Source organism: Glycine soja, chromosome 5, assembly GCF_004193775.1.
Source record: "Glycine soja cultivar W05 chromosome 5, ASM419377v2, whole genome shotgun sequence".
Lineage (NCBI taxonomy): Eukaryota > Viridiplantae > Streptophyta > Magnoliopsida > Fabales > Fabaceae > Glycine > Glycine soja.
Window position 1 is genome coordinate 5,322,139 of NC_041006.1, and position 61,066 is coordinate 5,383,204.

The following is a 61,066-nucleotide window of genomic DNA, read 5'->3' on the forward strand; positions in this document are numbered from 1 at the left end:
TCGTACAAAAGTAATTACATAAAAATATCAATCCAGCTAATAAGAGAATTGTACCTTAGCTGATAACATATGCAATTCTGGGATGCGTTTGACCAATATTTACAGTCAGGTACAGTAATTCGGATTACGTTTACAAAAATATTTAATGCATTAAATTTTGTAATAGCAATCCAAATTAAATATATATTAAATTTTATAATGATAATCCAAATTAAATAAAAAAATATTTAATTTGTATATTTTTTTAAAAATAAAAATTATTTATTATCACAAATTTTTTTATTATTACAAAATTTAATATATATTAAATAAATATTTTTTATTTTGTAATAATAACCTGAATTAAATATGCATTAAATTTTGTAATAGTAAAATACAAAATAATCCAAAAATTTAAAAACCAAAAAAACAAATTAACTCACGAAAGAAGATTCTTCCGCATAACAACAGCGGAAGAATCTTCTTCCGTGCGATCTCGCGGAAGAACCTTCTTTCATGTCATCTTCCGCAGTTCAAAATCACGTTTTTTAAACAAGAACAGTTTTGTCCTATCACATAATTGCTGGGTGCATCTAGCAATTCCCTTGGATTAATTTGGAGGCCCATGTTAGTGAACCCATTGGATGGAAATTGGATAGGCTGGCTGTGGGGTCAGCAGGGAATAAGGAATATAAGAATATTTTTAAAAAAATCACACAGAATTTTTCAGATTTATCCTTATTATACTTAATACTTCACTGTTTTTTAATTGTCATAAAATCTCCTAATTCTTAGACTTTCATTAAATTCACCTCTTCTTGTTAGCATAAATTGTTACACTAATCTCCCTTTTTAAGCATAAAAAATCTTACACCATCTCCCTTAGGGCATAGTGAAAGGGAGTTCAAAGTAATATAAAAAAATAAAAGAGTATCCGATGTGATGAAAACAAATGAAGAATATATATGCAATTTATTCTAATATTAATGATATCAAGTATAGAACCAAAAATGCATTTTCCAATGTGGTTATAATTAGTTGTCAACTCGATGAAATCATTTCACGCATATGTTTCAATGGTTTGCTTACTGCTCTGTGGCCATAGTTAGTTGTTACTCATAGTATTTGCTTATCGAGGTTTTCTTATTATGATTTATTAATAGCTAACTATTTCATAATTTTTTGTCACAATTAGGACAATTAATGTTTTTACATGGTTTTCTTTACATCTCTAATGTGTATGAGTAAAAATTAACCAAGAATTACTACAACTTACAGGTTTTACCAATTGCATTAAAAATATTAATTACAGTACGTAAAAGGACTAGGGCTGTATTGCAATTTTACAATATTTTGTAGACCATGTTAACTTGCATGACCTGCTATTGCTAATACTTATACACATATCATCAATTAGAAAGTATATTTCATGACCTCAAATTTACAGGGCATAAAAGCAAAAACCCTTTATTAATTCTAACCGCGCTCATTTTCGATGTATTTTCCATTTTGAAACATATAGTTCCAAAATAAGCGTCACGTAATAAAATAGTACTTACTGCACGACTGTAAATATTGGTGCATGCAACACATAAATTCCCAGACTTGTTAATAGATATTTATTTATATGTACTGTGTCACTGTCATGGTCAAGCAGGTAGTGGCAAATGACAATTTGAGAAAAAAAATCCAAAACATAAATAAATAATAATAGAGCTTGCGCACGCAGACAAATCAGTCACGTTTAAACACCTATATACAGCACATATACATGTATACATCTTTCACGATGCTTTATTTATAAAACTTATCCAGCTTACAATCCATACTTTTTCACCAAACAAAAAAAACTATAATCAAAATTTACTTACTTGACTTAAGTGACAAATGCTAGTTCTATTTAGCTTCAATGAATATCAATGTGGAACTCGTCGTATAATGAGAATTACTAGTCTCAAATTACCACAAACAACAGCGAAACCAGAGCTACATGCCATGTACAGAGGTTTACAATTTGCTTGGTCCAAAGGTATCCGAAACCTTATATGTGAGAATCAGATTCCATGACAGTTTTAAACTTCATTCGAAATGGAGTGGAACATTCCCATCCTGTAGCAGCCATTATCATGCTGATTAGAGATTTCATGAGCTAGCAAAGATTGGTCCCTCACTTTCCTTCATATCTTGAGAGAGAGGGAAATAGTGTTGCAGATAGCTTGGCTAAGTGAGGTTCTTCTCAAGATAATAGCTGGATTGCTTTTGATGACTGCCCATCTAACTTAAGGATCCATCTCAATGTGAATGCTGCTGGAATTCAGTTCTTAAACTGAAATAGCTTGCTAGTTTCTTGTTTTTTTTTTTTTTTTTTTAGATAAGCGAAGATTTATTCATCCGAAGTACAAGGTGTACTCGGGAGAAAACGGGGGGCCTCATTAAAATCTCCCAGAGCCAAAACCTTATGGGAAAAAGACTCAAGGAGGAAAAAGAGAATCCCAAAATACATGTTTATGTGTTCAGTTGATACATAAAAACACCTCCTACAAAAGAGCAATACAAGTTATTTCTAACCCATCCAACAATAAAACACACTCCTACTAATTCTTCCATGCTCCCACGTCTGTCGGTGTTGATTATGCAGCACATCTCCAGCACACTCCAGCATCATCCTTCTAATGAAAAACACTCCAAATTATTAATTATTTATGCAACATCATCATTCTAGTTAAAACACATTCCAATTTACTTATGCATCAATATCCTTCCAATTTGTTAATTATGCAGAAGCTCTCCACACCAACAATGCTAAAACCTCCTCTTTACTTGTCTTACAGTATTCTGCTACAACGTCCACCAAACTTGACGTTACAATGAAAGTAGACATCCCATTGGACAATTATACCAGTCCGACCATCCATCCCAACAAGTTCTCCCTTGCCTCGCCATGAACCAAGCCCAAGCGCAATCCTTTATTCCCGAAATCATAACCGGAATTGCAGCAGCCTCCTCTTTAAAGATTACCTTATTTCTTGTCAACCAAATATTCCAAATTACCGCCATCCATATAAGATGTTTAACTCGCTTTTGTTTCTTCCCTTTAATTAGCTTCCCGAATGCCATAAAGTGGGCTTGAATATCTTCCCCTTCCACAACCGGAACATCCAGCCAAAGACAAACCTGCTGCCATATTTTTTTTGCGACTCTGCAGTCCAAAAAAATGTGTTTAACAGTCTCGTCCTTGCTTGAGCATAACACACAGCGCCTGTCAGCATCGTCCCTCAGCACTCCTCTGCGAGACAACGCGTCTCTCGTAGCTATTTTATTGATCAACACATGCCAAGCAAAGATAAGTATCTTGGAAGGAGCATTGTTCTTCCATAATTTCAGCCACATAGCCCGCTGCTGGTCTGCAACAACGACCCTTCCACCTGCAAAAAAATCACACAGCCACGCATAACAATGTTTCACAGTGAAGCCTCTAGCAGCGTCAAGAGTCCAAAACCAGCAGTCATCTACTGTTGCATTTGGTGTAACCGAGAGCAGAAGTTGCTGCATATACTCAAAATTTTGCTGCTCGTTTGGCAGCAATTCCGCGGCCCACTCCCAATTCCATTGCCATACTTCCCCTGACCACGAACCCATCTCCTCAACCACCGCATCTTTGATGTTACAAGAGCTGTAAATTGTTGGAAATAACTCAGCAAAACACTCCCTCCCCAACCACTTATCATTCCAAAATTGCACCATATTTCCTCTTCCCACTTTAATTTTAACTATATCATCAAACCAACCGTTGACTAAATTTGTACCATCCCCTAATAGACATAAGTCTCTCCACCAAATAGAAGTTTTCCCCCATTCTCTCCCAAAATCTTGTGCTCTAGGCCACCTACCTTTCAAACCGTAACGCTCAACTAAAATGACTTTCCATAAAGAATTTCCTTCTTCCACCAATATCCTCCATCTCCATTTAATTAGAAGAGCGAGATTAAATGCTTCTAGATTTTTAATACCAAGCCCGCCTTTTTCTTTTGAAATACAAATGGTGTCCCAACTCACCCATGCCATCTTTTTGTTCTCTCCATCCCCGCCCCACAAGAATCTTCTTTGTAATTTAATAATCTCCTCAATCACTTTCTTCGGAGCTTTGTAAAAGGAGAACAAAAAAAGAGGGAGAGAAGCAAGTACCGAATTGATAAGCGTAACGCGTCCTCCAATTGATAATTGTCTGCTCTTCCAACTATTAAGTCTTGCTTTAATAGAGTCAATAATCGGTTGCCAAGTGCTCCGCAATCTCGGATTTGCGCCAACCGGAACACCAAGAAACTTGAAAGACATTGACCCCAACCTACAGGATAGAAATTGAGATATCCCCTCCATTGTCCTCTCTTCCATGTTGATACCAATCACATTGCTTTTTGCAAAATTCACCTTCAACCCCGACACTAACTCAAAACTCCTTAGGATCGCTTTCAAGCACCACACACTTCTATCACCACCATCACAAAAAAATATTGTATCATCCGCAAATTGTAGGAGTTCAACCGAGAGAGACTCGCTTAATTTGAACCCATTTAAATTATTAGATTCCACCCCTCTTCTCACAAGACCCGCTAACCCTTCCGCTGCAACTAGGAACAAAAATGGAGCCAGAGGATCACCCTGTTTTAAACCCTTCTGAGCCACAAATTCTTCAGTGGGACTACCATTAACCAGTATAGAGATCGAGTTAGAGGAGAAACAAGTGCGCATCCATCCCCTCCATTTCACGCCAAAGCCCAATCTGTCTAACATATAATCCAAATACGACCAACTCACAGAGTCGTATGCTTTTTCAAAATCGGCTTTCAAAATCACACATTTCTTCCTCTGCCTCTTTGCCATGTCCATCACCTCATTCACAACTACCACCCCATCTAGAATATTCCTCCCGATTAAGAACGCACTTTGCACACTTGAAATAACACATTTCAACACTTTCTTGAACCTCCCCGCAAGTACCTTTGAAAGCATTTTATACAGGCATCCAATAAGAGAAATCGGTCTATACTCCCCTAAACCTTGAGGGTTGGTTGTCTTAGGTATAAGTGCAAGGAACGATGCACTAATACCCTTGGGCAGCCTTGCATGTCGATGGAATTCATTAAAAAAATTCAGAATTTCCGGTGAAATTAGCTCCCAACAACTCTTTATAAAATTGAAATTAAACCCATCCGGTCCCGGGCTCTTGTTCCCATCGCACTCCATAACAACCTCCTTTATCTCCTCCAACGTGAACGGCTCAACTAAAAATTCGTTATCCACACATGACACTTGATTAAATTGAACACCATCAAGTGTTGGTCTATTGTACTCCTCTTCTTTGAATTTTTCTTCAAAGTGGTCTCTTATTTCTTTTTTGACCCCCCCCCCCCCCCCCCCCCCCCAATCTTCTATCCACTCCCCATCCACCAATACTTTAACCAATTGGGTCCTTCTTCTATTCCCTTTAATGCAAGCATGGAAAAACCGACTATTAGAGTCTCCTTCCGCCAACCATTTAACTCTTGATTTTTGCGCTAATAAACTTTCTTTAGCATGTAATTCCGCCCAAAACTCATTATTCAATCATTTTCTTTGTTCCTCATCAATTCCACCCCCCTCCGAAGCAATTCTTTCAATTTCATTCAAGTCTCTAACAATATTCTCAATCCTCAAGTCCTTGTAGCCAAACACCTCCCGGTTCCATACTTTGATTTTTTCTTTTAGCATTCTCAACTTTTCTTTCAACACAAAAGAACCCCTTCCTTCAACTTTAAGAGAAAGCCAACAATCCTTAATGAATTTCTGAAAATCTTCATGTTCCAACCAACAATTGTTAAATCTAAACGACTTCGGTCCCCAATTTGTTTTTGAGGTCATCAACCAAACTGGGCAATGATCGGAAATCTCCCTATCCCCTATCCACTGGGCACTTACACTCCACCTTGAGATCAACCCCTCCGTGAGTAATATTCTGTCAAGTCTACTTGCCCTCCCATCCGAACCAAAGCATGTGAATTTCTTCCCTAGTGCTGGCACATCAACGAGCCCCATGTCTTCTATAAAAGCAACAAATTCCCTCGCCTCCACTTGGTTAAACGAGGTTGCACATCCGCTTCTCTCATTTCTTAAAACTACCGCATTAAAGTCACCTGCTACACACCATTCCCCCACCTCAAATTGTTCTTTCAAACATTTTAAATTTTCCCATAATCTCCTTTTGCCCCTCATACTACAAGCAGAGTATACATTCACAAAGTAACACAGAAGTCCATCAAGTTTAGTACATACCCCTAAAAATTGTCTCCAGAGAAAGAAAACATGACCTCCAACACCCCCTCCTTCCAAACGGATAACAAACCACCCGATTGTCCTACCGCATTCTTACTTGCCCAATCAAAATTTGAATGGCTCCAAATTGTTCCAATTGACCTTCTGGAAATATCACAGCTCTTAGTCTCCTGTATCATACACATATCAAAATTCTCCTCCCCTATTAGTTTTTTGAGGCGCCTTCTCTTTGCGGCCGCCCCCCACCTTCGTATATTAAATGTTGCAATCTTCATTGAGAACTAATTTTTTTCCCCTTCCTTCCTTTTGCCATTCGATCACGGATCTCTAGTGATTTGATTTTACCGGAGTACACCTCATCATGATTTCTTCCTAGCACCCCCAAATTGTTTTTAGCAAAGCTCCACAACTTATTTGCGAGAGATATTTCATGTTCCGCCAATAATCTATCATTACAAAATCGAATTTCGGAGTCTCCAATTGACACATCACCAATGACTGCCCCTTCACCTTCACAACTAATAGAAAGAGATAGGCCTGGGTTTGGAGTGTTACGTTTCACCACAAAAGACCTTGGTGCACTTGACACACCATCAGAATCCTCCACTGAATTAATTAATCCCATTGCTTCCTTGTTAACAATCCCCACTGTGATCACATTGTTCCTTGGAGACTTATTTTTTTTACACAATTTTTTCCCCTGTCAGGCCCACTATTAGATTCTGCTGTAACAGGATTGGCAGCAGAGAAAATAGGCCCATTATCTTCTAAATGTTGCGTAGTATTCAGCTCATGGTAGAGTGTTGCTTGCAAATTACTAATTCCATCCCCATTTATACCAGACCCACAATCATGAGTACCACCTTCCTGCCTTTCCAAATACATTGCATCCCCATTTAATTCCACCAAATTCAGCGCCGTTTTTTTCTTTCCCCACTTATTTGAATCACAATTCAACTTTTCAGCATCTTCCTGTATATCAAAAGCTTCCTTTTCCAAGACCCCATTTAACTCACCATTATTGTCATTAATATTTTCCACCACCCTCACAAACTCATCATTGTTGTGTGATTGTTGAATTACATTATTACCCTCCAGCAGATTAGCCCCTACGACTTCCACCTCTTCCTCTTCGTCACCTGATGAATCATCTTCACCATTTTCATAACCAAACAATGGAGGACCATCCCCATCTTCACTGTCATCATCACTACTCGAATTGAGTACAAAACTTGCCGGTTTTTTCGCTTGTGTTAAACCATCCCACCTCATCGGACCACACCATTCCTCCAAAACTTTGATATGAAACATTGAGCCATTTATATTTGCATACAACACCATGTTAAAGACGTCGTAGTCTTTTGTACGAATAAGTATTCTCGCCAAATCCAACGATTCATTCTTCCTTGTATTCTCATCGACCCCCAAGAACGTGCCAAATTTACGTGCTATTGCTGAGAAAAATTCGTTATTCCATGCGTGAACGGGAATACCGTGGCATCGCACCCACACTAATCTTTCATTGTCCACCTCCGACTGACTCCATTTTCTAATGTCATCAAACTTCTCATGAATCCAGTCGCTTGCGTCTTCAATGAGGGCTGGGATGATCCCTTCCTCCATCTCTTCCAAAAGAACCAAGTTTGCGCCCATCGGGGTCACCTTCACCGAGAAAAAACCTTGCATACTAAACCATTCCTGCACCATGTGAGTACTTCCGGCATCTTTCATCACTCCGACATACATTTTCTTAAACGAAGACAACTCCTCCTCCGATGCATTATACCACACGTCGCAAATGTTTTTTTTGCGAAAATACACCACTTTTTGATCATGGTGTTGCTGCCTATCCATCCACCTTCCTTTATTAAGCCTTCCTTTTGTGAAACTCTTAACCTCCCCCCTTCCATTATTGCACAGAGACCCACCACGTTTGTTAGCTTCTTCCTTGTTTCTTGGGGCGCTGACTTCACCCTTTGAGCTCTCCTTTGGTGCAAACACCTCTACAGTAGCTTTCCCTTCTGCCTGATTCTCCTTTACCTCCCTCCAAACCTTGCGTATTCCTTTGTTTGAGACAGCGTTTACAGTGGCTTTCCCGGCCTGTCGGACGACGTTCTTTTCTCTCTCGAACCTCGGAAGATTTACATGGATTTTGTCTGCTCCGAAGATGATGTTATCCAACTTCACCGCGAATAATCTTGGATCTTTCACCTCTGCAAATCTGACGAAACCAAACCTTTTCCCCCACTTGTTTCTCTTTGGCGGTATGACGACCTCCACTGCATTACCATACAAAGCGAACGCCCGTAACATCTCCTTTGCTCCGTGAGACTCCGGGAAGTCAGAAAAATAGAAGGAGACAAAGTCGTTTGGTCTTCCTCTTACCACTCCAGCAACATCAGTTCTCATTTGGACATAGTGGCTTTTGGGTTTCTTCCTCTGGACAAGCTTCCACTCCCCCTCCTTTTTTCCCACGCTCTCACCCTCAGTTCCGCCCCCATTCTCACCGTTGTTGACCCTCTGGATTCCCCCGAATTTCGGGAGTTTCTCTCTCTGCATTTTTCAGTGACGCATCTTTTTGATACATGTTATTATGGTTCCTTGTTTTCTTTGTTTCTTCTTTTGTCTTAAATTTATATTTCTGAAGCATAAAAAGAATAGTCTCAGATTCTTAATCACATATTTATTATCTCGGTTAATCTTTATATAATATATAATCTAATATTTTAATTTATGAGAAAAAAAATGAATAACACTTATCTAAAAGTTACATATATATATATATATATATTATTTCGTAAGTGGGCTTCAATGCTCAAAAGGAAATTAAGAAAGGAAATGGGAAAAAGAGAAAATAAATAAAAAGGGATTGGTAGCGGAAATAATTAATCATAGCTTAAATATAGATTATTTATTAGTATAAATTTCACTTAGAATACAAAGGACAATATAGTGGGGCACTGGGGCTGCGACAAGCAAGACCAAGAAGCCTTTCAAGTTTCAACCATCACCACGGTAATAGTAACCAGCTACGAACGAATTGTTCGTTGGCTAATTGGCACGTGCCAGACGCAATACTGAAATACACAGAATAATGATGAATAACGAATATAGCGATATAAAACCGCAAGACATACTTAACATTAGTAAACTACACATTATAGAAGTGTTTATTCATTAATAGCAGACGAATCCCTTGGGAACACCCTTTCCACAGTAGTTGAGAAGCAAGCTCAAGTTCACTGGAACATTGAGGTTGATGCCCAACACATTAGCTTTGAGAGCAGTGCAAAGGCACACAGCAGCTTCAAGATCAGCGAGACCCTGAATGAGGTTGCAGCATGGGGTCTTTGGTGGCTTCCCAAGTTGCACGTTGATCAAACCTAACACATCAGCACACACACTGTTGTAATGTTAATATTTATTTCAAAAGATTTTTTTTTAGAATATTTAATTAAATAGACAAGAAAAATTATGACATTTAAATTCAAGAATTTGAAATTCAAATCTCCTACAATTAAGCAATCTATTACATTTCCTATTAATGCTAATAAAAGTGAGAACCAAGAGGAGAACAATAGCAATTATAGGCTCATAATTGATGATAAAAAAAAGGGGGTTGGCTGAAGGTATTTGAACGTGATTTTAAAAGGTTATGGGCCAATTGTTTTGTTCCTCCTCTTTGCTTCTATTAAGCTTTTCCCCTCTTTACTCCTAGGTCAATTATTTTTCTTTGTGAATTATGTAACATTAGTTTTGCTAAGATATTCTTGTTGTATTCTGGGAGGTTTGCGTGAGACATTGCGGATAAACCTTTTAGGTCAGTGATTGTCACGCCTCAGGAAGTTCAACCGCGTTTATAATTTTTTACTTCAACAACAATAATCTAAAAGGTTTATATCATGGTTGAAGCAGCAAAACCTGTCAATAATGCCTGACGCTTCCAACCCTACGCCATCGATTTCAACCTTTGTCAAGCTGCTGCCTGATGTCTCAAAAATTGAGGTCTTCACTGGCCAAAACTTTTGTTGTTGGCAGGAACACGTTCATATCTTGTTGGACATGCATGAAGTTGTCTTCGCTTTTTCCACTCCCAAACCTGATGCCGTTGATGATGCCAGTCAACTTCAACAATGGGTTCAAGCCAATAAGGTATGTTGTCACACTTTGTTAAGTGTTTGTCTAATGATCTTTTCGATGTCTACTGCTCCTACAAGGAATCCAAAGAGATATTAGACTCTCTCATACTCAAATACACTGTAGAAGACATGGTCAGACAGAGATTCATCATCGCCAACTACTATCGTTGGATCATGAATGAAGAAAAAGACATCAAGGTACAAATCAACGAATACCAAAATCTACTAGAAGACCTAAAGACTAAAAACATTTCTCTACTTGACCAGTTCGTTTATGAACTCCTGATCACCCACAAACATACGTCACTGTCAGACCTTATCACCCACATTGTCATTGAAGATACAAATAGGAAGGAAAGTGTTGCAGCAAGGACCAAAGCAATGTATGCCAAGGCAAACACGGTACAAGACAAACCATTTCATAAGAGGTATGCTGACAAAATTGATCACAATACCAAGAATAAGTACAAATATAACAACCCACGTGCTGCTCCTTCTAATCTCATCCCACGTGCTCCTACTTCTAATTTCTTTCAAGAAAAATGGAGCTTGTTTTGTTTGTGGGAAGCCAGGACATTTTGCTCCTTAGTGCAAGTACAGAGTTGTGAGAAATGACAATCCTTCTATGCCTAGGGCTAACTTGGTTGAAGGAGATGACATTATTGTTGCGGTCATTTATCAAGTGAATGTTGTCACCGATGTGAACAAATGGGTGGTAGACTCTAGGGCTACCAGGCACATCTATGCTAATAAGAATATGTTTATCTCCTACACTGTTGTGTGGGATGGAGAAAAATAAGTTTATCTTGGTGATTCGAGAACAACTCTGGTTCAAGGAAAAGGAAAGTTCTTCTCAAGCTCACATCTAGGAACACACTGGCTTTGAATGATGTGTTACATGTTCCCTCTATCAGAGTTAACCTTGTTTCTATAGCATTGTTGGGAAAGGTTGGGGTAAAGATATCCTTTGAGTCTAATAAGATAGTTATGACTAAGAATAATGTATTTGTGGGGAAGGGTTATTGTGATTAGGGTCTCTTTGTACTCAATGTTTCTGAAGTGATTAATGAGAATGCATCTTTTTATGCTTACTTGATTGATTTTTATTATATATGGCATGCTAGATTAGGACATGTTAATCCAACGTATGTTATGAAATTGCAACAACTGGGTTTAATTAATATGCATGATAAACAAAGTAAGAAATGTGAAATATGTGTTGAATCAAAATTAACTAAGAAATCATGTCCTTCTGTACAACGTGAAACTGAACTGCTAGGCTTAATTCATTTTGATCTTGCTGATTAAAAACAAACTATGACAATAGGAGGTAAAAGTTACTTTGTAACCTTTATAAATGATTACTCTAGATATACTAAGTTTATCTAATTAGACACAATGATGAAGTGTTTGATATGTTCTTATCTTATAAAGCCGAAGTTGAAAATCAATTGAATAGAAAAATCAAGAGGCTAAGATCTGATAGGGATGGTGAGTACACTTTGCTTAATGACTTTTGTGAAAAGGAAGATATAATTCATGAAGTAACCCCACCATATTCACTTAAGTCAAATGAAGTAGCTGAAAGGAAAAATAGAACCCTTAAGGAAATTATGAATGCTTTACTTGTTAGTTCCTCTGCTCCTAACAACCCTTGGGGAGAAGCCCTCTTGACTGCTTGTTTTTTATAAAATAGAATGATAACTGCTAAATAATAGTGAATTAATAGTGAAAAATCGGTCTAAAATTAACTTAGAATTAATTATTTAGCAGTTATTTATGCTTTAATTTGGAAAGATTTAATTAATTTCGAATTTTGATTGCAGATGTGAAAAAGGGAGGTACAACAAGCAAAAAGGAGCAGAAATAAAGAAAAAAAAAGAAAAAAATCAGAAAAAGCCCAAGCCCAAGTTTGCACCTATAAATAAGAGGGTCAGTCTAGGAAAACAGACACACTTCCTGAGAGCTCAGTTTTCAGACCTCTGGCACTCAGTTCTTTCATTTTCCTTCCCTTTTCTTATATTCTTATTATCTTTCTTTCACTCCCCTTCTCATTGTAAAGCCCTCATGACTATGAGTGGCTAAACCCTCTACCTAGGGCCTGGCAGGCCTAAAAAGCCAAAGATGTATGGAGCATTTTAAGAGTTATCAATAAAAAGAGGAATTTCCTCCAGGTTCTTTATTTACCGTTCTTTCTTTTTACATCTTGTATCTCTGAACTTGCTTTCTATTAGTCTTTAGGCCACTCGAGAGAGGGTAAAGCCTAATTAGGGGTAAGGAATGAATACTTGAATCTGTTTTAAGGGTTAGGCCACTCGGGAGAGGGTAACGCTTAAGAGAACACTAAAAGGAGGAAATTATCGTGTTATCTTTTAGAGGGTTTTTCCTTCCAGTTCCTTTTATCTGCTTTTCTTTCTTGCTTATTCTGCATCTCGGACTTTGTTTTCTGTTAGTCTTTAGGCCACTCGGGAGAGGGTAAAGCCTAATTAGGGATAAGGAATGAATGCGTGAATCGGTTTTAAGGGTTAGGCCACTCGGGAGAGGGTAACGCTTAATAGAACAATAAAAGAAAGAAATCATTGGGTTAGCATGACTTAATGCCTCAATGCCCATGCTTTAGCAAACATCTAGAATGTAAACTTAATGCATCTTAGTTATTGAGTCTTCGCAAATGGCATTTGGAAGATAGATAATTAAGGTAGGCTTGTCATCATGAGGCATCAGAAACAAGTAGATGGATAGATGTGGGGCAGAATTAGTTCACTGGTATTGATAACAGACAAATCCTAAATCCATATATCTAGGCTGATTAGACTTGTTAGGTTTTAGCAATTTTAATATATAGATTTTATTCCCTATTTTATTGTTGGGTTTTCTTAGAAGTAGTTATTCCTTATTTTACTGTTGGGTTTTAGGAGTAAATATTTAGATTTAGTAGATTTAGATTTATTTGAATTTCGTAGAAGTAGTTATCTTTATCGCAATTTAAATATTTTATCTTCTAATTTTATCTTTTAATCTTATCTTTAAATCTTTTATCTTATCTTATCTATTATCTTTATCTTTTATTTTAAATTTTAAATTTCTTAGATTTAGATTGCCTTTAATTTTATACACAAATTTTACAACTTGCAAACTGAAAAGTATTTCACATAAGTGCAACAAAATCCCTGTGGTACGGCACTCGGCTTACCGAGAAATTATTACTACGAGCGATTTGGTACACTTGCCAAAGAGCTAACATAGAATTTCACATAAGATAACAGGTTTGAGCCCTTATGAGTTATGAAAAGGATATAAACCAAACCTCAAATATGAGAGTGTGGGGGTGCCTAGCTAAAGTGATGTTACCCAATCCAAAGAAAAGGAAAATAGGATCTAAGACTTTTGATTTCCTGTTTATTGGTTATGTTGAACATAGTGCTACTTATAGATTTCTAGTTCTTAAGAGTGATATGATTGAGTGTGATACCATCATGGAGACAAAGAATGTCGAATTCCTTGAGGACGTTTTCCCTTTGAGGTCTAGGGCTAGTTCTAGTACCATTTCTAGTCTTAAACAACTAGTTGAAACCTATAGTGAACCTATAAGCAAGGATTTTAGGAGAAGTAAAAGACATATGATAGAGAAATCTTTTGGAGATGACTTTTATACATATCTTATTAAGGATGATCCCTTAAGTTTTTCAGAAGCTATTAATTCTTTAGATGCAAACCTTTGGGAGCAAGCCATTAGGACTGAAATTGACTCTATTAAAAAGAATAATACATGGACTTTAGTAGATCTACCTAAGGGTGCAAATCCTATTGGATGTAAATGGATCTTTAAGAAGAAGTATAACCCTAATGGATCTATAGTTAAGTACAAGGCAAGGTTGGTTGCCAAAGGGTTTACACAAAAATCTAACAGATTTTTTTTTATACCTTCGCACCTGTTACAAGGATTTCCTCCATTAGGATTTTGGTAGCCTTAGCTGCAATCCATAAGTTAGTGATTCATCAAATGGATGTTAAGATAGCTTTCTTGAATGGTGATTTAGAGGAAGAGATATACATGACTCAACCTGAGGGATGTGTGGCGGATGGTCAAGAGAACAAAGTGTGCGAACTTTTGAAATCCCTATATGGTTTAAAACAAGCGCCTAAACAATGGCATGGGAAATTTAATGAGACTTTACTTGTTGATGGTTTTTCTAGTAGTGATGCTAATAGATGCATGTATACAAAGTCTGTGAATGATGATCATGTTATTATATGCTTGTATATGGATGACATGCTTATTTTTGGTACATGCAATGATATAGTTTTTAAAACTAAATTTTTCTCAGCATCTAAATTTCATATGAAAGACATGGGTGAAACAAGTGTTATTTTTGGGAGTTAAAATTATAAGGAAGGGAGATAGTATATTACTATCCCAAGAGCATTATGTTGAGAAACTTCTTGGGAAGTATAAATATTATGACTTTAAGTCAGTGCGTACCCCTTATAATGCTAACTCTCAATTAAAGAAAAATAGAGGAGAATCAATTGCTCAAACTCAATATGCCCAAATCATTAGGAGCTTATTGCATTTGATGAACTTTTATAGACCTGATATTGCATATGCAGTAGGCAGATTGAGTAGATATACCCATAGTCCTAATCAGGATCATTGGGATGCACTTGTTAAACTCATGAGATATCTGAGAGGTACCATGGATTGTGGTATTGAATACAGTGGATTTCACATAATACTTGAAGGGTATAGCAATGCTAACTAGACCTCTGATTCAGATAAGACAAAATCCACTAGTGGTCATGTGTTTGATAACTACAAAATTTGAGTTAATTTGACAGTCAATTTTGGCTAAGAATGATTACAATTTTTTCACTTTACGGTTGTTTTTAATGAAATAATGAAGAAATTAATATCTTTGCAATTTTTTATCAGCAGAAGTTAAAAGAAGAAGATTTCAAGTGCTTTGGAGGAAAATTGATGCAAAAACTAGAAGAAAAAGCCTTAAAGAAAAGTTAAAGATTGGGATAGGTCGCTTAGCACACAAGACAAGCTCAGCGCGTCTCCTCATTTAGCGGTCAGCTCACGCTTAGCGCGAAGAAGGCCTACGAAGAAGCTCAAATGCGTGCTTAGCGCGAAAGCCAACACTAAGTGCGAGGTCACGTGGAAATTGAGCTACCTTAGGCCTATAAAAGGAGTAGGAAGCAAAGGAGAAAGACACCAACACACCGACCAACACACTGAGACGCCGAGATTCAGAGTTCTCTAATGAATACATTCTAAGCCAGAGTATCTCAAATAGGAGAAATCATCTTTCTATGTTATTATCCTCTTCTCTTTCTTTATCCATTCCTTCCTTTCTTCTATCCACATCAACCCCTAAAGTGTAAAGCCTTTCATGGCCATGAGAGGCTAAACCCCATTGTTGGGAGCCCAGCAGCCAATACTCTTGTAATGTAATCTTTTCTTATTATTTAATAAATGCAATGCCAATTTTTATTGTTTCTTTCCTGTGCTTTATTGTTATTGTATGGTTTGATCATCCATGCATTAGTTTTAGGAGTTATACATTGAGAAATGAGAATTTCTAAAGAACTGGGAAATGACATCTAAACAATTCATTGCTAGGAATAACGTGACTTTGTTTTATCTCTACATACATCTCTATGCTTTATGTGGTTTACTATTCTATCTTTGCAAAGGGATTTGGGATGGAGAATAGATAAATTAGGCTTTTCATCGTGAGGGATCAGGGTTGAGTGTCTTAGTAGATGTGGGTCAAAATTAAAAAAGCATTAAATAGAGAAAAACATTAATATTGCATCAAGGGTAGTTAGGCATACTAGGCCCTAACATATTTAAATTTTGAATTTACCTTTAAGCATTATCATCACCTTTATCTTTATCATATTTTACTTTAAATATTTATCTTATCTTCTACCTCTCTTTATCTTTTATTTTAAATTCCTTATCTCTTGCTTCTAAATTGAATTTGCATCAATCTAAGTATAAACAAAGTCTGTGTGGATTTGACATTCGAACTTTCGAATACTTTACTACTTGAGACAATTTGGTGCATTTTGATTCCCAGTCAATATCTATGCATTTTGATTCCCAGTCAACAATAGCTATGGCTAAGAATAAAACATTTAATGGGAAAAATAGACATATACAACTAAAACATAATGTGGTTATGCAGTAGCTAAAAGATGGAACAATTTCCATAGATTATGTGAAGTCAGAAGGAAACTTAACATATCCTTTGACAAAACCCTTAGGGAGGAATATGATATTAGAAACATCGAAGGGAATGAGACTTAAGCCACTTGAAAACAAACAAGTGATGGTAACCTAACCTTTGTGATTGGAGATCCCATAAAGAAGATTCATATGGGTAAAAACAAGTCACTTGTCAGTTCTACTAGCACTCAAATTGATTTCTATCAATTTGTTTTTAGTCCCTTCCTATGGTGAGAAAGTGTCATTACTACATTAATGAGAGGATAAACTTTATAGTAAACTTTACATGTTTGAGAAAGTTTTACATCTTATAAAGTTTTTAATAATTTTCATATCCCTTATGGGTGGTGTATGATTTGCAGCATGCACTTGCTGAAATCACCTATATGAGTGTCAAGTGGGGCCGCTTGCATGAGATCTTGGCGAGATCTCTAAAGCACTCATGAATACCGGGCATGTACATGGCCTAGTAACGCAACACAACAATAACAACAAATATTGTGGGGATGTCTTGTGATTGGTAGACCACCATCACACGCCAAGTGTTTTTGGTTCATATAGCTTGCTACACCAACTACATTGTGTGTTAAGTCCTGTCAGTCTAAGTTTGGTTCATATAACTTGTTATACCAGGTCTGATGCATTACACCTCATGTTGACCCATGAATTTTATTTTATTTATTAAAAGTAATTTATTCTTTTGAAATATGTGGGGGATTGTTGTAATTTTAATATTTATTTCAAAATAATTTATTTTGAAAAAGATTTAATTAAATGGACAAGGAAAGTTATGACATTTAAATTCAAGAACTTGAAATTCAAATCTCCTACAATTAAGCAATTCGTTACATTTGCTATTAATGCCAATAAAAGTGGGAATCAAGAGGGGGATGGTGACAATTATAGGCTCAAAATTGATGATAAAAAAAAAGTTGGCTTATGATATTTGAACGTGATTTTAAAAGGTGATGGACCAATTGTCATGTTCCTCCTCTTTACTTCTATTAAGCTTTCTTCCTCTTTACTCTTGGGTCAATTATTTTTCTTTGTGAGTTCTGTAACCTTAGTTCTACTAAGACGTTTCTATTGTATCTTGAGAGGTTTGTGTGAAACACCGCAGATAAACTTTTTAGGTCAGTGACTACCACGCCTCAGGAAGTTCAACCGTGTTCGTGATTTTTTACTTCAGCAACAACACACACTAAACTTAATAGTCTCTTTGGGGCAACTTGCTTGCTTTGGGGAAGGTGGTTTTGGGACAGATGGGTGTTTGGGAGTTTTGGGGGGTGGGTTGCATGGGACATATGTGGAGCTAACCATAGTGAAGAAGATGATGTTGAGACACAAGAGAAGTGAAGCCTTGGAAGTCATTTCACAAGGTGTTGGAAGTTGCTCACTCTTAGAACACTAAAGTCTTACCTCAGTTTGTTGTGTGAGCTTGGGATGGGGTTGAAGAGGAATGAGTTGGGGGGGGGGGGGTTATAGGGTAAGATTTTTATACTAATTTGGTCACAATTCATCCACGTCCAGTTACCTCAACATGAGTTGAAGTTTCTGCTATTAATTTCAAAGTTGTTACAAACTCTATGCACACACAATGAGATTAAAATAAACCCTCTTCTCAAATCCTCCAAGAAGAAAACACAATCACCTTTATGAAATCCTTCCATAAGAAACCTTATTCCATATCTACACACAAACCTTAGAAAAGGAAACGTTTAGGAAAGAATTCACTTGATATGAAGAATCCAACAATTAAGCACAATTATGCCAATGAAGAGAGCTAAGTCATGATCACTTGATGTGAATCAAAGATGTAATAAAAGATGTATCTCATCCTTCTTGATAAGCTTCAAAACTCACAATCGACTATGAGTGTTAGAGTTCAAAACAAGGAGTGATGGCATTAGTAACATTTTAGATTTTAACTAAAATAATCAACTATTATATGTTATTGATTAATTTTTCTTAGTTGATTCAGGATAAGCTTAAGACTTATTTTAACTGATCAAATTATGTATGTAATCGATTATAATAATAAGGCATCATTTTTACAAGAACCACAAGGAACCTGATGTGATCAATTAACTCAAGGTGTAATCAATCAAAACAGTGAAGGCACATGTTTGTATAAAATGTGCTTTTGTTCATTATGTAATTGATTATCTTGATAAGTTATCAATTAAATCAATAACATTACTTCTTTCCAAACTCAGTTTTACTTAGTGTAATCGATTGCAACTAATTAATAATCAATTATAACAATGACATGTTATTTTGATTAGATTGACTTAGATCCTCTTAGAATGTTATTTTTTTTATGCTTAAGAAGGGCTAAAAGCCCAACTTAAAATGTCATGTTTATTGTACATTTACTTGGCTATACTATGCTAACCATACATAACCTAATCTAAACAACCAATACAATATGCCAAACCAAAATGGTGTTGCGCATGTAAAATCAAAATCAAAACGAATACAAGTACAAGTTTTCAATTACAAGCTTTAATGACAATTAACTACATGTCCTAGACTACATAAATAATTTATCATCTTAAGCTTAAATAAATTTTTTGTTCTTGTAATATATTATTTTTTTTCTTCATAAAATTATTTTTTAAAATGATCCTTCTAAATTTTCCCTTTTTTATTTTTTGTTGTTGCTATTTTAATTTTATCATTGTAATATAATCATTATTTTGTCCATGTAATATGTGCATAATTTGCTTTTAGTTCCTAGCATTTTTTAGAGGGACTCACTCAAAATGCACAAAATATTATAGATACTAAAATTAAATGAAGAAAAAAAAGATATATTACAAGAAATAAAATAAAATAATAAAGATAAAAAGTTAAAAAGAATACAAAATTATTTAAAAAATATTTTTAAAAACTTAAAAAACATATTTTATAGAAACCAACAACATATTTAAACCCCCACATATCAATTTTGTTAAAATTATTGCATTGGTGAAAGTGAAAAATTAATCTTCACCTTTGTCGTTTTCCTTTTGTATACTTCGATCTCTCTTTATTCGGAAGATTATTGAAAAGCTTCCATTCAGTCTTTCTATTGATTCGATTTAGAAAAGATAAAAAAGCCATGGAAGACTAATTTTACTCAGCCAGTAGCCTCTGTCTCTACATTATTAGAGTTCTAATTATTTTTATGCAGAATGAAGATGATAAAGTCTGAACCTAAAAGCTCCTACAAGTTACCCAACCTTCCACTGTTAAGCCCATATCTGTACAAGATTTCATAAGTGGAATGCTAAAATGGAAATAGAGATAGGGAAAAAGAAGATTGATAGAGGAAATAATGTTGCATCTTTAATTAGCTTAAATGTAGAGTTTTTATTAGTAGAATTTTTCACATAGAATACACAAGAGTAGTGAGACTACAAGAAAGATCGAAGCCTTTCAAGTTTCAACCATCACAACAATAATAATAACCAATTACGAACGAAATGTTCGTTGGCTATACGGAATACAAAAGTACAAAGTACAAAGGATGATGAATAACGAATATAGCGAAATAGAACCTTGAGACATACTTAACATTAGGAAACTACACATTATAGAAGTGTTTATTCATTAATAGCAGACGAAACCCTTGGGAACACCCTTTCCACAGTAGTTGAGTAGCAAGCTCAAGTTCACTGGAACATTGAGGTTGATGCCCAACACATTAGCTTTGAGAGCAGTGCAGAGGCACACTGCAGCTTCAAGATCAGCGAGACCCTCAATGAGGTTGCAGCATGGGGTCTTTGGTGGCTTCCCAAGTTGCACGTTGATCAAACCTAACACATCAGCACACACACCAAACTTAATAGTGTCTTTGGGGCAACTTGCTTGCTTTGGGGAAGGTGGCTTTGGGACAGGTGGGTGTTTTGGAGTTTTGGGGGGTGGGTTGCATGGCACATATGTGGAGCTAACCACGGTGAAGAAGAGAACATTGAAACACAAGAGAAGTGCAGCCTTGGAAGCCATTTCACTATGGTGTTGGAAGTTGCTCACTCTTACTTTGGTTTGGTGTGTGAGATTGCAGAGAATAAGTGAGGGTTTTATAGGGTAAGATTGGTGTGTGTCTTCAAAATTTAAGGTTTAAAATAATTAGATTTATTTGCAGGCCCATTCGATGATGTGAGTGAGCCCATTGCGTGAGAAAAATTGACAAGCTGGCAGCGCGTCAGCACGTAAGAAGGAATAGTATTATACAATATCTAGTTTGGAACCATATATGGATTTTGCAGTGTGGTTAGTTGTCAACTCGATAAAAATTGAAATCATTTCACGCATACGTTGTTCTGAAATTTTCAAAGTATAGTTTGATTAATTTCAACAGCGCATAGGATATTAAGGGTTTTTGTCATTTTTCATGGATTATTGAGAATGAATAATTACAAGGGCTCAAGATTGTTCTTATTACTCTGTATTTGTCTCTTACAACTCAACTCCTGTCGTCGAAGAACATGCTGAGAAATTACGATAAGCATCTAATTCACGCTTAGTTATTAAAGTTGTCTCTTTAATTAGTAATCGCTACAAGACTAGATATACACATGTCAGCCGATCTAGGAGCCACGATCGATGCTTAAGTGAAACATTCCCTAAGTTCAATTATATATAAACACGATCGATGTTTAAGTAAAACATTGGCTGAGTATCATATTAGGGTATCTTTAATCACATCGGCTACGACTAATTTTAGCTACAGTCAGCTAGTGCTTTTTGTCCTACATCGGCTAAGCTTTTTTTTTTTTTTTTTTTTTGTTAACATGGACTAGTGTTATTTTTAGTCAACATTGATTTGGAATTTTTAACTGACATTAATTAGGGTTTTTTCGGTTAACATTAGTTAGAGTTTTTTCAGCCGAAAGAATCCTAGTCAACGTCAACTAATAAATAATTATGATTGATGTTGGTCAAAAACCTTAGTCAACATGGGCTAAAATAACTCTGATCAATGTCTGCCAAAAAATCTACCTAACGTTAGTCTAAAAACCCTAGTCAACATTGACTAAAAATAGCTTTGATCGATGTTGGCTAAAAAACTCTAGTTGATGTCAACCCAAAAAATCCTAGCCAACGTCAACTAGTGTTATTTTTAGTCAACATTGATTAGGAATTTTTAACTGACATTAATTAGGGTTTTTTCAACTAACATTAGTTAGGGTTTTTTTAGTCGAAAAAATCCTAGTCAACGTCAACTAATAAATAATTATGATTGATGTTGGTCAAAAACCTTAGTCAACATTGGCTAAAATAACTTTGATCAATGTTTGCCAAAAAATCTACCTAACGTTAGTTTAAAAACCCTAGTCAACATCGACTAAAAATAGCTTTGGTCGATGTTGGCTAAAAAAACCCTAGTCGATGTCAACCCAAAAAATCCTAGCCGACGTTGACCAAAAAATCTTAACCGGCATTGACCAAAAAAATCATAACCAATGTCAACTAAAAAATAACCTTGATCGATGTCGGACAAAAAAACCTAATTGACATTAGCCTAAAAAACCTAGTTGGCTGATAACTGCTAAATAATTGTATTTTGATAGTAGAAAATTAGTCAAATATTGGCCTGAAATTAATTATTTAGCAGTTATTCGTGATTAAAAGTTATAATATTAATTAAATTGAATTTTTGGTTGCAGATATAAAAATTGGAGGTGTAACAAGCAAAAAAGGCAGAAAAATTGAAGAAAATAAGAAAATTTAAAGAAGGCCCAGTCCAGTACGCGCGCTCAGCGCACTTCACGGGCTAAGCAGGGCAGGAAGTACACACGCTAAGCGTGGGGTGTCGCGCTAAGCGTGGGGTGTCGCGCTAAGCGCGGGGTGTCGCGCTAAGCGCGCCTACGAAGGCCCAAAGCCCACTTCAGCAGCTATAAATAGAAAGTCAGTCTAAGGGAAAAAGACCACCACAGAACCCCCTCTCCTAGGGGTTTCATTTACTCTCTTTCTTTCTTTCACCCCATTCTCATTGTAAAGCACTCATGACCATGAGTGGCTAATCCCCCCCTAGCTAGGGCCTGACAGGCCTAGAAAGCCAATGATGTATGAAGCATTTCAAGAGTTATCAATAAAAAGAGGAATTCCCTCCAGGTTTTTTTATTTGTTTACCGTTCTTTCTTTTTACATCCTGTATCTCAGAACTTGCTTTCTGTTAGGGTTTAGTCCACTCGGGAGATGGTAAAGCCTAATTAGGGGTAAGGAATGAATACTTGAATCTATTTTAAGGGTTAGGCCACTCGGGAGAGGGTAACGCTTAAGAGAACACTAAAAGGAAGAAATTATCGGGTTATCTTTTAGAGGGTTTTCCTTCCAGGTTCTTTTATCTGCTTTCTTTCTTATTTATTCTGCATTTCAAACTTTATTTTCTGTTAGTCTTTAGGCCACTCGGGAGAGGGTAAAGCCTAATTAGGGATAAGGAATGAATGCGTGAATCGGTTTTAAGGGCTAGGCCACTCAGGAGAGGGTAACACTTAATAGAACAATAAAAGAAAGAAACCATTGGGTTAGCATGACTTAATGCCCCAATGCCCATGCTTTAGCAAATATCTAGAATGTAATCTTAATGCATCTTAGTTATTGAGTCTTCGCAAAGGGCATTTGGAAGATAGGTAATTAAGGTAGGCTTGTCATTGTGAGGCATCAGGGGCAAGTAGATGGATAGATGTGGGGCAGAATTAGTTCGCTGGTATTGATAACAGACAAATCCAGAATCCATATATCTAGGCTGATTAGACTTGTCAGGCTTTAGCAATTTTACTATATAGATTTTATTCCCTATTTTATTGTTTGAAGTTTCTTTTCTTAGAAGTAGTTATTCCTTATTTTACTGTTGGGTTTCTTAGAAGTAGTTATTCTTATCTTTATCATATTTCAATTTAAATATTTTATATCTATTTTGATCTTTCAATCTTTTATCTTTTTCTTTTATCTTCTAATTTTATCTTTAAATATCTTATCTTTTCCTTTATCTTCTAATATCTTATCTTTTCTTTACCTTATCTCCTATCTTTTTTTATCTTTTATTTTAAATTCTTATCTCTTGCTTTTAGATTGGATTTGCATTAATCTAAGTACATACAAAGTCCCTGTGGATTCAACACTCAGACTTCTGAGAACTTTATTACTTGTAACGATTTGCTACACTTGCCAACGAGTTAATACGGGCATCATCAAAAAATAATTATGGCCGATGTTAGCCAAAAAATCCTAGTCAATGTCAACCAAAAAAATCTAACTGTCGTTAGCAAAAAAACCTGGCCGACATTAGCCAAAAAAACACTAGTTGATATTGACTAAAAAATATCTTTGATCAATAACAGAAAAGTCCTTGCTAATACTGCTAAAAAATAATTTTGACCAATGTCAGCAAAAAAAAATTCTAGTTAATATCCACCGGAAAATAGATTTGATTGATGTTGACCTAAAAACATCATTGGTTATGGTCGGTCGAAAAAATCCTTGTCAAAATTATCAATATTTTATTTTTAAATTATTAAATATTTTGAAAAAAAATTAATTAAATTTCAAAATTAGATAGTATTATTTTCTGTAAAGATTAATATTAAAATTTCATGTATTTAAAATATTAAAATAAAAACATACAAAGAAAATTGAATTGTGTTATTCAAACAAAAAATTAAAATTTAAAAATTTAAATTAATTTATCCAAACAAAACATTAGAAAAACAAAACAAATTAAAATCAAAATAATTTAAATTTCAAACATTTTAAATTTCTTGAAATTTTGAAATGCCTCCTAAAACAAAAAACAAGGTAAGTTCAATTATAAACACGGGTTTGCAGTTGTTGATGTTCATATTTGAACGCTTTTGATCTGAAATGTGACTAGATGCAGCTGAACTCCAAAAATTGTGTCTGATCATGTGAAAAGGCTGAAAGCGGTGAAACAATTGTCACTTGACCCTGAAAATAGAAACCTCGGAACCTGATATATATGGATAGTCACTGATATATAGTAGAACGGAGTCCAAAGTAACTCACACAAAGACAGAGTTAGCAATCAAAAATTAATTGGTTAAATTTAATTCATAAGTTAAATGAGCTGAACTTAATTTAAAAATTAAACTTGTGAAATAAAAAGGATCAACTTGATATAATTCAACTCCAACCAACTCCATCTATTTATACGTGTGTCATGGTTTTTTTGTCTATCTTTCTAGATTGGTTAAGATAATAACTAACCAAGCTAAAAAAATATATTTTTGTATCAGCTTGAGCTTTAACCAACATAGAAAGTGATATTTTTATGTCAGTTTCAACTATGTAAAAAGTTTGATTACATTAGTTAAAATTGTAAATAATGTAAAACGATCGACGATGCATAATGTATGTTTTGCACTAATGATTAAGTCCGTTAATTGATCATTGACGTGATAACACTGACTACTTATATGGGACTTTGATGCTAACATAGCATTGTCATGGATCGATAATGTGACACTAATTAACGTGATAACTTGTCATTACATTACTGGATAAAATGTACACTATTGTAAAAATATGAAGTCAAAATGTGTAGTATTATAAAAATATTGGAACAAAATGCAAAAAATATAATAAATAATACAATGTTGATATTTATTGTCTTTGAAGCTTCCTAAATTATTTTAACCAACAAACATTATAATCTCACATACTAAACCATGCATGTCATTAATCGCAATATGTCTAATGGTAGTTTAATATTGGCAAATGAAGAACTTACGTTATTTGTTGTGTAATTGGACTTGCATTTCGTCAAATAGTAATTTGATATTGACAATGATATATATGGTTTGGTCTGTGAGCGGAGCCAGCCTTGGGCTATGTTAGATCGGAGGGGTGACCGCTCAAGGCTTAAGGCTAAAGGAGTACAAGAAAAAAAGTCTATATAATTGTGTAGTGTATATATATATATATATATATATGGTATTATTATAAATAGATTAAAATTATTGTTTGTTTTATGTCTATTTAGTATCCAAAATATTAAGATATATGCGATATGTGAATAAAAAATATGAAATATGGGCTTGATTAGGAAGAATGTTAAGAGCATCACGAGGGTTTTTAGTTGTAAAAGTTTTCCTTCTTGTCACTCTTTATGTATCTCTCTATTGTTTTATGCTTTCATGTGTCTATGGCTAGCTAAAAACTCAAAAGCTAAGGTTCAATCAATTGAATTGTTAGCTCTGTTTTAATTATCTTTCGGACTTGATTAATCTGAGTATTTAGTTAACTATTTGTTAGCGACTTTACTATTTTTAATTAACTGAATTGTGTGGTAATTCAATTTGTACAACGTTACATGACAGTATGTGTAGTGTAATAAATAGTACTTTAAACACACTTGTTAAAAAAATTATTAAAAATTATGTTGCAGATATATGTATTGGAATATTATATAGGTTTAAATAAAATGAGATTTTAATTATAGAAATTCTTCATTCCCGTACCTACTCTAATAATTAAGCTTACATCAAAAGACTCCTCGCGCCAACAAAGAAAAAAACAACCCTTAAAAATTAGATTATTTATATTTTTCATCCTAAGACGCAAATTTCAATGTTTTGGATATATATATGATGTCATAGATGTTAAACTCAATGGAATAAATAAGCTAGTTATTGATTGATATAGATATTGTGAGGTGTAATAAGTATTCTCTTATATGTTGAACTATATACTAATTGTGTTGATTGAGTATTAGTCACGTGCTACTTCAGTGACAGAAAAAATTAGCTGGTATAATATCATTTCGTGTATTTGATTAACAACAAAAAAATAGAAATAATTTTCGTTGTAATTGTTTTTCCCTTTCTCTCTCTCGTTCTTGGAAAAGTGTATGTGCGTGTATGTGTAAGATTTTTTTTTATGAATTCATACTCCAGCAATAGACGGGTGTGCATATTTTGAAAGAAATGTGCTAATTGTACTTTACTAGTGTGGATAATCCATGCAACATGGAATACATAGTCACATACATAGAATATCAAACATAGGGATATTTATGGGCAGTATATTGTTATTATATCAAATATAACATAAGTATATATTCGTCACATTTTAGTACATAATTAATGGATGAATGCTCTTACTTGTATTGTCTCATTCACTTTATAAACATAAGTTTACATTCGTCCCATATTAGTACATATACTTATACATAATTAATGGAGTAACCTGTCCATAATTTTTATTAAATATTTTTAATTATTTATAAGAGTAAAAATTGAAAATTATCAATATTTTTAATAAAAATAATTTACTTTTAATTTTAAATTTATGTCTTATGAATACTAATTAACATTTTTTTATTAATGACATAATTTTTTATACTTAATTAATTACATGTTAACTATCTTTTAAGGTTATCATGTAAAAACTAAAAAAGACAATAAAATATTCTAATAAAATAGTCATAAAATTTCCTTTTTTTTCCTTCTTTTTTTTCATTCCAAAGTAAATATATATGTAAAATAATTAAAGATTAAAAAATAAGTAAAGATATAATAGATAAAATAATAATTAATGTGTTCTTGAACTTTATAAAGGACATATAAATAAAAACAATTTTTTTAAAAAAAAAATATGACACTTAAAAAGAAACGAACAAGTTGTTGACATATAATTTTTTTAAAAAAAAAACTTTTTGTTATTGATTCATTAATCAATATTCTTAGGATAGTAAGATCAATTAAGTAAGGTTTTATGTTTAAATCTTATATATAAACAAAATATGATTAGAAGGAGAAAAATACAATTAAGATGATCAATTATGTTTTTTAAAGGAGATTAATTATCGATAAGATTAATGAATACTTCCTATCAATAACAAAATTACAAAGACCATTAATTAAAATCATAACATGAGCTTCATGCATGCATTAATTATGTAATACTAGAACGAGTCTCGATTGTTTTTTTACTCATTTCACACCTCTATTTGTTTCTTTTAATCTTTATACTCCATTTGTCGTATAATAAATGTTATCTTAAATTATTTTTATACAAACTAGGAAAAATTAATAAAAATATGAAAAAGAATAATAATTTTACATAACTAATCTTATTTATAATATTACATTAAAAAATTAAGTAAAAGAAAATAATTAATATTACATTAAAATAACAGTTATTTTATAACTTATATTTTCCTTTTTATTTGATACTTATTATGAGACAAAGGCAGTATATCCTATCATAATTAATATAACTAATTTACTTCAGACCCAAAATTATTAGTCTCTAGTGATTATTTTTTTCCCTCTAAATAGTCTCTAATTACTGACTCAGTTTAATTTAATTTTATACATTTTCAGTTTAAAAATAAATAAATTTTTTATTAATCACAGATCATTCTATAGGTATGAGTTTTAAAGTAATTATCGTAGAAATCAATAAATATTATTATTATTATTATTATTATTATTATTATTATTATTATTATTATTATTATTATTATTATTATTATTATTATTATTATTATTATTACAGAAAATAAGGCAACATTTGAAACTCACCAGACATGAATATTTTTCAGCTTTTCAATCTCCATACAGAAAAACAGATACCTGTGTATAAGGTTGTACTCCATGTTTGATTGTTTGAAGATTCTCTAACCTAGGACTCATAATTATGTCATTAAAATTTAAAAATGAACTGATTATTTAGATCATGTTCAACCTGATGAGTTTGATAACAACTAACAAGAACTATTTAATATATTTATTTTACTTCTTTGATCGATGTTATTTTCTTTTTTGTCTTATTAAAAAATTATTCAAACTGCTGATTTAATATTTTTTTAAAAATCTTAGCAAAATTTTTCAGTACACCATTAATTATTTGGTAAATTTTATGTAAGTATCAATAAACAATTTAGACCAACTCTCTATATTAAGTCATACATAAAATACGCTCAATAATAAAATAAACATGTTAAAAAAGATTTAATTTAAATATACTGTTAATGTAAAAAATTTACACTGCAATGTAATGCAGTAACAAAATCTCATGTATAGTAAATTTATTAAATATTATAATAATAATAACTTTAAACATGATTTATGATTATTTGATATTGAAAATTGCTAAATGTTAGGGTTACGTATGAATGCAATTTCCATGTAATCATTTATGAAAAGAGAAAAGTAAACTTTGTTACATTTTATCATGTATTTTCTTTTTAAACTTTTATACTGAATATCATTGTTATTAAGTATTTAGTGTGTTTATTATAAAGAGTGAGCAAAAACTAAAGATTGCATATTTTTGAAAAAAAATAATTTAATAATAAAATTTTGATAAGGTAAAAGTCAGAAAATATTATTAGTACACGTTATTCTCTGTTTTTTTTTTTCATTGTCGAGGACAAGTTTTAGAATGGTTCCAGTTCCAGCTTCATCCAGAACGAAGGAGGGGCCGCGATGAATCAAAACAAATAAAATCACAATTATCAAGTTATGAGCCGTGATCATATTTGGCAAATTGCTTCCTTCTGAAAATGTGGATCCAAGAGACCAATGTCATTGAAAATAGCAGAAGCTGTGACACAGATATATTAAATTTAATAAGTATATATTATGGTCGTAAATATTGAATATTAGATCATAATATTGACTTTTTGGGGCTGATTATGATTGTGATATATTCATTCTCTTCCATTATAAGCATTCCAAGCTATGCAACTATGATGAAACTCTAGTGTTAATCAATAGATAAATGTTAACTAGTGTCTTTAATTTCGGACATTAGTTAAGAAAAAAAAATTATTGAGATGCATAAAATTATGTTACCCAGAACCTTTTTTAAGTTTTCCTATTATTTCTACTATAAATATTTTTTTTAATTTCTTAACCAATATTGTAAGAGTACTCACTAATTAGTAAGATCTCAATCAATAATATCTATCTAGGGCAGAAAGGGCAAAGCAGCTAGCCGTTGAAAACCTTTAATTTATAGAAAAGTAAATGTATTTTCTGCTTTTCAAAAATGTCTCTAACTGAAAATTTCAATACTACTCCAACAAACATTCTGTCAAATTAATAAGGATCACTTCTGATTTTAAACCTCAGACTTGGCCACAATTTTCAAAAGATTTGAATAAATAAGATTACATTCAACTCTTCTAGTCCCTTTCTAGTTCCTCCGAACTTCTTGATAAAATCAGATCTCGTCTCAACAAGTAGGGCAAGCAATAGCATTAGCCTCATTAGCATATAAGACATGAATATGACCTGTCTCGTCTCAACAAGTAGGAGCTAATCTGAATTAAGCGCAAGTGGTTGATCAAGAACCATAAAAGAAAATATAGAATTTGCTCATTAATTTGGCAGTGGTTTTTATCTCTTGACAAAATAAAAATTAAAGTTTTTTTTATAAAAATTATTAAAAAAAATATTATATTTAGACAGGGTCATTACAACTACAAGATCAATGAGGCAGTTGTCTTAAGCCTCGAATTATATTAAAATTTTGATATATATATATATATATATATATATATATATATATATATATATATATATATATATAAATTACAATATTATTTATTAAATTATTAGGTGATAAATTTTATTATAATATGATATATTATTTTTGTAATATTTAAATTAGTAAGACTACACAATCTTTAAGATTGTCTTAATTGAATAATTAAAAAAATTTGAACGAGGATGAATAGAAAAGAAAAAAAATGTATTATTTTTAAGAAACAAAGATATTACAAGAAGTAGGAATAAAAGAAATTCATATTATATTAATTAAATTATATCAAAATGTTATATTCTTTTTCAAATAATGTATTGCTTCTAAATTATTATTAATAAAACTTGTAATTATTATTATTATTATTATTATTATTATTATTATTATTATTATTATTATTATTATTCAAAGTAGTTTTTTTAAAATTAAATTACGTCTCAAATCTTATTTTATATTAATTATGTTAAATAGTAAATTGAATGAATTTTCCTTTTAATACAATTTTAGTAAAATTATGAATACTTCATTATAAATCTTGGACCAATAATTTTCTATTCGATAAAAGGAATAAAAAATTAACAAGTTATATTAAATGAAAGATTAAATATAAATTTCACCCGAGGCTTTAAATTTTCTAATTATGGCCATGATTTTAGTTTCTTTCAATGAGTTTTTCTAAAAGAAACTTAAACATATGAACCAGAATTTGATCTTTAAGTTCATATTTTTTTAAAAATATTCATTAAAAGAGGTTAATTTTTTAAATATATCTCGGTACTTGAGATATTAGTTTTTTTACTTTTGATAAAAGATTAGTTCACTTCACCCAATAGATAAGCTCTTATGCCCTTTCACCCAAAAAACCTAAAGGTTCTTATAACAATATCAGTCTCAGCATATGGGTTGGTGCTCCGATCCGGGGATATTGCATTTCATTTAAGCATTTGTAAGAAGAAGACACTTTCAAACTCAATTGTGGAATTCTATTTAGACAACAGACAAGAAACTGTATGACAAGCGTATACGACAATTTTTGAAAAATCTCTCAAAAGTAAAATTTGCATGTGTTGTCGGGAATATTAATTTGTTTAATAGTATTGATTCAGTGGGGGAAAAAATCTTAGGTGTATCATTATTAATGTTTTGCCAGTTGTTTGATTGTACTCAAATAGACTCAATTAATCATATAATTTATAGTGATATTATCTATAAACAATAATATGCATGTAGCGTAATTTATTGATGGAACCAGCAAACCCTTGCCCATTATGTCTCATTATAACCAAACCCATACCAGTAGATCCGTGTTAAAAGGTTCACTTAGTTTTATTTTCAACTCAACCATACGCACAAGGTATCTATCACACTTTAATCCATCTTGTTTGATCATAAACAATGTTAGCAGCATTATGTGACCTTCTAAAATTCTTTTCAAACTTGTCCTGATCTTCTCCATCTCTTCATTTACCAGATTGTCGGAGGATAAATTATTTGGGTTTATTTGTTTTAAATTTTGATAAAATTAATTTTAAATTATTAAAAGTTATTGAAGTGCGTATTCGTTTTAGGTTAAAATGTATGTGTAAGGTATGAAAAAATGATTATGCAAGATTACCACCACTTCTTTAAAGAGCTATAATCTAATCCCCATAACCTCAGTTGAGCCCGATGTTATAAGAAGAAAAGCCCAATCATGCTAGCCCAACAGAGAATGCCGAAATGAAAAACCCAACCGTCCCGGCATGTTTGACTTGTGCTACAGCTAGGTTCCATCAAAGATGGTTTGGGTTTTAAAAATCATCACGACAAAAATAGGGTTGTTGCTTCCTGCTTCAAAAAATTACTTCCTTCACCCTTTTTTGGCTTCTAGATTGGACAATCCAAAATGTAAAATTACATTCTGGATTGGTTACACCTCTTGGCTTCCAGAATGGCCGGTAAAAAAGCAAACATTCCAAAAAGGTACAAGAATAAATGTTTGAGGTGCAGGAAGCAACAACCCAAAAATAGTTGTTCCAGGGGAGGGAGATGTTTTACTCTTAACTCCATACAGAATACAGAAAAGTGTGTTTCTCTCCACGTTTAGAACTGTTAAAACTCAAACTTGAGTCTTAAACATCACAAATGCAATTTCAGCATTCTAGAGATGTTTGGAGGCAGATTTCATGCGAGTCAAAAAAGGGAAATGCAAGTTCAATCTGAAGCTAATTAGAGTAGCTTTTGCATCAATCTAAAATCAATTTTCTCTTGTGCAAATGTTTTTTTTCTTCTCATCTTTGCTCTTTCCTTTCAAAACCCAACCCAACCATCTCAAGAACCCTCACTGGTATTCTTTTGATTCCCATTTGATAAATGAAGCCACAGTTGGATAAAGGTGGAGTTCTATTTTACTGATAGCTGCCCTACTCCCCTCCTCACTGGCATTCTCAAGAATGGTTTTTCCGAAGGTAAATGTTGCTGAAACTGAAGATGGCAATATCCTTATCTTATGCCCTTCAAGTGATTTAGGAAGAAATTGTCACCGGATGGTTTATAGTTTGAGATAGTGATTTCCTTTCCCCTTGCAAATCGCTAATTAAGCTAAAGCTCTCACTGTATTCTGATAAACCACTTTTAACAACTCGGTTTATCTTTAAAACAGGACTTGTGATTATTACTTGTGAATTGTAATGGTTACTTTTAAAACCTTTTAGGGTTCGTTGGAGTGACTGGTAGAGGAAGTTGAAAGTCATAAATTAAGTTTATTTGTTAACTTTAATTTGTGTTTCGTCAGGTGAGACCTGAATGACAATTGTGTATTTTTGACTGTCACTGCCAAATCAGTGATTGAGTATATTAACATCAATTTTATAAAATCATATTGATTCAAAATCAATTTCATAATGCATATCCAAACACATGATGAGCATAATACTGGCTCACTCCTCACAATAGTCACCATAAGCATGAGAATGGTCAAAAGAACAACCAGATACGGCTCTTCCATTCCTTTAGATGGTTTCAGCAAGTCCTCCACGATCCCTTATTTTGAACTACACAAAAGTACAAATAAACGTAAAAAGAAAAATACATCAAATAAGAACTTCCCATCCTATCATTGCCTTGGATCTACCTATGGTTCACCACCAAGCTCCACTCGCAGATTGTCATATGGATATACTTTGGGTGTCTGATACAAAGAAAATAACAGAAATCAATCAACATACGAAGTACTAAACAGCTGAGCTGGAAAATAGCATTATATATGAAGCTTCAAAAGAGGAAAATATCAAAGAAAAGGTTGCTACTATTACAAGCAAGAGTGCAATCAGGATACATGGACTATAACAAGGACACATGCAGGACAACAGAAACCTCCATTAGTCCATAGACCATGACCATACCCAACTCTAGCAAACAAACTGTATTTTTCTTTCAACCAAACAAGAAATTATGTTCACATTTAGCTTCAGGCAAAATTAAGAATAGCCGTGACGAACTAGGTGAGAAGCCAGACTATTTCTATAGAATCATACATGACAAGAATATTGGATATAATGAGAACATAGATTAGTTGTAAATCTACAGAGGGAATTTGATTTCCATTAGCAGCTAGATTGCAAGTTTTTTGAACTCAGCTATATGAATTATGAAAGTTGTACTCCTAATATATGGTTCTGGAAGTAGTTGCCGCTATACTATTTAAAAGTGAGAATGAATAATGGGAAACATTATCCCATCATCTGAAAGCACACAAGTAACAATAAAGGCTTTCTTCAATTTTAAAACATCCAACAAAATCATATCCTGTTATCTGAAAGCACACAGGTTAATAAAGGCTTTCTTTAATTTTAAACATCCAATAATATCTTCAGTCTGATGCTAGGTTCAAATTATGATATACGATGTCATCATGATTATCAAAATACAAACATGTGATTCTGCATGTTCTCATTGTTCTGCAAGCTTGAATCTCAAAATTCGATCTGCAAACATGGATGGTTTGCATGCTCAAACTCAGTGCAATCATGAGATCCGATGCACCAAATCTGGCAATAACCCAGCCCAAATCCAATGATAACCCACAAAAATCAATCCTCCATCTATACCAGAGAGCAACGGAAATTAAACACAGAAAAAAAGAAAAAGAAAAATCTAAGCCATTGGCTGATACGAATTGCAATGAGCTCAACTGGAAGTCTGGACTTTAGATTTATAACTGCCAAATGAATCTCAGTACTTTAAAGCTGCAACTCAAGTGCTGGGAGGACTGGGTGCGGTGATTCCCCCAACTTCCGGGTTCCCTCTGCTTCTAACTACCGCATTTCTCCCATGTTTGTAAGGTACCTTGGTGATTGCATTGTTATTTGGAAGTAGAAGTGACAAAATAATTTTGGCTCATTATGACATCAAGGTAAGGCTGCCTATGATAGACCCATAATGAATCTGACCCTTATCTAGAGACTAGACTTTGGTTCCTTCTCTAGTTCTGTTTTTTATTTCAATTAATTCCATCATCTTCCATTTTTATGGTGACAGTCCATTTAGGATATGACTTTTTATTATTTTGAATGTCTTTAACGTTAGATAATGTCATAATTCTTTATTTTTTTAGCATTGGGATATGTATAGTATAAATTATTTGTTTTGTGTCTAAAACATTCAACACAGCAAGCAAGCCACTATAGCATGCACAGTTGTCTGAGATTTATAAGTATTAGCAGTAGGCTCAAAAGAATCTAAAGTAAAAAGTACACAACAGCTCAAATCACCTAAGCAGGGAATGAGAACGATGGCATCCAAATCCAATCAAACTTAATACACTTCCAACATTAATACTCATCAATGTTGACAACGCTCAATTTTCCATAAAACATATGATGAACAAAAATTATCATAGAATTGGAATCAGCAAACATCCTAAAGGCACTATAAATAGCTAAATAGAACCAAATCAAAGTCTACAACAAGCATAAATTCACAGGAACTATGCAGGAGAAATTTGTTAAAGTAGAAGACTCACAAATGGTATCTTGGAGGCTTTGTCATTCCACACAGCCAACAATCCCAGAGACGCGAAAAAACTCAATCCCCCACATAGCCAGGCCAATGCTTCATACTGGTTTCAAAATAAAAAAAAGTAAGAATAATTTATTTCACGCATTAATATTATCCTAAATTTTACATTCGAAAAAAAAAAGTTACCTTTCCGACAGTGTCAGCAATACGATCTATGCACGGTTCTGGAAATGCAGTGCCATTGTCCCACAAGAGTTCTTCATTCATGGGAAGCTAAGAGACGTTGATTTTTAGGGTTTTATAAAAAAATAAAAAATCGAATGTGATAAGTTAAGAGAAACATACGGGTTTGTCGGGAACGTAGTGTTTGCCGACGGGGAGGCCCATGCCGGAGCGGAGCCGAAGAGAGGAAGCTACGGATCGATAAACGACGCCGTTTCCGCCCAAGATCCTCGATGCTGCGTTAGTCAATCTCCCTGCCATGGTTGACTATTATTTCCTTCTCCTGATTCTTCTTTCTTCCCTTTCTTCCTTCACAAATCACAACCTGATGTTACTGTCACTCACTGATGACACGACTTCGTTTTAGTTTTTTTTTTATTGTTTTCTCCTTCAGTTTTTTACTAATTGGGCTTTGTAATATTGGTGAATCAATTGTCAACTGGACTGGATCTTCGTTTTATTTTATTTCTTGCACCTCTCCTTTTTTACCCTGCACCTCCCGTTATATTCTAAAATATCCCTTCCAAAATATAAATTTTCATTTCAGAATGGACTTTTTCAGAAAGTGGTAGATTCAATAGTGGGCTTTCCTCCCACTGTTGCTTTCCGAGTCTCCATAATTTACTTCTTGTACACCACTACAATTACATATAATTACATTATGGATAGGACTTTCTGCAATTCAATAGAATGCAGGAAGCAAAATATGGAGGTACAGAAAGTTTTGCTCTTAAAATGCGGCTCATACAGGCCTATATCCACAGTCACATATTCAACCATGAAAGGTGTGTTTGAAAACACACTCAAACCACTACTGTTCAACGGAAAAATTTAATTTTTCGAGGAAAATACGCCAAAGTAACGTGAGGAAAGCTTTTCCTTAAGCACCAGTTGTGTTGAATCTAACTCCTATGCAAACATACTCAAAATACTAAATAAAATATGCATAGTTTATCTCCACAAAAAATCATTTTTAAAAAACAAATATTTCCAAGGAGGAAAAAAATAATCAATTCAATTTTACACAAAAAAAAAAAGTGAAAGCTTGTGTAGGAAATTTTTATATTTTGTTATTGTACAATATATGTCGACCTATTCTCTATTTTAATTGATTTATAGTGTCTTATGCACATGCATAATAATTCTCCAAATCATTAAAAAGAATCCAAATTAAATTTAGGTATTGTGGACTGATGAAATTGATTAAAACTGTATAAATTGAAAAGGAAGATCAATGGAAATGATTTTTTTTTCTTACAAAATCATTATCCAAAAATATAGAGATATGATTATTCACACATAATAGCATTTTGTGTATCTTGCATTGTAATAACTTAACTTTATGATTCTAATTTTATTTGCGCTAAGTATTTAGCAAAGGTCACATAAAATAATTTGGCTAATTTTTAATTTTGCATACATTTAATTTCTTTTATTTTGATTCAATTAAACCTTAAATCTAACATATTTATTTTATTTACTATCAAAAAATAATTTACTTAATTAAAATGTAAAAAATAAAACAATGAAAGAATATTTCATATTTATATATTTATTTACTTAAATGTCCAAGATAAGATTAATTATTATTTTTCAATTATATCTTTATCTCAATTTTACAAACGTAATATGCTTATCATAAATAAAGAAATTATTATAAAAATAATATAAAAAGTTGAAAATAAATTTAATATAAATAAAAACATTAATTACATTTCTTAATTTATGTATTAAATGGACAGATAAAGACATAGAGGAAATAACTAATACTTCTATGTAAAAGAGAGAAAGAGGGGGGCTAAATTGCATGCTTGTGCACCTATTCGATGTGCCGCATTACCATTGAGTCATTCACGGGTTAAGATCCTCTCTGTTTCTTCCATTACTCAAATTTTGGACAAATAAATGAAACTGGCATGATACACATTAATAGGAGAGTATCATTATTTTTTCTAAAATCATAGAAATGGAAAGAAAAAGAAATGAAGATCTTTTTCCGTAATTGACTGAATAGAGGCACAAAACACGGCAACTACAGAAATATGAAATTTTACTTGGCTAATTAAAACCATACAGGAAACAAAACACATCTCACGAGATCCAGCCAGCACTTGACGCAACAAAAACACTTGCACTGCAAGAAGAGGGCAGGAACTAACACTAACAGTAGCAAGTACTACTAATAATTTAGGCCAAACCACATCATGCTGGTGGGAAGAACAAAAGAAAATTAAAGGAAAAAAAAAAAGCAGTACCCATCACAGAAAATTCAAATACCCAACTGAGTCTGTACTTCGAGAATGGTCTTGGCCGAATCTCTAAGCCTCTGTGTCTCCTCTTCATTCAAGTGCACATTGGTCACACCCAGTATCCCTCCTCTACCAATCATTGCAGGCAAACTCAGGAACACTTCTCCATCGATCCCATAAAAGCCTTTAGCCAGAACAGACACAGGGTGGATCTTCCTCTGGTTCCTGATAAAGGACCGGGCCAGGTTAGCCACAGAGTACCCAATGGCCCATGAAGTGTACCCTTTCAGCTTGATCACTTCATACGCACTGTCTATCACTGACTTGTGTATGTTCTCCAACGTCTCTTTCTCATACACAATCTGTTGATTCTCCAAAAAGCTCAGAACCGGAACACCCCCAATGCTAATGCTAGACCATAACGCCACCGAACTATCCCCATGCTCCCCTACTATATATGCCTGCATTCACAACTTTCTATCATTCTATAGGATTTCCATAGTATGCACAAAATTAAACCATATCCTACATTCATAATTTCAAATGGTAATTTCATGATTTGAATTTTATAGAGTATGTTTGAGCTCACGTCCATTGTGCGGTGACACACGTCTCCATGCCAATCAAACGGACGAACACATAAGATAGGTTCTTGATCCATTGGGAAACGCCGTTTCGACCACCCCTAACGGTTTCTCAAACATATACATATTTGACAGGAGAAAATTCTGTTCAAACCATAATGTTGGACCAACAATGAAATTAAGACTGATTAAGTAAGAAGAACCCATACCCACGTACCAATTAATTAATTCAGATCCTACTTGTCTATCGTAATTTCATAATTTGAATACCAATACTAATATTAATCCCTAATTTGAAGATACAAAATTTTATAATAATTCACTCACATTTTTGAACTAATTAGGCTAGAATTCCTGGTTCATGATTTGAATTAAGAATTTCATAATTAACAAGTGAGACAATAATGCTAAAAATATAGCACTCTTAAGCTTAATTGCATGTTTAGATTGAAGTTGAAAATACTACAATACGCATTCCAATATAAAAACAAAATGAATGCAAAATCAAGATTTTGATAGTTGGAAGAATTTTTTTTTTTGCCTCAAACATAATAAGCAAACATGCACTAAACAATTTGTATCAATCCCATAGAATTTTTAATTTTAATACTAAAATACTAATTTAATATATTAGTCCACATTTTATAATTTAAAGAAAAGGAAAAAGGGGAAGTGGCATTGATTGACCTGTACGTCCTGGGCGTTGACGTCAAGGTGATCGGCGATGAGGAAACGGAAGCGGGAAGAGTCCAAGTTGGTGCCGGAGCCGATGACGCGGTTGGAGGGGAAGCCGGAGAGCTTCCACGCGACGTAGGTGAGGACGTCGACGGGGTTGGAAACGATGAGGAGAGTTGTGTCGGGGGAGTAACGGACGAGAGGGGGAATAATGGCGCGGAAGAGGGAGAGGTTCCTCTGGAGGAGGTTGAGGCGTGACTCGCCGGAGATCTGGCGGGCGCCGGCGGTGACGATGCAGAGGTCGGAGCCGGCGGTGACGGAGGAGTCGGCGGAGGCGTGGATCTTGGTGCGGGGGAGGAAGGCGGCGGCGTGCTGGAGGTCGAGCATCTCGCCGCGGAGCTTGTCGGAGTTGGTGTCGACGAGGACGAGCTCGTCGGTGAGGTCCTGAGTGAGGATGGTCTGCGCGATGGCCATTCCCACGTTGCCGGCGCCGATGACGGAGATCTTGTTGTGGCGCTTGGTCGGGGAGGGAGGGGCGGCGTTGTTTATGGGCCTGAAGAAGGCCTGGGAGAGGTCCAGGCCACCCGGGCCCAACGTGGAATCTGAAGAGCTCTTGTGCATGATGAAGATTGTTATTGTTGTTGCAGACAAGGGAAGAAGAGGGTGGATTTTATAATAGATAGAGCGTGTGTTGAGGCTAATACTGTGGTCTGTGGAAGGAAGGGAAGAAGAGCGGTTTTGGACTAAACAAGAGCTGAAGGAAGAATTGCACCAAACCACTTCAAACTTCAAAGAGGAAAGTACCCATGCCATTTGCTGCTAGTACTAAACCCAATAGTTCCTATTTTTTTCATTTTAAATAAACAAATGGAATAATAGTTTTTTTTTTTTAAATATGTTTTGCTTCCCACAAGATTTAAAAAGTATTAATTTTTTTTTTATAAAAAAATATATTAATTTAATCTCTGTAAAAATAAAATATATTTTTTTCTAATCTTTAGTGATAATTCCATGATAGTAAATTGATGTTTTGTGGGAATTTTTAAATATATTTTATCCTAATTTATTTTACGAAAATCAATATTACTAAAATACAAACAAAGGGTTGGCTGGGTAGGTAGTATTTTCTTAACGACGGTATGCCAGTATTTAGTTATTTAGTAATTGTATATAATTGAGTAAAAAAATAATTATATACATATCAATTAACTTTTAGCCTCTCAATTTTTTTAGATTTTAATTTTTACTTCCTTAAAAAAATTTATGTAACTTTTAGTCTTTTGTTAATTTTTTTTTTTTAGTAATTTTAATCCTTCTAAAAAGTTATTTATTTTTAGTTTCTTATTTAATTTTACTGTTCAAAATTAGTCTTTTTGTTAATTTTTAGTTCACTATTTATTTTATATTTGAGACTATTTTTGAATAATAAATATAAATTAAAAATTAGAAATGGACAAAAAAATGTTAGAAGAACTAAAAATAATAAGGAAAAATTAATGAAGGATTAAAAATTGATAAAAATATTTTAAGGGACAGAAATTATAATATGAAGAAAATTAAAGATTAAAAACCTAGTTAACCTTGTATCCCTGTATGTACAAATGTAAGTTGAAACTGAATTCACACGTTTTTAGACGAACAAAATCACGATTAGAATAAAAAAATTTAACAGTTAATGCTAATAATCAGGATTAAATTCCATTAAATGCTTCTCTTAAAAAAAAGAGAAATGTTAATATAACCTAATAGCATTAAGAAGTAAAAGTGAAAAGAAATATTAAAAATTATCATTAATGCATATCTATTATAATGTTCAATGCATTTTTAATGTGATTTTTAATATTAAAAAAAACTATTTTGAGTTCTTTAACCCATATATACTAACAAGTAATAATGTTTTTGGATTCACGTTCACATATTATAATATTCACATTCACCTAATTCAAACGTGAATCACATAGCCAAATTTTAGTTACTATTGGTGCATCTTGATTAGAAAACTTGGTCAAACTTAGATCATGTTAATCCAAACACCCACCTTCGAGAATGTTTGGTATCATTGGAATTTTTTTACGCTTGAAAATCACTATTCCTAATATTTACCACAACTTTTAATTAATTATCTCATGAAATGATTTAATAAAAAATAATGTAATATTTTACCTAATTAAACTTATTTTTTAACTCAGAAAATTCGGTAAAAAAATTCCTAAAAAACATTGTTTCTTGATATGTTATTTTTAAAAAAATTAAATCAAATAAGAAAAACTAACATTTCTAACTTAAGATTCCTGAGAAACTAAAAATTTGTCAAGTATCAAATGTATGATAAGAGTACTTACCAATTAGACGAATTTGTTGGGATGATTTGTGGCTCTTTAATTTTATTTTTCTTGTTTCAATTAAAATATTCAAATAGAGAGTATAATATGCTAGTAGTTTCTTTAAGAAATACTAGTATTTGTGTTTATATCTCTAAAAAAAAGTATTTGCATTTATATGAATAAAACACCAAATCGGTTTCTATAATTGATGCATAGGATTTTGTTTTTTTTAGAATTAATACTATCAATTAATTTGGTTCTCAATATTAAAAAATAAAATTTAATTAGTGAAAAAAATTAACATTATCAATGAATTTTCCCTTGATACTATATTATTATATCAAATTATTTAATATAATTCTTAATTTTTTCAATCATTATTAATTAGATTCTTAAAGTTGGCAATTATCATTTAATTTAGTTTTTAACGTTACTAATCAAATTAACCGATATACGCCAAAATTGATTCTTATAAACAAAAATGTCTTTTTCAGTAATTACAAAAACTAAAATACGTTATTTGAATTGATTCTTTACTCCATTTGAGACTAGAAATCCGTGTTCTGACTTCTAAGGTTGGTACTTCGTGTTGATATTTGAAGTTTGAAACATTCACGCGTTCAATTCAAGACTTATTGGTGAATATATTTGTCGGTTAATAAAAAATACTCAATCAAGCTGCTAATGGAAATCTTTACTAGAACAAAAATGCCTAAAGAAACTTAAGTCTAACAAAAGAGATGTCTAAAGCATTAACAGCCCATATTGATATCGATATTCAACTCCCCATTAGAGAAGAAAAAAGCCAATAATGGAAATCTTTACTAGAACAAAAATGCCAGCACATAATTCAATTCCATAGAAATTCATTAAATTAAATTAAACAATTTAATAGGTGATTTAAGTCGTTCTTTCACCTTATTTGAGATGTTGAGAGTATAGAAAGATGAATAAATATTATATAAAAATTAAAATTATTTTAACCTTATTTTTCATCTTCCAAACATCATTTTCATCTTTCTTTTTCCTTCTAATTTCTCTCTACCAAATAAGTTGTAAAAGAGTATCTCTATTGATCAGTGTTAATTTCTTTTGGAAGATATGTGATACTTATAAGTGAATTATTTCCTCCCAATAAGATTTTCTCCATATACATTAGACAGGATTCAACCTTTTAACCATATGTTTAAGGAAATTGGTCTCATTATTCTTGGGACCAACCACTTATTAGTATTCATAGTTGATTTTTTATTTGAAAATGTCTTATCCTAGTGTGCATGGTGACCCTCTTAAGGGCAATGGTCTCAAGTGTTGAAAAGATAATGATTCCAAATTCTCTTCATTTTTTTAATCATTTTTATTAATTATTCTTATTATTAGCAATCATAGGAGGGTTCCTTTACCATTATGTATAAATGGTTTATTCTATTTGTGCTGATATGGTAAAGGGACACATTTCATCTTTATTTTTGTTCTTTAGTTATCAATTCTTTTATTTATCACAAAGTAGAGCAACTTGGTAGCTTGCAAGGCTCATAACCTTGAGGTTGGAGGTTCAAATCCTGTCTCTACAACAATTTGAATTTGATAAAAATAAGAGTTCACTAAATAAATAAAAATGGGCATTATACACAATCAATTCTATAGCATTTTTCTTAGTATGACTATTAAATACATAACTAAATAACTAAGTAGGGACGAATAACAAGATTTGAACTCGCGTCTTCTCCTTTGCAAAGAAAATTTTGACCATCCGATTATATCCACGTTTTTAATGTACTTGATATGTTGTTTTATTTGTATAGAGATCAGTCTGATAATCTATTAGAGATAATTCAAAATAAATGTATATAATACATTATACATACTCTGTGACACTTCACTTAGTGACATTTTACTCAACATCCTTGTTAGTCAGAACTCATAAGCTTTTTGGGAAATTTCCTAGAAGGTCACTTATCTCATAACAACTCTAAGTCAAGCATCCTTAATTGTGAAGTTCTTAAGTGATAGTTTACAGAAAAGTAGATGCATCTTACTGGCATAGGTAAAATCAATTAATTCTTTTAAATCATCCTTAATTGTACAATCATATACCTACACAGTCTTGGATCCTTTTCATTCTGGTGTGATTCGTTCGGGATGTTACAATGATGGTAGTAGTGGCCCTACCTCAGAAGATCTGATTATGATGGAAAATATGCATAAATTAAGGGGTGACTATGCTTGTGTTCAGGTTCCTAGGCCTTAAGACAACATTGATATGAAACTTTAGGATCTTGAATTAGGGGTTTAGGGTGTTCCTATTTTTATTATTAGATATTTTTGTGATAAACATTCTAGTGTAGAATATTATAGGGGTGGCTAGTAGAATAATGCCTTATCTAATTATAGATTTGATTATTAAGTATTGTTTCAACTAAGTTCTGGTGAGCTGTGGCCGAGTTTCGATGAGTTGTCTACCATTCTCCTTTTGTTCCTTGTCTCAGCAAAATCTCTGATCTCCTAACCCGGTGTTGGGGGAAGTATCCGCAAAAAGGACTCTGACGATCAAGTCAGTTGGGTCCGAGGTGTTTATGTATCTGTGTATGATATGATTAAAACGTACCTTGTTGTGTTTTTTTGGGTCTATATATACACGTTTGACCTTGAGAAGGTTACACTGGCTAACTGATCCTCAAAGCGTCATGTGTGATTGTGAGGAGCTAGTGGTCACCACTAGTCGAGTAACTACCGAGTTCATGGGTTGTACGATACATAAGCTTCCCAAGCTTTGTGTTCATTATGAATTATAGAGTTTCATGTGTCGTCTGACCATGATGGAGACCCTAGTCTTTTGATCATCTGTCGAGTTCATGGGTTATACGATACATAAGCCCACCAGACTCGCATGATGGTTATTGCTGAGTTGAATAAATCGGGTAGATATGTTACGTGAGTTTAAGATGAATTTTAATTTTCCTTATATATCATTGTTTTATACTTAGTGAATGTTTTCTTTGAAAAATTGAGGTTCGGATTTGACCTCTTGAGAAGTGGTTGAAAAAGCTGAGGTTTGGATTTGAGCTCTTGAGAAGTGCTTGAAAAAACTGAGGTTCGGATTCGACCTTTGGTCATTATTAACTAATCTCGACACATACTATTAAATAGGCTAGCGGATAACAAAATAGATGAACAAACATATAATTTGGGCAATGTATAGTGTAAAAGGATTTCATTGATGATTTAGTTCATAAGGGGTCATCCTTTTACATGGATACTTAGGTGTGCCTCGTTAAAACCTCTTAAACAAAACCCTTTTTTTTACAAGTGGGAAAAATACTGAAGTAGGAAAAAGAGTACACTACCCATTTTAACTGTAGTAAGGCCTTAAGTGAGTTGCATTCCAGGTCCTAGAGATGACCCTTTAGAACATATTTGGTTGCGGAAAACAAACAAGTCCTCCATTTGGATATATCCTGCCGCTCTCGCTCTAAGTTTGTCCAAATCTTTGGGTTGCTTCCAACAGAGGTTGCCAACAAACAACCCAGGTTTTAGTGTTGTGATCATGGAATACAACGTGACACCAAGGTTAAGATCTCTAATTTTGACGGAGATGGTCTTGTATCTCTCCATGAATGACCACAAAGATTCATCATTAGCTTGGCGTAGATTGACCAAAGCTACAGATGTTGTGTGATGAGGATGATTGGTTGCATTGTTGGGCTAAGGTTGTGAATGAATCGATAGATCGTGGGGGTAAGAATTTGTACCACATTAGAGTTGGTCCCTTGAGGGAGGTGGGGAAGACCTTGCACAACACGACGTTATCGTTTGAATATAAGTTTACCTGAGTGGTAAATGCGTCCAAATGTTTGTCCAGATCTGATTTACCGTCATATTTTTCAATATTCAATGACTTCTAGATTATGGGCAGAGGTATATCCATGATGCCATCAACAAACGAGAGTAAGTGAATGACATTGTTGTGGAAATTGACTTTGATAGGGAAAACTTACTTTAATCGGGGTTAGGGTCATGTTTTCCCCAACTAATGAAGTCAAGTTCCATTTTTTCAAGCCTCAACTTAAATGGTGTTACATGCATGACATGCGTTTTGTCGATTCATATGGGATTAGTTGTCAATTTGGGTTTGAATTGTGTCATCCATGTTTGAGTTGTTTTCTTGATTATATACATATTTATTAAGCTTTGGTAATGATGACACAACCTTATCATGAATCCTTTTAAATTCTTTGAAAAAATAAATTTTCTTGCTGAATTGCTCCATCCGAACACACTATAGGTGTTCAAAATGAAGATGAAGGTCAACATAATTGATCAGGGTTCTATTTGGGATCTAGGGTTTGCAAATCATGTAAGGGAATGGTTCATTCCTTTTAAACACACATTGACCAAATTCTTGTAGTGGTATGGATTACATACAAAGAACTATATCAATGCAAAATGGGAAGTAATCTAAATTCATCATGTATCATGCATGTCATAGTTGTGGGCTTTGCCTCGCCTAGTATATCATCATATTAAGTTGTCGTGAACAATACTTGTCCATTTATCATAAAATCCTTTATGTTGGCTAGAATTTGTTACTTCAATAAAACTAGATCTCGCGAAGTCATTGAATATTTGATGATACATTATGTACCTAGCTAAAAAATTGACCCTTGTTTACTAACCACACATTGTCAAACCAAATCCATCTTGACTTTTTTTTTATTGACAAATGTTAGTTTTTAATTTATTAGTGAGAGAAATTCAAACTCACCATCTCACTTTCCACTTCTCCCAAGTTAATCTTATAACTCATACTTTCTCTTTATAACTTCTATTATTTCTTGATGTGTACCTTCAAAAATCCAATATGTGCATATTCTTCCCCTAACTAACGAAGAAATGTTGGAAAAATTGCCACATATAAATGAACACAATTTTGAAAATAAAATGGTCCACTTGTTTCTTGAGGGATGAGAAACATGCTCAATATCATTTGATTGAATAGTTGATCCAACCCATTGTTTTTTGAAGAAACCCAAGTATATTATGAGTACTAAATCTATAAGTTTATTAAGTAGTCTAGAACTACCAAATATTCATAAGATAAGTGTTAGCAACACACTTTTTAAGTTCTTAACACAAATTTTATGATTGGTTAAAATTTATTAAAAATTATAAAATTACAAAAGAGAGTCATTAAAATCTGGGGCCCACAATTTTTGTAATTTTCAAAAAATTTCATCTAATAAGATAGGATGTGTTCGAAAAAATATATCAGCTAGAGTATTGCTAACATTTTTCTATTCATGATCTCAAATATTTTGTACATATCATATATATAAATATATATATTAATTTATAAAAAAGTTAATAACATTTAATTATACACTATGTTTATCTTCAACTTGTGGTTTAAAGTTGGGTGGTTTCTTGAACTTCTTCGAATCCTATATGCTAGGTTTGTCTTCCAATGAGTATGTTTAAACTTAATTGTGATGCTATTGTGGATCCTGCTAGCAGAGCAGGTTGTGGGGGAATTTTACATAATCATCATGGGGTTATGATTTCTGCTTTCAGTCAAAACATAGGCAGATGTTTGATTCTCAAGGCTGAACTTTGGGCCATCTTTATTAGCGTGCATATGTCACGGGGAAGAGACTTTAAAATCTTATTCATTGAGTTAGATTCTCAAATAGTTGTTTCTTTGTTGATCAATGATTACAACAATCAGCATGATTGCTTCTCTTTGGTTAATAGAATTAAGGCTTTTGAAGCTAATGGTGATAGATTCTCCTGGAAATATATTTTTAGGGGAGCTAATCAGGTGGTAGGATGTCTTGTCTAAAAATGTTGTTTCTTTATATTCTTTAGATAGAATTTATTACATTGTTCCTAGTTTCATTACTTGGCCTCTTTTGGCCGATGTTGCCGTTGTAACTTTCCCACGTGGTTTTAATTGATTAGCTTTTTGGGGGTCTTTCACACGTTGGTCACCAAAAAATATAACCATGGTGTCTCTTAATTATTTAATCATGTTGGAAAGAAAATATTTACTTGTTATGTGTTTGTATTTCATAACAGAAATTTGTCATGACTTCGTAACACTACCCTAGTAAAAAAATATAAAAAAATAGTTATTTTTATTCTTGGATGTGTAAAGTGTTAACAAATTCGTTATCAAAAGATAAAAATTCAAATTTTAATTCTCGAAAATGAAAAAAGTACAACAAATCTATCTATTTGTAATTTCTGTTCATTACTATTAATGACAAAGCCTATGTGACACAAATGGACGAAAATGTCACAAAAAAATAAGTTTTTACTGAACCAAAATGTCAATAAGTTTTCACTTGACTAATTTGTCTGATTCCAACTTTTGTTTCATTTAAGGGTAAAATATAATTTAATCTTAATCTTTTCCTTCTTTTATTTTTATCATTGCAAGTATAACATTATAATAAACACTTAAAAAAAGTAACAAGTATAAGTTAGAACAAATATAATAATAAACATAATATTGGTTAATAAGCATCTGTTGCTCTTTAAAATTTTTAATGTGACAGTATCTTATTCAAAATATGAGACTTAAACAAAAATGTTAAGTTTATTTTTTAAAAAAATGAAACTCAACTTGATTTTGTCACTACCAACCGTTGTCACAATAAAAATTTTCCAAAATAAACATTCTACTCGTGTATCAAAATAAACATTATAACAATGTATCCGCTATTGGAAATTTTTCAATCACAAAAGGGGAAGATAAAAGTTAAGTTATATTTTACTCTTAAATGAAATGAAATTTGGAATCTAACAAATTGGTCTAATGAAAACTGACTGACATTTTGGTTCAATGAAAACTTAATGACATTTTGATCAAATCTATTCAACAGTCATGTTACATTCTCGTTTCTTCTCTTTGTGTTATGTAGATTCTTTGATTAGCAGTAACATATAAAAGTTAACAGATAAATAAATTTATCATATTTTAGGACTAAAATTTGAATTTTTATTTTTCAAAGATAAATTTATTAACATTTTATTTTTTTGGATTAAAATGACTATTTATTCAAAAAAAAAAAAAAGAAAGAAAATGCTGCTGCATAATCACCTAATATTAATTCCCGACGGATGAGTGAGGGAAATGGCAAAACTGACCATTGTTGAAGCAGGAGCGAGTGATTGCAGAACACCCAGCGCGAATGAGAATGGAGGAAGCCCTTGCGGAACTGGAGCGAGTCCAAACCCAGCTCCTGCAACGCATATCGAAACTGGAGCGTTCGCATCTTCCATCACCCTCTTCCCAAAACGACACCGTCGAAGACACTGCCACGGACACCGTGGCTCGCCTCTCCTCCATTCTGCGCAGCAACGGCGTTCCCGATTTCTCCTTCAAGAGAGTCCCTTCCGATTACTACGACTGGCCCCTCGAAGCCCGTCGCGACGCCCTCTCCGCCGCCTCAATCCACCATCTCTGCAAAAGCATCGTTCTCGTTAACACGCAAGCCCCCGCCAACGTCGTCGATTGCAGCGACCGCAAGAATTCCAAATACTATGTCGTTGTCGTTCAGGTTCGCATTCTCTTTCTTTCTCTCGCTATTTAACTTAACTCCTTCGCGGATTGCTCTTATGGATTCGTTTTTTTTTTTTTTTTTGTAGTACACCGCTCGCTTCAACGCTGAGGCTGTCAAGAATTTTCTGTATTCGCTCAACAATGGAAGTATCGCGAAGAAGAAATTCAACAGTAAGGGTCTTCCATACTATTCAACAATGAACAATCAATTTCATTGTCCAGAGTCTATTAAAATTTTTGAAAATTGCTTCCAAAGCAAATGTTAAAAAAAAAAAAAAAAGATAACTAGGAGATGTTTTCTCATGTCTTCTTCTGCTTTCATCTTGTTCAATTGCACATTTTGTTTTGTGCCTTATACCACTCTCCACCAGCTAGCAACCTTGTTTAGTTGCATTTTGAAAACTAAAAACAGTTTTTAAAAATAGAAACCAAACGCATCCTAAGCTATTTTGTTTTGCACTCTTTCTTTCTTTCTTTTTTTTGCGCAGCTTCGGTGTGATTGTCTTTTCATTAATGTGTATTGAGTTTTTCTTTTTTGAGGATAGGGGTAACTGCGTTGAATGAATTTCCCGTTGAGCATTGAGAATTATGTTTGTTTTTGGACGAATGGTCGAATGGCGACTAAACTGAATGTAGTGGAAGTATAAGTGTGAGACGCTCTCAGCTCCTGTTTTCCATACCAAACACTATCCAATTGGTTGGTGTATTTGAGAAATTGACCTATGTCTGGGCACCTGTTTTCCATAGCAAACACTATCCTGTTTTCCATATCAAACACTTGTTGTAATTGACAATTTTATTGAAGGGATTTTCAGGTAGTTGGTTAAGGAGGCTTCCCTGCTAAATAAGAGTATGATTCTGTGAAGCCATGAAGGAGAAATGTTTTACATGAGTTGGGTGGGATAGGCTAGTATGTGTTTGCAACAGTTTATTGTGTAGATTTTGTCAACTTATTAAAAGTTTAAAATAAAACCTAACTGCTATCCTTGTTTCCTAATTCCTACTAACACTCCTCAAGGCAACTGGCTTCTCCTTCTCATGCTATCTCAGATTTACTCTCCCCTGGTGCTGCAACCCAATTCTTAATTCAGTTATTAAAATAAATTAGTATATTGAAACTGGGTCAAGTACTCAGAATCAAGGAAAACCTTGAAAAAACTTGGATGTGATGTGAGAGAGGACGTGTCATCGACCAAAGCTGAGTATTGTAAAATGGTAAATGTGATTGAAATAGTGTTTGAGAATTGGATGGTCTCAATGAGTTGTAAGGACTGTGTTGCGGCAATTCCGAGATGTGTGATGGGTTGTTGGCATGATTAGAAGACAGCTAAGGTTAAAATTCCTCTGTCTTTTGGTTGAGAATATTCGATTGGCTTTATCAAGTCATCCATGAGTCTTTGATGGTGCATGATAGTTATCAAGTTCAATGCATGAAACTGAAAGTTTCAATTTTGGGCAGCCAGTCAATTGTAAATACTCACTAGCAAGAGTCAAGAGATGAAGTAAATATTCGCATTTGATTGAACTAGTTTTTAATGTACTGCATCGTCTCAATTTTCTACATTGAACTTCTGCAAACCATAGCAGATGAGACTGCATGGGAGCTGGAGTTGAAACACTTGACCATTTAATTGTTTTTGTTACATGAAAATCCTTGGTAGATATATGAAGAAAACTTTTAGACGAAGAGAAAGAATCGGCAGTCCACACTTATTGACAGCCATCACTTTGTAGAACCACTGTTCTGAAAAATATATTCTGCACTTGAAAAAATCTTTTATATTATCATTATTATGTAATAATTGTATCATGTGGCCATGCTAGCTCTCTTGGTTAATTCTTTCTCTTTTATTCCTTTCATTATATATTCATGGACAACTCCTGTTATTTATTTTCCCTTTATTTAAAATTTCTGTTTATTATATCTGTAACTTGCTATTGCTTACCAGATAATAATGGTGGTTAATTTGTTATTAATTATGCAGTGAGGCTAGCTCCTGAGGAGACATCAATGGAGTTGACTGGATATGGGCACAATGCAGTGACTTGTATTGGCATGAAAACAGACATCCCGGTAAGAATGGACATGTTGATCAGTATCAGATTCTTATGATATATAGTCAACGAAATGTTGCATCTTAGTAACAAACCCAAAACAAGTCCCTATTCACGCTGTTAAGGCTAGTGTTGCCCATTTTTTTTGTCATGCATATCATTGATACAAACAAGGATCAGTTGCTAAAATAGCATAAAAGCTGAAATGGAAATTTTTTTCTTGGTTTGCCCAATTACGACTTATGAGCTCCTTCTCATACTCATGGTATTGATTTGATCTAGCTTATTACATGTGCTGTTAACATAGATTATTCCTGATCCTTGTGTTGTGGTAATAGTTGACCCTTAGTTTTGACTGTCTTTATGAATGATTTTCTGTTAGTCTCTTCCTTGTACAACTAGACACCTGCATACTATTTGGTTGGACGGGAATGGAAAGAAGGGTAGAAATTTCAATTAAAATTTCTTGTATGGTTCAGAGTTTGGAGGGGAGAGGGGAAATTAAAAGGTAAAAATTCACTCCCCCCCAATATTGGAGGATTTTATTTAGATCATATCTAATTATCAACTTTATAATCAACCTTGTTACGTGCAACATTTGGTGGAATTAAAATACACATCTCGTCTTGAAAACTGTAGTGACTTCAAGTTAATGAACTAAATAAACCATCATTACTATGAGAATTGCTCACGACTCTTGTATAATAATCCATGTAGTGTTCTCAATCCACACACGCGCGTGCACGTACACTCATAAACATATAACTTGATATTTTATATCCATGACATATGATATGATCCTTTGTCTATCAACATATTAGTCTATATGATTATTGTCCCAATTCACAATTGTACTTGACTAAGGGCGTTTAAAAATACTATTATGATTTTATCCAATAGCCATACACTTGATATCTTGTCATTGAACTTGTTATTCTAAAGACCTTATTACGTTCATTTAATAAAAGATAATGCAATAAATGAATGCCTCATACATTAGTAAATAACATGATATAAAATAAGCTAGTATGGTCATAAACTTGGCTTCAGGGGTATATGCGAACATTAACTATATTGATGAATAAAACTGTACTTTTCCTCCTAGAGCAAGGATTGAGGCATACCTCACTACATCTTTTATCCCATCAATGTTCAAGGGCTCAATGTCCACTAATTAATTACAACATTTCTTCTGTTATTACATTATAGTCAAATCCCATTGCATTCTCTTTTTCCAGCTAAATAGCATGATAGCTTGGGTATAGAAGATTAGCCTTCAACTTCCTTTGTTGATTAGATATTGTGGGTCCATTTCAGGTGATTTTGGATGAAGCAATTGTAAAACTAACTCCAGATTTCTTTTGGTTGGGTGGTGGTGAAGTTGATCTGAAGCTAGGGATCCGAACATCTCAATTAATCAAATTTATCAACCCATTCATTGTCAACTGTAGCAGTAATTGATTTTGTTGAGCAGCATGTGGTCACCATAATTGAGTTTTCATGGAGAGTTACCATTTTCAGCTTTCCATTTTTGGTTTTTATATTATTTGAATTATTGCCCCTTCAGTAAGATATTTGTTTTTTATGGCCAAGTTTTGCGGTTTACTTGAGCCATTATCATTATCTTTTACAAGATTTGATGGCAACCATCGTCATGTTTGTTGAAAGTCAATAACATAATCAGAAATAGACGATAAGTTTGGCTTTATGATTATGATTGAATCATTTCATATCATGAGGAATGTGACGGTATAGGCCATATTGATGAACGTCCTAACACACGAGGTGGTGGCCATTGAGTTTAGACCATAGTTTGGATAGAATCAGCAACACTTAATGCAAATCTTGAATTATGATAGCAGCATAATACTAAAAATCAACCATCATCCAAGCAAACACAGGAACATGTCTTCATTAGTGTGTGACGTCGAACAAACTTCCATAAGCAAATATATCTTTGGTTCTTAAAACCGAGTCTCAGTTTTGATTTTTAATTAACTCTTAAACAGATTTGCTTTTTTTAAACATGCATTGCATCAAAATGATTTATAACCCAAAACAGAAAAAAAAAAACCTAACGATAAAGAAAAATGTATCAGAAAAGACGAGCTTTCAAAACTTCAACAACGCATGGTTGAAATTCTATTTTATAATTTGAATATAACCATATTCTATTGTGGTGATATTGTAGATAAAGTTTATTTTCCTTATTGAAAATAAATACCCTAATAGGATTAAGAAAACAATTCAATTAGCTTCCATATTTAAAGGGTACAATTTAGAAGGCCATGTTTAATTAATTAAGGTGAAGTTTTCTTACATGAGATACTACTCATATTTCTTGCTAACTCTTTTTGTTTTGTCTCTTTTGATAACATAATACATTCCATTGACATTGAAAATAAAATTACTACTACAAGAGATGTCATTGTGGATCTAATTAAACATTTGAGAGCAAAACAATCATAAGTTAGAGAAGTACTTCATTTTATTGGCTAAAGATAGATTATGTTTAACTATAATTCAAAATTAAAAGACATTTTTTTAATTACCTCTCGGTTCCTAGGCAATTTCATATTCTGAAAGTTCGATTAACCACATTATTATTCGTCTTGCCAACTTAGGCGTGTGCAATATTTTGGCTATGGGGCAATCAGTCCAAACAGTGATCCTATGACTTTGAAAGTATTGGCAGAGACGAAGAGCAACATTAACAATTGTGAGGGCTACCTTTTCCATCACTTGGTATCTCGTTTCCAGATCTTGCAGTACTCGACTTGCAAAATACATTGGTCTCAACTCATTCCCCTCTTCCTGTACCAGAATTGCAATTGTGGCCTTAATCGAGACTGAAAGATAGACAATAAGCATTTTGCTAGTATACAATTTTGACAAGATGGGCGATGTCGCCAATGCTACTTTTAATTTCCGAAAGGCTTCTTCGCACTCTTCATCCTAGACAAAGTTTTTCATCTTCTTAAGGAGGTTCATAATGGGTCTGACCCCTTTCGGCAATTCTTGGAAAAAATCTTGACAAAGAGGCTATTTTGTCGACTAGTCTTTGAGTCTCTTTCAGATTCTAGGGACTCCTCATTCCCAGGGTGGTTTGGCATTTGTCCGGGTTAGCATGTATTCTCCAGTGGGTGAGCATGAAACCTAGAAAGTTCCCTCCTTCTACCCCAAAGACACACTTTTCAGGGTTCAACCTCATGTTATACTTTCTGAGTTGACCGAAAACTTCTTCTAAATTTGCCAAATGGGTTGTCAAGTTGTCAAATTTGACCACCATGTCATCTACGTAAACTTGTAGGTTTCTTCCAAGCTGAACCTGAAACACTTTGTCCATCAAACATTGATATGTTGCTCCGACATTTTTCAATCCGAATGACATGACCTTGTAACAAAAGTTTGTGGATTCGATGATGAATTTCGTCTTCTTCTCGTCCTTGGGATCCATCCTTATTTGATTGTAGCCGAAAGATGCATCCAAAAAACTCAACATCATTTGCCCGACTGCTCAATCGACCAGGCGATTGATGTTAGGGAGTGGGTATGCATCCTTCAGGTATGCAAGATTCAGATCTGTGTAGTCCATACACATCCTCTACTTCTCATTTGGTTTCTTGACCATGACCACGTTGGAAAGCCAAGTGGAGTAGTCAATTTCCCTTATGAATTGGGCGGCCGTTAACTTGGCTACTTCTTGCCATACTGCCCAACACCTCTCTTCCCCTATCTTTCTCTTCCTTTGAGCAACCGGCTTTGCATCTTTACATATGACTAACTTATGACCGTGAAAGCTTAGATAGATAATAGGAATATATGCCGCAAAACATGCAAATAAGACAATGTGCTCCTAGATAAATTGTTGTATTTAACTGTGGTCTTTATTGGGCAGTTGGTTTCCAAATTGAGTGACCTATCCTTTCTTAAATCCGAGCTAGAAAGTGGACGTCTCCTCTACCGGCTTCACTCAGTTATCATCATTAGTTCTCGGATCGAGCTCTAGTTTTTCCACCTCTTCGATCTAACCTTTACGCAACGACTTTTGGGGCTCCCTCCCTTGTATGAGGATGTAACCTAAGGTTGGCCATGTAGCATTCTTTGGTTGTCCTCTGGTTGGCATGCACAATTATGATGGTCCCGACGTTTGACGGGAACTTCATCGCGAGGTGAGGGGTTGAAACAATTGTGCCCAGGGAATTGAGTGAGGGATGGCAAGTAAATTGTACAACGTGTGAGCATGCATTATCACGTATCATATTTTTAGACTTTTCTGTAATGGCCCTTTATGCCCGAACTTGGTGTAAAGCCAAATACAACCTTTTGTCTCAACCTGTTCCGCAGCAAAATCGAGCAGTGGGTTATCATGTGGGAGGATTTTGGATTTAGGTATATCCATCTACTTGAAGGTGTTCCAAAACAAGATGTCGGTCTAACTTCCTTGGTCTACAAGGTCTTCTTGATTATGTAGTTGGCTATCTCAACTCTGATAACCATGGGGTTGTCCTGTACTGGCTCGATCTCCTTGAAGTCATTTGTTGTGAAGGTTATGGGCGACATGTTGGGTACTTGGTGCTAGGAGATCATATTGACAGACTGAACTTGTCGAATGTGTCTTTTTCGCGGAGAGGCAGTGGCCCTTCCCCTAGCAAAACCTCAAGAAATGGTGTTTATGACCTACCTCAGTTGGTCAACAAGTCCCTCCTCTCTATCTCCCTCGAGCGGCTTTGGCTCCTTTGCCTTTCTGATTGACCTGCATGTTCTCGATCCCTTCCTCGGTTAGACTTTGGCCCGGTCCTTCCCTTGGGCCTATGTGACTGTGGCTTGTGGACGAACTCCCTTAGGTGGCCAAGCTTGATGGTTTATTCTATCTTGTCCTTCAAGGCATTGCATTCCTCTATCAAGTGACTATGATTGTGGTGATACTGGCAACATTTTGAGTAGTTGGCTTTCGGCGGGGTATTAGCTCTCTTTAGCATGGTTAAAATGTTTACAGTTAAGGCCTGATCCATGATATAGGATTTATTGGCAGTAAGGGGAGTGTAGTGTGCATAACGCGATTCTTGTGGTGACCGATCCCTCCTCTAGTCATCGCGAGCTTTGTTAGAGCTGGGCTTGTCATTGTCTTTTTTGGCTAAGATGACATCGGCCCGCACTTGGTTCCTGTACTTGACCAACTCCTTCATCTACATATACTTAGCTGCTCTCGTTCGTAGTTCGTCGAGGTCAAATGCTGGTTTCTTGCATAGGCTATTGAAAAAAGGTCCTGCCCGTAACACTGTTATCAAATAGCATAACCACTGCTGGGTCAAGGTTTCAGATATTCAACACAACCTTTTCGAAAACATTCCTTGAAGGTTCACAATGGTTCCCTCTTTTCCTACTAAATGTTGATGAGAGCCACAGACGTTAGGCGGTGAGGCTGACTAGTGGCGAATTGTGTGCCAAAACAAGTCGCCAGGGTGTCAAATGAATCCACAGAGTTGAGGGGCAACCGCGTGACCAATGAAGGGCTTGTCCCTTCAGCAATGTCAGGAACACCCGACAGAGGATTGCATCATTCATGGTGTACATGCTCACCTGGGTGATGTATACATCTAGGTGTTCGTCTAGGTCTGTGATACCATCATACTTCTCAATAGTCAAGTTCTTCCAGTTGAAAGGCAAAGTCGCCTCCATGATGCTAGGGACAAAGGGGTTCTTAAATTGCAGCAATTATCTTTCCAAAATGTTAAGAGACAGGGGAATAATGTTCGGACGCATGCTCAAATTGGTAGCTCTGGGTAAGCTGATTGCGGTTGACTCAGCTTCTCCTCCTTCAGGCGGGTTAGCCTCAGGTTGTCACGACCTGTGGGCTTCTCGCACTGAAGGGCAACAACTTCTTCAGCGTAGTGCCTTTGCATTTTAGGGACCTGAGCCTATAGTCTCCGAACTATTAAGGACAAGTCAGTCTGATCTTCTACGTGAATGTCTTTGTTATGGTGATTAGCCGGTTGCTCCATGGTTGTTGTGTTCATTCCAGTCCTTGTTATTGCCATAATCTCTTGGGGTCGAGATATATCTTACATGGTGGGCGTCAAAATGTTCCTATTGCAAATGAACCAGATACTTACCCCTATGCCAAAGGGTCCTTTTTTATGGTTCCTTGTCGAAGTCTACGATGTTTGTAGGTCTAAAAGAGCGTGGGGGGCACCTGCAAAAGAAACTTCAACGCTCAAGTGAGGGTTCGATTCAGAGTTGTTTAATAATATTTAGTGAATATTTAAGAGCGAATCAATCCTTTTACCTAGGGGTTCTTCCCTTTTTATACTGACCTTATTGGGCTTGGGGTCTATGAGTGTGCACGTCCTGATTAACAATTAAGTAATACTCCTCTTAATCCTACTTAGGTACTTCGAATCTAGTAATTACCCTTAAGTAGGTTTATTGGTGATAATCGTGGCCAAATGGTACTCGTCATTTGCATATGTTGAAAGTCGAGACGTGCTGCATGAAATATTTGGGTATACAGCTGAGAGGGTAGTCGATTGGATGCTTCAGGTGTTCTTTCGTCCTGACCAAATATTTTATCCGGTATAATAGCCAAAGCCCATTTTCACATCGACATCCTCAAAACCAAAGTCAGCCTGTATGCATGGCAATTCTTAGCAGGGTTCCAAAATTTGATCCTGGTATCTTCACATCTTAGATCGCTTGCAAGACAGACCAGTCCATTGGAAGGCCATCCTCATCAATTGTGGATGATGGGTCTTCAAGTAAATGTGACATAGGATCAGGATATTGTTCTTTTCTTGGGATTGAGGTTTATTGACGTGATCTTTGAAGGTGTAGTTTCACAAAAATAGGATCAAAGATGAGAGAATTCCAAAACTTACAAACGCACTTGACTTGCAAAAGATTTCTGGTATACGGGCTTGACCCCAACTATTGAAGTAGTAACAAGGAGTAAGTATAAAGGATCAAAATAATATATCATTTTATGTTCTTTTTTTATTATCCATTTATATTCTTTTTAAATCAATTATCAACTATCAATTATTTTTTATGAATACTTTTAAGGGGGTTTTTTATATTACTTTAGTGTAGGTTATAAATGACCCACATCGGTGTAGGTTGATAATTTATTCATTTATTTATTGACATGTAACTACTTCTATTTTTACCATGTTAGATAATCAACTTCAAATTTAATCAAATATTATCTAATTAATTTTAAATTAATCAAATTTAGTAAGATGCTATCTATTCAATTTCGAATTAATTAATCAAATCTAATAACATATTATCTAAGTAGTTTTGAATTAATGTAATAAAATATAGCAAGCTAATTATATTTAATGAATAATTAAATTGTTTACATTAACATATTAACTTTGTAGTTTCAAAAATAGAAATTAATAAGTTCATAATATATATTACAAAATAGGTTCATGCATAGTCGTTTATTAGAGTAATTAATCAAATTTAACAGACCCTCTTTGATATTCTGGTAGGCCAGGTGCGAAAGTTAGACCATGTGCGAAAGTTAGAGAAGAATTTGTGAATCCCATACCAGTCGCAGGTGATTGGAAGAAGATTTGATTAAACAGCTTGTTAGACGTTTTATCTGTATTTTTGCCTTCATTGAGAAAGCAAGGCCTAGGAAAAGGTTTGTGTTGAGAGGAGCCAAGTCTACCGGCATAAAGTTGATCAACAATAAAACTTTTAATCACGTTGTCCAACTGGGAGCTCAGATGTGTTTTTTACACTTGGATAAGTCATTTAATTACTTTTAAGTTCCTACTTGTAATGGCAGTAGGCCAGTCGCCCTGCATCACATTATACCCGGTGAAATTGATGAACTGGTTGTTGAATACTCAGATATTTTTCAACTGTTGCCACCTTCCAGACCTGGATTTTATCATAGAATTCCCTTAAAAGAAGGGTCCAGCCCTTTCAATCTACGTCCGTACAGGTATTCAATCATTCAAAAAGATATTGTAGATAAATTGGGGCTTTTTTACCGATCCGGGGTAAAAGAATTCGCAATTTTACATTTGAAGACATATTTCAAAAAATTACTTGGGTAAGTTGTAACAATTGACTTTTAAAGTCAGAAGTCATAGAAGTCATAACACCTGTTATGACTTTTTAATTTTTTTTATTTTTTAAGTGAAGTCGTAATAATATTTATGATTTCAATGTAAATATAATTTTTTTATGACCTTAAAGTCGTACTTAAAAAAAAAACGAAGAAAATTGTATTTTATTTTACGACTTTAAAGTCGTAAAATGTATTTTTTATTTGAGGTTTACGACTTCAAAGTAACCTTCTTTATTTTTTTTAAAGCTGTTTTACTATTTGCAGCCTCTTTTTAATTTGTTAACCTTTTTTTCGTAAAGCTGTTTTTTTTAATTTAATCATGTTTACGATTTTATTTTTTCAAAATAGAAAAGTTAAAAAATATATTTAAATATATAATAAATAATATTAAGTTGATTTTATTAGTATATTTTTGGTGATAATATTAAGTTAATATAGTTTACTTTAAATGTTTTTTATTTAAAGTTTAAATAATTTATCAATAAAAATACATTAAAAAATTGAAAGACTTTAAATTAAAAATTGATTATATTTAAATAAAAATTACATATTTGTTAAACTAATGCTGGTTAATATCAACTTTTCCAACATTTATAATATGTCCGAAACCAGTTAAATTGATTAGATTTTGTACCCGATTATCTATTTGATCTAAGTGGCTAAAAGTCCAAACAGAAGTATACCTCGGACAGATGATTCTCTCTTGGTCTTCCCACACTTGATTTGAAATATGATTGTGTTGTAAGCGCAACAACGAACAATCAACTGGTCCGGGTTGTGCATATGCCATTGGTAAATGGATACAAGGATGAAAATAAGAATGAGGAAAAATGAAAGGGGGGAGGTATAAAAGAAGGGTGGTCCGTGCTTAACAATTTTTGAAGTCTAATATACACAATGAAGTTGGTTGCATATAATAAAAGCTATACGTGTTAAAACTATTCCCTTGGAAATTGTATAATAAAAGCTATACGTGTTAAAAGCTATACGTGGTAACCTTCATGACTTGGCTGTAGTTTTATGTTGTACGTGTTTTATTAATAATTATTGCAAGTTGGAAATAGTGTAAGCATGCTTCAGGACTACATGAGTTAACAATACACTACTTTGCCTCTGCAACCTTCACGGGTTCTAAAGCTATTCCCTTGGCTGCAATTTTCTGCTATTTCAGTCCACTGCGCATGTTATTTTCTGATTTTCTTTGCTGGTTTCTGTGCTGCACAAGTGATGGCCTTTCAATTATTTGATTTTTGTTGTTGTTTATAAACTGCTTTTTACTTTGGAGTACGACTTCACTATTAATCCACGAGACAATTGCTGAATTGTTGAAGTCGTGGAATACCACACGACTTCACTATTAATTAGTTTTGCATTTTTAATATCACTTAGTTATTATTAATTTATGGTTTAGTATTTTACAATATTAGTGTTTAGTTATTATTAATTTACGGTTTAGATAGATAAATTATTATACATGTTAAACTAATTTTGTTAAATTATTATTTTGTGTTTTAGAATATTAGTGTTTAGTTATTATTAATTTACGGTTTAATTATATAAATTATTATACATGATCAATTAATTTTGTTAAATTATTATTTTATGTTTTAGAATATTAATGTTTAGTTATTATTAATTTACAGTTTAGTTAGATAAATTATTATACATGTTAAATAATTTTGTTAAATTATTATTTTGTTTTTTAGAATATTTGTGTTTAGTTATTATTAATTTACGGTTCAGTTATATAAATATATTTTTTAAAATTTTTATTTTAAAAAAATAAAATCGTTAACATTATTAAATTAAAAAAACAAATTTATGAAAAAAAGAAGGTTAACAAAGTAAAAATAGGTTGCAAATAGTAAAATAGCATTTTTTTTTCTACAAAGGAAGGTTACGACTTTGAAGTCGCATACCTCAAATTTTTTTTTAAAATGCAGTTTTATGACTTTAAAGTCGTAAAACAAAATACAACTTTCGTTTTTTTTTTCTAAAAGTACGTCGAAAAAAAATTATATTTAAACTGAAGTCATAAATATTTTTACGACTACAACTAAAAAATTAAAAAGTCGTAACAAATGTTACGACTTCTGACTTTAAGTCGTAACAATTGTTACGACTTACTCCGTTTTGGATAATTT

General features: G+C 33.7%; 5 protein-coding genes across 5 annotated transcripts; 1 reads left to right on the top strand and 4 right to left on the bottom strand.

Moving 5' to 3' along the window:
- Window positions 1-9,443: 9,443 nt before the first annotated feature.
- On the bottom strand, window positions 9,444-18,036 carry LOC114412153 (14 kDa proline-rich protein DC2.15-like). Its single transcript, XM_028375945.1, has 2 exons — window positions 17,864-18,036; window positions 9,444-9,691 (listed from the first exon to the last, which is right to left on the bottom strand). The coding sequence occupies exons 1-2, from the start codon at window positions 18,034-18,036 to the stop codon at window positions 9,466-9,468; spliced, it is 399 nt and encodes a 132-aa protein (XP_028231746.1). The 3' UTR covers window positions 9,444-9,465.
- Window positions 18,037-19,987: 1,951 nt separating this feature from the next.
- On the bottom strand, window positions 19,988-20,716 carry LOC114412152 (14 kDa proline-rich protein DC2.15-like). The gene has a single exon (XM_028375943.1). The coding sequence runs from the start codon at window positions 20,653-20,655 to the stop codon at window positions 20,260-20,262; it is 396 nt and encodes a 131-aa protein (XP_028231744.1). The 5' UTR covers window positions 20,656-20,716; the 3' UTR covers window positions 19,988-20,259.
- A 12,275-nt stretch (window positions 20,717-32,991) lies between these two features.
- LOC114412154 (NADH dehydrogenase [ubiquinone] 1 beta subcomplex subunit 8, mitochondrial) lies at window positions 32,992-35,742 on the bottom strand. Its single transcript, XM_028375946.1, has 5 exons — window positions 35,509-35,742; window positions 35,350-35,436; window positions 35,168-35,263; window positions 33,278-33,334; window positions 32,992-33,197 (listed from the first exon to the last, which is right to left on the bottom strand). The coding sequence occupies exons 1-4, from the start codon at window positions 35,644-35,646 to the stop codon at window positions 33,278-33,280; spliced, it is 378 nt and encodes a 125-aa protein (XP_028231747.1). The 5' UTR covers window positions 35,647-35,742; the 3' UTR covers window positions 32,992-33,197.
- Window positions 35,743-37,235: 1,493 nt separating this feature from the next.
- On the bottom strand, window positions 37,236-39,737 carry LOC114412155 (L-lactate dehydrogenase B-like). The gene is made up of 2 exons (XM_028375947.1): window positions 38,906-39,737; window positions 37,236-38,095 (listed from the first exon to the last, which is right to left on the bottom strand). Exons 1-2 carry the CDS (start codon window positions 39,704-39,706, stop codon window positions 37,655-37,657), a joined length of 1,242 nt encoding a protein of 413 aa, XP_028231748.1. The 5' UTR covers window positions 39,707-39,737; the 3' UTR covers window positions 37,236-37,654.
- An 8,600-nt stretch (window positions 39,738-48,337) lies between these two features.
- Window positions 48,338-52,566, top strand: LOC114412156. The gene is made up of 4 exons (XM_028375948.1): window positions 48,338-48,779; window positions 48,868-48,952; window positions 50,767-50,855; window positions 52,154-52,566. The coding sequence occupies exons 1-4, from the start codon at window positions 48,411-48,413 to the stop codon at window positions 52,295-52,297; spliced, it is 687 nt and encodes a 228-aa protein (XP_028231749.1). The 5' UTR covers window positions 48,338-48,410; the 3' UTR covers window positions 52,298-52,566.
- Window positions 52,567-61,066: the final 8,500 nt, after the last annotated feature.

What these genes read in the sequence shown, in the direction of transcription:
- LOC114412153 (XM_028375945.1), bottom strand. Translation starts at nt 18,036, where the DNA reads ATGACTTCCAAGGCTTCACTTCTCTTGTGTCTCAACATCATCTTCTTC. An exon ending in GAGACTATTAAGTTTAGTGT is followed by an intron (nt 9,692 to 17,863) that starts GTGTTGTTGCTG and finishes ACATTACAACAG; the next exon opens with TGTGTGTGCTGATGTGTTAG.
- LOC114412154 (XM_028375946.1), bottom strand. Translation starts at nt 35,646, where the DNA reads ATGGCAGGGAGATTGACTAACGCAGCATCGAGGATCTTGGGCGGAAAC. An exon ending in TTGCTGACACTGTCGGAAAG is followed by an intron (nt 35,264 to 35,349) that starts GTAACTTTTTTT and finishes TTTTGAAACCAG; the next exon opens with TATGAAGCATTGGCCTGGCT. An exon ending in AAGCCTCCAAGATACCATTT is followed by an intron (nt 33,335 to 35,167) that starts GTGAGTCTTCTA and finishes TCTTTGTATCAG; the next exon opens with ACACCCAAAGTATATCCATA.
- LOC114412156 (XM_028375948.1), top strand. Translation starts at nt 48,411, where the DNA reads ATGAGAATGGAGGAAGCCCTTGCGGAACTGGAGCGAGTCCAAACCCAG. An exon ending in CGCGAAGAAGAAATTCAACA is followed by an intron (nt 48,953 to 50,766) that starts GTAAGGGTCTTC and finishes TTAATTATGCAG; the next exon opens with TGAGGCTAGCTCCTGAGGAG. An exon ending in GCATGAAAACAGACATCCCG is followed by an intron (nt 50,856 to 52,153) that starts GTAAGAATGGAC and finishes GGTCCATTTCAG; the next exon opens with GTGATTTTGGATGAAGCAAT.
- LOC114412152 (XM_028375943.1), bottom strand. Translation starts at nt 20,655, where the DNA reads ATGGCTTCCAAGGCTGCACTTCTCTTGTGTTTCAATGTTCTCTTCTTC.
- LOC114412155 (XM_028375947.1), bottom strand. Translation starts at nt 39,706, where the DNA reads ATGGCATGGGTACTTTCCTCTTTGAAGTTTGAAGTGGTTTGGTGCAAT. An exon ending in TCAACGCCCAGGACGTACAG is followed by an intron (nt 38,096 to 38,905) that starts GTCAATCAATGC and finishes TTGTGAATGCAG; the next exon opens with GCATATATAGTAGGGGAGCA.